Below are 72,089 nucleotides of genomic sequence, written 5' to 3' on the forward strand. Positions count from 1 at the left end.
ATGGTTTGACCCATAACTACCCATGTAGTTCATTCTTCCAAACTATGAAAAAATTTGCTATGCAATCTTAATAAAATTATAAAGTTGTCAATGAGCAACTTTTCGACAACTATTGCAATTTTGCAAATTGAGCCTTTAAACCTAACTAGATCTTTTTCAACCTTCCTAGAATGGACCTAAAAAACTTAAGGAAAAATTTTGAACACATTTTCCCCCTTTTTAGGCCTTTTTCAATATTTTCCCTCATTCAGCAAATTTTAAGAAACTTTTGCCTATCAGGGCCTAATTGAAAAAATTTGACTCATATTCCAAATCCTACCTATTCGAACCTCCTAAACTTACCTTGGGACTTTATTCCTAGTCCTTACTTCCTCAATGGTTTCTTAGACCATCTAAAAACCAAAAATGAGTTAGGGTTTCACCTTTACCCCTAGGTACTCCTGCACCATTCCCCCCCTAGATTTTCCTTATAAACCTTATTCCTTACACTCTTTTTCACCCTAGAATCCAATATCCTCTCCACCTATGGTTTATTCTTTTCAAGTACTTGTAGGTCTGAGATGTCCTTGCTTAGCTCCTCTTAATACTCTACTTCATCCACCCTAGGTCCCTTATATGGTATTAGGTCTTTGACATTAAAGATGGGAGAGATAGACATGTCCTTGGGTAAGTCTACTTTGTAGGCATTGGGTCCATACTTCTCAAGTACCTTGCATGGCACAATCCACTTCATCTACAACTTACTTGGGATGCGCTTTTGTAATCTGGCCTTGTTCAGATAAATGATCATGAAATCTCCCACTTGAAATTTTAACTCTCTTCTCCCCTCATCCTTCTTCTCTTTTATTTTTTTATTTTCCTCCACCAAGGTTTTCTTAACATGGTCATGCACTTCTTTCATGGAATTAATAAAGTCAACAACATGCGCACTAATGTTGGCATGGCCTGGTAAGTGTCTTAGCTCCATGATTCCCCTTGGATGAGTCCCATATACTATTCGAAAAGGGCTTAACCCTTTTGTTTTATTCTTACTATAAAATTGTAGGAAAATTTAGCTTAAGGGATGATTTTCTCCCAACTTTTTCCATACTCCTTGGTAAGACACCTTAAGAGGTTGCCTAGGACCCTATTAATGACCTTTGTCCGATCATTTGTTTGGGGATGGTAGGAAGAAATATGAGCTATATTTTTTCCAATCCTCTTCCATAGGGTCTTCCAAAAGTAGCCCATAAACTTGAAATATTTGTCAGAAACTATGCTCCTTGGTAAGCCATGTATCCTAACCACCTCCTTGAAGAATAGGTTGGCAATATTGCTTACATTATGTGTTTTCTTGCATGGAATGAAATGGCTCATCTTGATGAAAATATCCACCACCAAAAACACACTATCTAGCCTTATCCTAGTCCTTGGAAATCCCACTATGAAGTCCATGCTCATGCATTCCAAGGCCTATTATGAATGGGTAGAGGTTGGGAGAGTCCTGCATTAAAGGAAGTCCTCTTTTCCTTCTGACATATGATACACTTCTCAACATACCTCCTCACATCCCTTTGCATCTTGGGCCAATAATAGAAACTCTCCACAAGGTCTAAAGTTGCAAGTTAAGACCAAATTTTCCACTCATACTCTCATTAGGATTCTCTTGTATGATATTCTCTCTCATATATCCCTTTGGGATGCACGTCTATTGACGTTTGAACAATAACTCATTCTGCAAGGTATATTCAAAAAATCACTTTGGAAATAATTCTCAAATTTTGTACATACCTTATGCGCCTCTAGAAAATTAGTGTCTTCCTCATATAGGTCTTTGAATATGTCCAATTCTATGTTATGCAACTTGACCTCTTGTACTATTTGCAACCTCCTACTTACAACATTTCCCACCTTATTGTTTGTGACCTTTTTATATTTAATAGTGAAAGTGTAGGACTGCAAGAACTCAATCCATTTTATGTACCTCAAACTTAGCTTTTCTTGTGAGTTGATAAAGCTGAAGGCTTGGTTCTCTATGAAAACCAAAAAATCCTTAGGGAATAGGTAATGGCACTACTTCTATAGGGGTTAGAAAAGTGCATAAAGCTCCAAGTCATATGTTGAATACATTGTCTTAGCTTCATTAAGCCTCTCACCTAAGAATTCTATTGGTATGCCCTCTTGGCTCAAACCTTCCCTAACTTCTATGTTACTAGCATCACATTCTACCAAAAATGGTTTCTCAAAACTAGGGAAAACCAATATTGCTTGTGTTTCCACTTCTTTCTTCAACCTCTCAAAACTTGCATATGTAACCTTGGTCCATGTGAACTCAGGCTTCATGCCTCCTTTGATGGTGTCTTTAATTGGTGCACAAATTTCACTAAATCTCCTCACAAACTTCCTATAGAAATATTCTAGGCCATGAAAAATTTTGACCTCAGAAGCAAATCTAGGAGTAGGCCAACTCAAGATTGCCTCCACCTTGTCCTTTTCCATCTTTAGATTCCCATGGGATACTAAAAACCAAAAATACACTAGCTCCACCTTCATGAACTCACTCTTTTATAGGTTTACTGTTAACTTTTGCTCTTGGAGTTTACCTAACGCCATTTCTAGGTGTTTCATATGCTCCTCCTTTGTCTTTCTGAAGATGAGGATGTCATCTTAGTACACAACCAAAAATACTCCTATGTAGTCTTTCAAAACCTCATTCATGACTCTCATGAAGGTACTTGGTGCATTGGTAAAGCCAATTGGCATTACCAACCACTCATAGAGACCCTTGGTAGTCTTAAATGTAGACTTCCACTCATCACCCTCTTTCATCCTAATCTAATAATATCCACTTTTGAGATCAAATTTGGAAAAGTACCTAGCCCCACCTAGATAGTCCATTAGATTCTCTATCCTAGGAATAAGAAGTCTATACCTAATTTTGATTCTATTTATTTCCCTAGAATCAGTCCACATTTTGCACTTACCTCATTTTTAGGTGCTAGGACAACTAGTATGACACATGGACTAATTGTTAGAATTAATAATCTTTCCTTGGTTGTATTTATTCATTTATTGAGATAAACCAAGTTATCCCTTATGTATTATTTATTTGTCCTCTAGTCTACATGTAAAGGACATATCGTTCTTGTCTTATTGTCTACTTGTGAGGACAACTCATTTTTTGTAATTCCTTTAATAAGGAAAATAAATATTCCTCCTTAAGAGGATATTGACACTTTGCACACACTTATTATGAATGGTGGCATTCATAGAAATGGGAGTTACACATGCAAAGACATGCAACTCCTTTCTCATCTCTTTAAAAGAGATGCTTCTCTCTCTCATTTTCATCTAGTCTCCATTATTCACATCAAGTTTTTGATGCTATTGTAAATGAGCTATTTTGCTCCATTTCTTCCCTCTCTCACATTCTTAGGCTTTTGCCTCATTCATAATACTCACAAGGGGTTTTCTTTGCTTTCCCCTTATCAAATCCTTGTCTTTTGTGTTGCTTCCTCTTTGGTATTGCTCCATTGATCTTGTATCATTTGTATGGTAAAAATCTTCTTGCTCTCTTGGATTAAATCTATTATTTCATGCTATTTCATTTTATTATATTTTATCATTTCAATCACTTTTCTTACATGGTATCAGAGCTTTCTAATCCTTTTTTTGAGCTTTTGTGAAGGTTACCATATTGGAGAACTGTTGTCACTTAGGTTTGCACCCTTGTCCAAGGCCTATGCGCGAGGACAACCTAGTGAAACATGGAAACAACCTCCAAGCCGTGGGACTTGAACTACGAGGTTGAGTCTCCAGAGAAGGCCGACTTCCTCTTACTGTCAGGGTGCACCTATCTATTCTCATAAGGGAAAGGGAGAAAGAGAGCATCAAAGCAAATCTACCTAATCTAATCTAAGGCGGTGATGCACCAAAACAGAGTGTTCAGACTCATTCCTGCCCATATATATACTACAAAACTAGAATAACATACAGAAGTCATACACATCCAGACTTGTATCGATCAGTAATCACATACAAATCAGAAAAAACCAACCGAATGACACTAGGAAAAGGAGATTTCACTTATGTATTATCCGATAGGCCAAAGATAGATACAGTATGCAGATCGTTGATCTCAACAATACACCAATGGGAGGCAAAGCGATGCACATTCACACTGATGGCTGAAAGAGATGATATAGGCTATTACATGGCTCAAAGATAAAGGGATTTTACACTGCAAGTTTGCAAGCAGTAGCAGAGAAAATCAGGAAGAATCGACCTTTTGAACAGATCATGAAACTGCCTTTATAGATTAGGCACAACTGAAGATTTCCACGTTACATTCACTTCTTACCTACTGGCATTAACTTCCTGTCTTGAGAACCCAATCGGGGATCTGGATTGAAATCCTGGCCTGCATACCGAGAAATCTCATTTCTTCTGAGAAGAGCCTGCAGAAGATAGAAATGGCGCCACAACATTCCCTGACATGGTAGATGGATCGACTGGATGGGTGGAGTGTCCTTATGTCCTGCATTCATTCCTGGTAGGTCAAAAATGATTGCGAAGATCAGATCGCAAGATACGTCGATCGCCTCTGCATCTTGGTTCATGAATCAATCTGGCCTATTAGCTGACCTGATTTCTTATATGCCGACTAGGCCACGCAGGCCAATCGTAATCCTTTGTCTTACCACTTGGAGAGTCCTTCCACGGTTGACCGCCTTCATCGAACTAACCATGCCACCTTATCACCTAACCGCTGGCCGTCAGCTAATTGCCACATCAAAAATCGAAATGCGAGGACACGTGTCTTCTAAGCGCTAACTCGCTATTGTAAAATCTGCGCAGTTCCTCCATGGCAAGATAGCGCCAACCCTAGATTCCTGCAGATCTAATGGTGGAGAATCCACCCCTTAATGCGCTGATTGTATTAGGAAATTTGGCCCCTCAACATATCTGTGTTCTGACTCGGCACACATGGTTGTTTCTGATTCGCCGTGGACTCTCTTTCCTGTGACTGGGCCTCCATCCGAATCGGCGCCACCTCAATGATGCATCCGATGAGACCTGACCCCACCGACATGTGTTAGTCGGGCGCGATGTCACCATGGTAAAAATCTTGCAGCCTCGCTAAGGCGACATGGCACCTACCGTTGATCTCATTAAATCTGACGGTGGAGAACCTGACCTTCTGTAACCCTCTGTTCCTATTGATTCGCCAGGCCCGCCAACACGTGGCGTCCCCCTGTTGGTTCATCAGTCACCCCACCCTATCTGCTTCTGATGGCATGAAACGCAGCCCCGCCAGGACATGTGGCACACGGGTGCTATGTCGCTGATGCTAAAGTTCGGGCAGCTCCTGATGGCGAGATAGCGCCAGCCGTAGATCTTGCAGATCTGACAATCAGAGCGACCTCGTACTTCACTCGTCGTCCCTCCTGAAAACTACTGGGCCTGTGGTTGCCATGTCCTGACATATACGCATGGCATCATATGGTTGGTGAACCTGAGACTTGATCCGTAGAATGGCCACGCAGCGGATGGGCGCTATGTTGCCATGATAATATCTGTGCATCTCTGCCATAGCGAGATGGCGCCATCCATAGATCTAATCAAATCTGATGGTGGAGATCGCAAACCTTGACTGTGCCAACCGTACTGATAGAGACTCCAACCTGGTTACACGTGGCAGTTCCTCACTGGCCCATCGGAACACCACTGGGCAATCTTGCGACTTGGCCTCACAGGGTGACCACGTGTTGACCAGGTGCCATGTCGCTATGGGAAAATCGAGGTTAAATTTCCATAGTGCCATAGCACCCAACCGATGACATGTCCCTATCTATGCATGGTTCTTTTTGATTCGCTGTTGTGACACGGGCTTCGCCAACTGGGTAGATGAGGTACGCAATGGGGCCAAATATTTGTCTGAAGTTCTCGCTGTTTATTTTCTCCGGCCCGCCAAACTTTTACCCGATCGTTGCAACATTTTTTTTTTTTAACGTGATCCGCCCGCCGTCGTGAGCATCTCCGCCGGGTGCTATGTTGCCATGGAGATTTTCCAGTTGGCGTGCGATAGCGCCATAGCGCCTGCGGCGCTGGAAAAATTTTTGACCGCCCTTTGTTGTGACCCACCCATAGGGCCCACCAAACACGTGTCATTCGAGCGCGATGTTGCTAATACTATCTCCCGTGCGACTTTTGATGACAAGATCGCGCCGACCGTCGATCTATCTAAAATATGACGGTCACAGAACCTTGGCGAGTCAGGGCATTAAAATAACAATTTTTTGGCTAATCGTTGAACAGGTTGCGGATTTGAATTTAAATCTTTTGGCGGTAAAACCAGAGGTAACACTTCTGGTGACTCGCAGGGGGCATGAGCCTGCTCAATGCATGACCAGTGCCTAAGAATGATCCGTTGGGCTATGGAGTCAAAGGAGGACTAGGAGGCACAAGCTGAGAGCTGCAAGAGCCCTAACCCTTAAAGAGGAAATCAAAACATTAAAAACCCTTAAGGTTCTAACTCTGCTTCTATGATTGGAAAAAAAAAAAAAAAAATGGGACCTCCTCAGTAGCGTGAGATATGTCAAAGATGACTCATGAAGAGAGCCATGTGCTCATGCACTTATTGAAAAATAGAAACAAGCAGGAAGCAACTAGATTAACTATGTACATAGGTTCACAACCCTTCAGAAATAGGGCTTCAGATAGATCCCATTGACTGGAATGGGTAGAACTTCACCACTTGGCCTGCTTAGTTGGAATGCGTTGGCCTGTTTGCAACTAGAAATTAGATAAGGGCCACTCCATAATGGGTCAAATTTGGAGTGCCTTCCTGGTTTTGCTTTGTCTGAGTCCCACTTAAGAACTAAATCCCCCTCTCTGAAGATTTTGGCCCTTGCCTTCTTGTCAAAATTCCTCTTCATTTGTTTCTGGTGAATCTCTAGAGTTTTCATGGCTTTGTTTCTCTTTTCTTCCAACTCAATTAGTTCTGCCATTCTTATTGTCATGGCATCATCTTCAACTAGCTCCAGCTGATGAGCCAACTCCAAGGATGGGAACTCCAATGAGATTGGGAGTCTAGTTTCCCTACCATATACTAGCACAAAAGGTGAATTCCCAATAGATCTCTTGGGTGTTATCCTATCAGCCCACAGAGTAGTCCTTAATTTCTTGTGCCAGGTCCTCTGATTGTCTTCTATTGTCCTCTTCATAATTCTGATCAGATTCTTGTTGGAAGATTCAGCCAAACCATTACCTTGAGGATAGTAGCTCGATGATGTGCTCAGGTAGATATTGTGATTCATGGCCCATGCACAAATTTGGGTTCCAACAAAAGACTTGGCATTATCTAAGATGATAGTAGAAGGAGCACCAAATCTAGATACAATTCCATCAAGGAATTCAACAACTGATGGCTCTGTGGCATCCTTCAAGGCAACTGCCTCTGTCCACCTAGTGAAATAATCAGTAGCAACCAAGATCCATTTATGACCTGCACTAGATGGAGGATTAATGGGGCCTATAAAATCCAAACCCCACTGAGTGAAGGGCTGATCCACCTGAATAGGATGGAGAGGAAGAGCTGCAAGTCTCTGTTTGCCTGAGAAAAAAGCACATTTCTCACATTTCCTCACATACCCATAACAATCATGGAACAGAGATGGACAATAATATCCAGCCCTCATGATCTTCATAGTGGTTGTTCTTGCAAAGAAGTGGCCACCATCAGGGCCATCATGGAGTTCTCTAATCACCCTTTTAGCCTGATCCTCTTCAACACATCTCAACAGGGTCCCATTAAAATCCCTCCTGAATAAAATATCGTCAATCACAACATAGGTAATGGATTGTGGTCTATATTGTCTTTTTTTAGTTCTGTCCAATCCTTGAGGGTATCCATTCCCTAATAAGAAATTCTTCATGTCATTTATCTAGCTCCTTGAACCATCAGCATACCTTTCCTCCTGCTGCTCTACTATCACCATGGCAACTTCTTCATCTGAGTTCTGATCTGATAACATTTCTTTACATAATCCTCTTCCTCTTACCAATTTGGTAATCTAAATGTCAACATCATATTCCATTACCCTAGTGATCCATCTAGCTCTCTTCTCACTGACATCTTTGTTTAACAGGAAGTCTTTTACACTTGCATGGGGCACCAACAAATGGATCCTATTATGGGATAAGAGGTGTCTGAACTTCTTCAAGGCTCTAATGACTGTAAGGGCTTGCTTCTCAACAAAGCTATACTTATCTTCATATTCCTTAAGCCCTTCACTAAAGAAGGCTATGGGCTGCTCCTTATTCCTGTCATTTGTTTGGGTCAAGACAGCAGAGATACTTGACTTACCACCTAAAGTGTAGAGGATGAAATCTTTTTCAAATTTTGGGTTCATGAGGGTAGGGCTGATGCTATGGATGCCTTGATCTTTTCAAAACTCTCCTTCTCCTCCTTGGTCCATGAGAAGACCATATCTTTCTTGAGCATGGCTGTAAGGGGTTTCACCATGGTGGCAAGATTAGGAATAAACCTTCTTACAAAATTTATCCTACCAAAGAAATTTTGTAGCCCTTTCTTTTGTTTAGGGAGAGGAAGGGCAAGTATTGCTTTTGTCCTCTTTGGATCAATGGTCAATCCATCTTTAGATACAATGTGTCCCAATAGTTTTCCCTGGCTTGTAGCAAAGACACATTTGGCTGGGTTGAGAGATACCCCAAACTCTCTACATCTTAGAAATACCTGTCTCAAATGATCAAGATGATCTTCCACATTCTTGGAATACATAGTTATATCATCAAGGTATAACAAGACAAACTTGTCAATTAATCTTCTGAAAGCTACCTCCATTGCCTTTTGGAATGTGGCACCTGCATTTGTTAATCCAAATGGCATTTTGCAATAAGCATAGGTGCCCCATTTAGTAGTAAATGTCGTCTTGTGTCTATCAGACTCTTTAACCAGTAGTTGATTATAACCTGAAAACCCATCAAGAAAAGAGAATCTCCTTGAACCACTGACCTTGGATAGAATTTGCTCCATAGAAGGGAGAGGATGGTGATCTTTAAGGGAAGCCTGATTGAGATCCCTAAAGTCCACACACAATCTGATTTCTCCATTCTTCTTCCTCACAGGGACAAGGTTAGCTACCCATGATGAGTGTTTGATAGGAAAAATTATGTTAGCCTCAATCAGTTTGGATAGTTCTTTCCTCATTAAAGGTTCAATCTTGGGATTCACTGGCCTCTATTTTTGTCTTACTGGTTTGACCCTATCAACTAAATCTATGGTATGCTGAAAAAAACTAGGGTCAAACCCTTTTAAATCATCATATGTCCAAGCAAATACATCACTAAATTATTGACATAGATGAATGAAATCTTCTTGCTCAGCTTTAGAACATACCTTCCCCATGTTAAGAGATTTTCCATCAGCAATAGTAACTGGGGCATGGTCATCCTTTTCTGCAACTAGATTCATCCCTTTGCCTCTTGTTTGATCATCAAGATTAAAGATGCCCTCCAAGGTAATGAGACCCTTGGGTAGCTTGTTGGAACTGAGATGAATGATCTAATTACCATATTGATCTTGTAGTCTCAGCTGACTTCTCTCTAAAAATTCTGCTTCATTCTGCAATAAGCTCACAATTTTCTCATCAGACTCGAACACTTGCCAGTGAGTATTATTATCAGGAACAGCAGGCCTCACCACTACCCTTATTTGTTGTTTCTTTTCTTTCTCAAGATTCCTTGGCACATCATAAGATGCACCCACTGCTGCAAGTCTATCAACATGTTTATTTTCTTTCCTAGGAATGCTCTGAATGTTAAATGCATTGAAACCCTCGAGCAAATCCCAGACTCTATGTTTATAAGACTTGAGCAGGCCATTTTTGGTGATATTCTGATTTCTCACTTGGTTCACTACCAAATCACTATCTCCATATACTTTCAAGGCTCGAATTCCCCTCTTTTGGGCAAGTAGGAGACCTTGGATCAAGGATTCATACTCGGCCACATTATTAGTACAACTAAATTGGAACCTAAAGGAGAAGTAGTATCTTATTTGTGTAGGAGAGATCAACATAACACCAGCCCCTGATCCATTTCTATTCCTTGAGCCATCAAAGTACATACTCCATACTCCATTTATGTCGTCATTAGTCCTAACAAGGTCAGGAACTTCAACCTCCTTCTCTATTACGCAATATGTACCAAGGCCTATCTCAAGGGTTTCTGACATAGGTTCAAACTGACATGTATTTGCCCACTCATCCAAGAAGAAATCAGGAATCCCTGCTATGGAAGTGATAGGCTTGTTTACTACATTATTTTCGTTCACCTCTAGGATAGGGCAATTCATATTGATAAAGTTGGGAGTGTAGGGTTCAGTTTGGTGAAGGGCTTGAGGTTCTAGTCTTATTGAAGCATTGGCCCCATATCTGGTCTTAAATGACATGTAAGACCAATCAGCAGATATGAATCCACCAATTTGAGCAGTGAAGTCTCTCGAAAGACAGATAGCAAAATAGGGCTTAACCTCAGCCACAGCTATGTCTTGAATCACAGTACAACCAGGGCATGCATGTAGGGCCATTTCCACACTTCTAAGGATGCCTACGGTTTTGACAGTAATCCCATCTAGTTGTAACACATCCTTAACAATGGGCTCATATTTCATCCCTAAAGCATCCACAACACACCTAGGCATTACTAAGCTGCTAGCCCCTGAATCTATCATGCAATTATGGACTAATTTGCCCCCTATAATCAGAGAAACATAAAATGGAGGAGGTCTAACCTTTTTATTTGCCTCCACATTTCTTGCTGGTTGTACTAAACTAGTGGCACTCTCCATGGTAGATGACTAATCCTTGGGCTCAATCCTTTCCAACTCTTGCTGCAGCATCTTCCTCTGCATTAGTATGGTAGCAACAACATCCCACATGGAAATGTTTACATTGGTCTTCTTCATTTGCTCTACCACACTCAATGGTGCACTAGGAATTTTGGTAGAAACTTTGGGGGCTGCACTTATAAGAGGTTGAGATGGGGCAACAAAAGGATCACTTGCATCCTCATTTCTTGGACCTTGCTTTTGCTGTTGTGAAGTGTTCGTCTGCTCATTTGCTGTTTGTGTGTTAGGTATAACACTTGAAGTTGAGGCCTGATTAGGAGAAGGAGGAGCAACATGTTCCATAGCTCTCTTCTTGCTTCTTGTGTTATGAGCAACGGAGTCCTGGTTTACATTACAATGTTCCTCCATTTGGTGATTCATAAAAGAGCAACCACCCTGCCTCTAAACACATGGGGCCTCCTTGGGATGATCTTCTTTGTGTGATTGCTTTACTGTGGACTCCTGGACAGTTAGGGCCAAATAAGATTTTTCTTTCTAACACAAGCAGTAGGTATAAGAATAGTTACATGAGGGACAAAAATCTTGATCTTGTGCCAAGTTATTTTGAGGGACTATAGTTCTGTTCTAATTTGAGCTTGAAGTAGAAGCATGACTATTCTGCCTACTCTAATCAAAAGAGCTATTCCACTGATTAGGAGGCCTACCACCACTTGGAGCCTGATATTGCAATTGGGGAGGCTTGCCACCTTGGGCCTGCTGTCTTTCTAAGGCCACCACCTTGTTACTCATCTTTTGTATTAGAGAAAAACTATCCTCTAGTCTCTTCCCTTGGTCCTTCAACTCCCTCCCCTGCTCTTGTAATTTTTTATCCAAGGTCTTTTCTCTTTTATCTGCATTCAGTACTAGACCTTGGAGCATTTCCTTGAGTTCATCTATTCCGTTTGAGGATGTGGAAGCTTGGGGAATTGGGGTAAGGGCTTGCAATGTAGAAATTGTAGGGAGAGGGGCTACTACTGGTTGGTGGTTGGGAACATCAGGAAAGAAAGGCATAGGAGGCCTTGGGGCCAACTTTCCTCCTTGTATTAGAATGTTCTCAGCTTTTATGGCTGTCTCATAAGCATTAGGTAATATATCTCCTCCCATAGTTTGGATTGTAGTGGCAATATCACTATTAAAAGCTCTAAGGTAATGCAAGAAGGCATTACCAGGGGTAGGTTTCACTATAGTAGGTATTCTATCCCATGTCTTTTGGAATCTGTAATTAAAATCAGTCATACATTCATGGGGGGCTCTTTTTATTATAGTCAGCTACTCTAATAGTGACAAATGGTCACTCTTATCCTCAAAATGTTTGCATAATCTTGCTCCTAGTCCATCCCAATTAGTTATGGAACCATGAGCTAAGCCTCTATACCACTGTAATGCTTTTCCTTTTAAAGATGAGGCTAGAAGTCTGACAGCAACATCATCTTCCATAATACCATGAATATTGCAGACATTCGCTACCTGTTGGATATGCTCTAAGGGGGAAATAGAAGTTTCACCAGTACAATCAGGTATGCTTTTTAGTGCAGCTATTGGTATATCATGTCTTTGGGCTAACAACAGAGGACTTCCACCATTAAAGGTGGCAAAAGGATGAACTCTTGGTTGTGCCATATAAACAAGTGTTCTATTGATGAGTGCTGATGGCAATCTAGGCTGAGTTCGGACAGTAGGAGGAGTAGAGACAGATCTCTCAGGTATGTTGATTGTTACTCCACCTCTAACTGGTGATAATGAAACTCTAGCCCTCCTTCTTCTAGGACTTGAAAGTGAGAGTTCTTGATATTGAAAATTACCTCTAGAAGACGCCCTTGTTTCAGCTCTGGGCATGAATTTCTGCAACTTTGGCCTGAAACCAGATTTGTTGATGCTCAAAGTCGCCAAGTACTTGATGAATCAGCCTCCTAAAGGCTTGAATACTGAAGCCAGCACCACTTCTTCAGCATTAATCTCAGAAACTCTTTCTTCTTTTGATACTAGTAGACATGAAATCTTCTGATATAGGTCCCACCGGGCGTGCCAAAAACTGTTGTCACTTAGGTTTGCACCCTTGTCCAAGGCCTATGCATGAGGACAACCTAGTGAAACATGGAAACAACCTCCAAGCTGTGGGACTTGAACTACGAGGTTGAGTCTCTGGAGAAGGCCGGCTTCCTCTTACTGTCAGGGTGCACCTATCTATTCTCAGAAGGGAAAGGGAGAAAGAGAGTGTCAAAGCAAATCTACCTAATCTAATCTAAGGCGGTGATGCACCAAAACAGAGTGTTCAGACTCATTCCTGCCCATATATATACTACAAAACCAAAATAACATATAGAAGTAATACACATCCAGACTTGTATCGATCAGTAATCACATACAGATTAGAAAAAACCAACCGAATGACACTAGGAAAAGGAGATTTCACTTATGTATTATCCGATAGGCCAAAGATAGATACAGTATGCAGATCGTTGATCTCAACAATACACCAATGGGAGGCAAAGTGATGCACATTCACACTAATGGCTGAAAGAGATGATACAGGCTATTACATGGCTCAAAGATAAAGGGATTTTACACTGCAAGTCTGCAAGCAGTAGCAGAGAAAATCAGGAAGAATCAACCTTTTGAACAGATCACGAAACTGCCTTTATAGATCAGGCACAATTGAAGATTTCCGCGTTACATTCACTTCTTACCTACTGGCATTAACTTCCTGTCTTGAGAACCCAATCGGGGATCTGGATTGAAATCCTGGCCTGCATACCGAGAAATATCATTTCTTCTGAGAAGAGCCTGCAGAAGATAGAAACGATGCCACAACATTCCCTGACATGGTAGATGGATCGACCGGATGGGTGGAGTGTCCTTATGTCCTGCATTCATTCCTGGTAGGTCAGAAATGATCGCGAAGATCAGATCACAAGATACATCGATCGCCTCTGCATCTTGGTTCATGAATCAAATTGGCCTATTAGCCGACCTGATTTCTTATATGCCGACTAGGCCACGCGGGCCAATCATAATCCTTTGTCTTACCACTTGGAGAGTCCTTCCGCGGTTGACCGCCTTCATCAAACTAACCACACCACCTTATCACCTAACCGCTGGCCGTCAACTAATTGCCACGTCAAAAATTGAAACGCGAGGACACGTGTCTTTCGAGCGCTAACTCGCTATTGTAAAATCCACGCAGTTCCTCCATGGCGAGATAGCACCGACCCTAGATTCTTGTAGATCTGATGGTGGAGAATCCACCCCTTAATGCGCTGATTGTATCAAGAAATTTGGCCCCTCAACATATCTGTGTTATGACTCGGCACACATGGTTGTTTATGATTCGCCGTGGACTCTCTTTCCTGTGACTGGGCCTCCATCTGAATCGACGCCACCTCAATGATGCATCCGATGAGACCTGACCCACCGACACGTGTCAGTTGGGCGCGATGTCACCATGGTAAAAATCTTGTAGCCTCGCTAAGGTGACATGGCGCCTACCGTTGATCTCATTAAATCTGACGGTGGAGAACCTGACCTTCTATAACCCTCTGTTCCTATTGATTCGCCGGGCTCGCTAACACGTGGCATCCCCCTATTGGTTCGTCAGTCACCCCACCCTATCTGCTTCTGACGGCATGAAATGCAGCCTCGCCAGGACACGTGGCGCACGGGTGCTATGTCGCTGATGCTAAAGTCCAGGCAGCTCCTGATGGCGAGATAGCGCCAGCCGTAGATCTTGCAGATCTAACAATCAAAGCGACCTCATACTTCACTCACCGTCCCTCCTAAAAACTACTAGGCCCGTGGTTGCCGTGTCCTAACATATACGCATGGCATCATCCAGTTGGTGAACCCAAGACTTGATCCGTAGAATGGCCACACTGCGAATGGGCGCTATGTCGCCATGATAATATCTGCGCATCTCCGCCATAGCGAGATGGTGCCATCCGTAGATCTAATCAAATCTGACGGTGGAGATCGCAAACCTTGACTGTCCCAACCATACTGATAGAGACTCTAGCCTGGTTACACGCGGCGGTTCCTCATTGGCCCATCGGAACACCACTGGGCAATCTTGCGACTTGGCCTCACAGGGTGACCACGTGTCGACCAGGCGCCATGTCGCTATGGGAAAATTGAGGTTAAATTTCCATAGCGCCATAGCGCCCAACCGATGACATGTCCCTATCTGTGCATGGTTCTTTTTGATTCACTGCCATGACACGGGCTCCGCTAACTGGGCAGATGAGGTACGCAATGGGGCCCAATATTTGTTTGAAGTTCTCGCCGTTTATTTTCTCCGGCCCGCCAAACTTTTACCCGATCGTCACAACATTTTTTTTTTTAATGTGACCCGCTCACCGTCATGAGCATCTCCACCAGGCGGTATGTCGCCATGGAGATTTTCCAATTGGCGTGCGATAGCGCCATAGCGCCTGCGGCGCCGAAAAACTTTCCGACCGCCCTTCGTTGTGACCCACCCGTAGGGCCCACCAAACACGTGTCAGTCGGGCGTGATGTCACTAATACTATCTCCCGTGCAAATTTTGATGACGAGATCGCGACGACCGTCGATCTATCTAAAATCTGACGGTCACAGAACCTTGGCAAGTCGGGACATTAAAATAACAATTTTTTGGCTAATCGTTGAACAGGCCGCGGATTTGAATTTAAATCTTTTGGCGGTAAAACCAGAGGTAACAAGAACTTTGTTGAGAGGAGAAGTAAAGAAAAAAAAATTCATTCCTATTTTTTTTGCAGGTTTTTTATTCAATCTTCAAGTTTTTTTTCTAACCCTCTTTGGAAGGTTTACCGCCAAAGAGTTCTTCATTTATTTTTATTTTTATTTTTTCTAACCTCCTTTGGAAGGCTTGCCGTCAAAGGATTTTTTATTTTAAATTTTTTTTATTGTATCTAACCCTATTTCTGTTGCAGGTTTTTTAAGTTTTTTGAAATTCAAGTTGTTTTCTGTTTTTTGTTTTAGAAAGGAAAGTACAGCAGTTCGTATTTTTCTTATATCTCATAATCTATGATCTGGGTTTGGTTGAAATTTTAACAGCAATTAGAAGACATAAAAATGAAAAAGAATCCTTAAATTTCATTTGTATCAAAATAGTATTGCAAAATTTATTATACTGTATGTGCAGTATTATTTATTTTTCAAGTTTTAAGACAACAATTCGTATTTTTATGATATCTCTCAATCTGTGATTTGGGTTTGGCTGAAATTTGAATAGCATTTAGAAAACATAAAAATGAAAAAATCTTTAAATTTTATTAAAAATAGAGTTAAAGTAAAAAAGTTATCACTCTGTGTGTGTAACACATTTTTCCAATTTTTTAAATTTTTATTTTTCTTGTTTCTTCAATCTAACCAGTGGTTTTGCAGGGAACATTTTAGTTTTTAATTTTGATTCTCTAAATCTCTTAATAATTATTTAACATTCTCGTGGATAATAAGTCTCACTTTTTTATTTCAAATCTATTATTTAAATTTTAAACATAATTTTTAAATCATGTCGATTTTAATTCCAGAAATCAAGTTAAATAACTCAAACTATCATGCTTGGAAAACTCATCTTTCATTTATATTTCATTTTAAGCATATTTTAGATGTTGCTACTGACCCTTCTGTAGTTCGTGGTGCCTCAGCTACACAAGATGAACAAAATGCATGTAGTGTCTGCCCCTAGTTCACATTTTGTTATCATTGTTGAACTCTTTTAGGGCTAGTTTTATGTTGATGGTTAGCAGCATTGTTTTGAGATTATTAGATATTCTACTATGGATTCAGTTTATTATGTGATGAGATTACTTAGACTCTACATTTCATGTATATATGATGATTATTTTTAGTGTTCACAATTATTGATGATGATTATTACATTGCTTTTAGTTATTAATGATGATTAGTAAGATGATTTATTATCATATGTGTTTTATTATGGATACTTACCTCATACTTGCATGTGTATGGTGTGTGTATTTTCTTTGCATGTTTGCTTTTGTATGGCATGTCTGATGTGGTTAAGGAAGGGAGTCGTAGTCACCTGCTAATCGAGATCTACACGATGCACCACTTCTTGCCATTGCCTGTTTAGCTTAGTATATATTGTGCTTGTACATGCATGATTTTTATGCAGGTTGCAGGTACCGGTTATTGACTTCCCTGAATTGCCAGGATGAGCGTACCCTATCACATTATCTCAATGATAAGAGAGGAGAGATAAATTCTCAAGTCCAAATCCCAACCCTTTAAGCCATTTGTTCTAATTGGAAAATTAGGACAAGTATCCAAGTTGAGTACCCTCCGAATATGTTGGATGACATAATTCGTGATATAAACCCTTGGTTTGATTTTGTATGTATTTTGGCTATGATGAATTTTCATATTTTTACCTTGTGAGTCTTTGATGTATTTTCTATTAATTAAGCCTAATTAAAAGATTTAATTAATGGTTTAATTTAATGGAAAATTAATATGATATTTTAATATTTATTTTATTTAATTAATTGGGAAATTAATTAAATAAAATAATTAAATTTGAAGATAAAAGTTAAAAGTTTAAATTTGGAATTTGACAATATTTATTTTAATAATAATATATTTGGAGTTCATTTTTAAATAAATGACTAAATAATAATATTATTAAAGCTAATAAATATTTTAGCAATTAAGTTTTGGAAATAAAATTTAAAAGTGGAAAATATATTTTAAATTAATAAAAGATTCCAAATTTCATGTGACTAAAATATAAATATATTAAGATTGAAAAGTGGAATTATTAAAGTTAGTGCATGAGATTTAATAAATAAATAAATTAAATTGGAAAGAGTAAAAGTAAATATTAAATTAATGATTGTGCATTATTTTAAGATTTGCTCACATAGGAGTTGGCAAATTCTCAAGAGTTGTCATGTAGACAACACTGGAGTTTGCACTCTAAGAATGCACTAGTTGTCTACACTTAGAAGTTAGCATTTTATTTGAGCACATGGTGTCTACAACCTTAGGACTCATCTAGAAGGTTGGAGAAGACCCATGCTTGGTTGTCATGCTTATCTTCTAGTTGTTTCTAGAGACACTCTAGATGCATCTTAGAGGCCTTTAAATAGAGGCTCTTCTAGTGTGTTTGGACAAGCTTTAAGGAAAAGCTGAAGTAGAAGCTGACTGGAAGCTGCAAGTTACAAGCTCATATTCTTCTTCATATGCTCTTATATTTTCTACATGCTTCTATGCTCCTTCTAGCATTTTTAGTCACTTGGAGATTCTCGGTTGGCTTGGATCTTGGAAGGATTGCGAATGATGGAGAAGGGAAGGACTCTCTATGGACTTTTGAGGCATGAAAAAATTAGCATTAGTGTCCAGGTGCACTCATGAAAATCACATATTCTCTTTGCACTATTTCTCTTCCTGTCTTCATCATGTTTGTTATAAGTGTCTGATTATATTCCATAAATGAATTTGCAATATTAAATCAGAATCTAGATATGTAGAATACATTAGAAAACCCTAGATCCAATTAAAGAGACATTAGATCTAAACAAGTTTGGGTTCGAATTAGAATTAAATTGAGAAAGGTGATTTCAAATTTATAGTTAAACCCATTGAATGAGTTAATGGATATGTTTAGAAAACAATTATTTAAAGGAAAGAATTCTTGTATAAGTCTCTAAATTTGAGTATATAATTTCTTTTATAAATCTGCATATAAATAATTATATATATATTTTTTAAATGCAGTAATAATTGATAGCAAATTGTGTGTATATATATATATATACACATACATATATATATACATACATGTACGTATATACATATATATATACATATATACATATATGTATATATATTTGTGTAAAGGCGAAATGGAAAACTTTATTTAATAAATTCGAATTGCATGTCTTAGTGCAGAAAAGTAAACCTTACGACAAACGTTTTATAAAATAAAATTATATATATATATATGGGTGGGCGGGGTTTAAACCACCGCACACCCCCTGTACCCATTCCCTCAGTGGCAGAGTACTTGCGCAGGTCGCAGAGTACCTACGAGTACGTAGGGTACCTATGACCCGCGGGCCGCACGGCTCATATGGTTGATGTAGCGATTAAATCGCTTAGCCTCCCATGTGTATTCCTTTCCCCTTTTAATATGATTCATTTATGTGTTGAAAGATGGCATTGTTAAAGATTTTATACGTATGGGTTTATATAATGATTGGTTATAATGATATTTTGAATTTGAAATAATCGTTATATTGAAACATTTTTATATTGAAAGTTTATCAATATACATATATATATATATATATATATATATATATATTGAATATATGATTTAATTTTATATATATATATATATATATATATATATATATATATATATATATATATATATATATATATATATATATATTATTCTGTTGATATCTAATGTTATAGATATAATCTAATTGAACTTAGGGGGAATAATATTTGTTATTATTGAATTCACAATGAGTCTTTCTGAATCACAATAGGGATCTTTTCAAATATGGAATATACTTTTAGGAACATCTCAATATATTGATTTAATGGAGTCTAATGGTTGACTTTTAATGTTAATTTTATGTATATTAGATACTATTTAATATATATTAAATAATTATGAGATGGTAGTAGATAAAGATGTTTAATAGTGATTATTATGGTAATGTAAATTGAGAAATTTTAAATGATATTGGATTTAATTGACAAAGGTCAAAATCATTGTTATAATATTTAATAACCTAGTCATGATCTGAATTTGTTAATACGTTATACTTTAAAGGTTAGTTGAATATTAACTAATAAAGATTGTGGAAGGATCTCTAGAATGAGTAATAATAGTTTTGATGAGTTTATTATTGTTTGTTGGACTAACAAACTATTAATAAGTAATGATTTAAATAGTTATCAATAAATTCGATTAGATTTAATCTAGTGGAGATTATTTAATGATTTAAGTTTTGTAAAGATAATAGTTTTTGGATTTGAAGTATAATTGATTTGTAATCAATTGATATTCATTGAGTTGATATTATAACTATGATATTAACAATTAAAATTGTGTAATAGAGTTTTATTTGAAATGATTGATGATAATACGAATTAGTCAAGAGAATATTGGTATTCTTTGAAAGATGACGAATGCAGTCATACGGAATTATTATTAAGATTTTCAATATAGCTTGTTATTAAATATTAACAAGTCATTATTATTGAGTTAGTAATGTGATCATTTGATTGAATTATAGTTGACTTTTATCTTACAAAATTCTAGTTAGTTATTAGTCAACTCATATTAATTAGAACGTTGCCTTGGATATGTAATTATTAATTAAATTAATTAGAGTTAATTAGATTTAATTGATATAATTATGTTAATGAGATTGTAGATTATCTATATCGAGGTTGATAAGTCTTATGACTTGAAGTATGACTTTAGATATTATAAGGTTATCAATGATGATAACGATTAAATTAAAAGACTCAAACTTTAGTAATACTTAATTAAGTTTCTAATTGAGAACTATTAGAAGGTTAATAGGTCATGGATGGTGTACCTATGTTAATTGATTGATTTAATTGATTATTTTAATAAAGTTATAATCTTCTTATTCGAAGATTGATAATTGGTTCTTTTATAAATGAATAATGATCATTTGATTATCTTGAAAGTTGAAGTAACGATAAGAAGAGTTGATCAATTTGAATATGGATCTTAGTTAAATAAAGAGAAAAATTTAATTAAAGGTCAATGATGATCAATTTAATGAGTAAATATTTATCCTTAAGTTATTCTTAGAATTTAATGCTTAATAATGGAAGGATAATGCTATCGGGGAACAAATGGGTTGACTTGTAGGTCAAATGATGATAACTTTATACACTTGAAGTATACTTGAAAATGGAAACTGAAACCCCTACACTTGAATAATGGAAAATGAAACTCCACACATTATTCAACTATGAGAATTTTAGTAAACCAAAACATGTTTCTGCATCGTGTATTCTATATGCTTCTTGTTTTGGATTTTTGGGTTGACTAGTGTTGACCAGTCTTAAGTTGTTACCAGAGGCTCGGGGGTTATGAGATGTGTTGGCATGTTGATTTTATTTGGTCTTGATCTTTATAAGCCCAACCATGGTAATGTGATCGTATACTCTATGAAATATTTGTATTTGTTCATCAGTCTTCATGAGTGAAGCTAAGATGTATATGTATCTGAGACACTTGAGCTAATCATTTTTGAGTCATCGATCAGTTATCCTTGGATTATTTTCTAGTCGCCATGATGGGACTGAAATGTGGATTTATTTCTTGATGACATCATGTTGTGACATGTTTGACTCAACCATTTTGGAGTCTTCGATTAGTATGATTTTGAGATATTCTTGGTTGCTTGTTGAGAACCAATGGATGTGATGATATATTTTGGTTATTGAGAACCAATGGATACTTATGATTATCAGTGATGCCTTCAGTTGCCAATAGAGAACTGTTGTGGTCATGATTTTCTATGGATGTTTTCCAGATGCTCATGGAGATTTGATGATTCTTATCTTGGTGATTTGATGATTCTTATTATGGATATTTGATGCTTTTATCATGGATATTTGATGATTCTTTTTATGGATTATCTTTTGGATTTTCTTTACAGTCGCTTGTACAGGACTGTGGCGATTATGATTCCATGAGCATTAGGGTAGGTTATCTACTTGTAGTGTCGAGAAGTGGCTTGCAATGGGGGTCGGGGCTCTAAGTGGCTGCCAAGGTAACTCATTGTAAGTTTGGTTAATAAGTGATAACATTTACACACTAAATGGGGATTAAATGAACCTAAAAAGATAATTGTTTTGATGTTCTCGCCCATGCCTTGAGCACTTGTATAGGCTAGGATGGGAGTAGTGAGACGCATGGTTGCGACCTTACATTCCATAGTATGCCTCATCAGTATGAGAGGATACTAGTGGTCGCATGAGATCTGTATGGACCCGTGGAGTTTAGCTAACTACCATGGTAACTTGTATGAGATAAATGCGATGACACTTTCCCGCTTGCAGAGTAGGTTTCCTACATGTCATTGTGTGCCTCTGGGAAGTAGATGTTTGTTTTGTGATTGGAACCTTTGAGTTAGTATACTTTTAGGATTCCTGGACTCATAGAGATTTATGCTTTGTGATTTTGATAGCCTGTTTGGGACTTGAGATTATCTCCTCAGCACGGTGGGAGTGGACCACTTAGGTTCCACGCGGTCAGGTGGTAGTGTTTTATCACTCTTATCATTTGAGATCCGTCTAAGACACCGTGGCTGGAGTATTGTTGGTTGGTATTTATCTTCATTATGTTCTTGGATCATTATGATAGATGAGATACCTTATGATGGATGTATTTACTGGTATGTTTCCTATATTGATGATTTGCATATGTTAGATGATGGTATCCTATGCTTTACTTTTCATGTTAGTAGGATGTTTTAGGAGTGACATTCCTACTATGATAATACCAATGATCTCTTTGGTGCTTTGGAATGTTACGCATGGAGGGATGGCTAGGATCCATGATGGTCTAATGATGCTATTAACGGTTGGGAGGAACCGTGCACTTAGTTAGTTATGTTTGTGATATATGGTTATCTTTTATGATGGATGTTTATATCTTTATGATGATGATGTATCATGTATGATATGTGGTTTCATTAATGTTATTGCATCATGGATTAATATGGGATGATGATGTACTTTATTTACATGGATGTTTATTCTTTTAAGCCTTTGACATGTACAGTAGATGATTGAGCAATCTAAAATGTAGTTACTAAAAGGACACTTGTATATTGTTTAAGAACATTGGATGTATCATTGTTATTTCATAAGATGTGATGTTAGATGTTTAGATATGTTAGATGTGATACCACATTAAGGGATCTTTAAAGAATGTAACTTGTTATGTATGTTATGTTTACTTTCAGATGGATGTTACTATTGCTTCCGCTATCATGTTAATGTTATGAATGGTTTTACTTTCATGTTTAAAAATAAAAAAATAAAAAAATAGTTTGGCAAACTTAGTGTAATTCTTTGGATCCTTTGGCGGGGCATTACAATGCATGGAATACTAAAAATGAAGAAGCCCTTGGCCTCATTGGTATATCTCTTAACCCAGATTTATATGTTCTAATTTCTCATTGCACTAATGCCCATGAAGCTTGGAATATTTTAAAGCAAACGTATGATAGGCCATTTGAATCATGCAAGATTCAATTGCAAGACAATTTGGAAGACTTAAGGTATATTGATTTCAAATCCATGGATGAATTTTTACTTAAATTTGATTATATTAAAAGTCAACTAATTTGATTAGGCGTTACTCTCACTGATATTAGATTAATTACCATTATTTTAAAGAAATGTCTTCCTAGACAATTTCAACAATTTATTACTAATGTTCATTCTCAACTTGCTATTCCTACTTTGTCCACTCAATTAACTTATAGTATTTTTCAAAATTTGTTGCGTCAAGAGGAAGCTAAGTTATTACAATTTGGTACTCTTAGATCTAATGAACATGCATTTGTGTCTAAAAATCAAAATCAAAATCTTAGAGCATCTTATCATGCTCCAAATAATAATCAAAATCAAAATTTTTATACTCACAATTTCAATAATAATCATAACAATCATAACTTTAATAATCGTCACAATAATAACAACTTATTTAATTCTAGACCTTTTTTTAACAACAATTATAATCAAAATACAAATCGTAATAATAATCATCCTAATCAATATAATAGTCCTAATAAGAAACCTCATTGTACTTATTGTGGAAAAGATGGTCATTTGACTAATAATTGTTTAAAAAAATAAAAAGATAAGCAAACTATCAATAACAATAATCAAAACTCTCATCCATCTCGTCATGCTTTTACTGTTAGTTACAATGTTCCTAAAAATTTAGAATAGATTATTGATACTAGTGCGTCTCAACATGTTACTTTTCATAAAGAAGTGTTTGATTATTTAAAACCCGATCCTTCTAATATTCTAATTCAATTAGCTATTAATCATAGTTGCAAAGTTGAAGGATTTAGTAATGTCAGTATTTCAAATGGAAAATTACATGATGTCCTTTATGTTCCTGAGTTGAAATACAATTTTCTTTCTATTGTAAAATTATGTCAAAATTACAAAGTTGAGTTTCATAGGGACATGTGCTCTGTTATTGATCCTAACACTAATGAAGTTGTTGCTAATGCTAAGTTAGGCCATGATAACTTATTTAAATTTTTTGAGTTCACCTCTTCTAGACACTCTTTGCACAAAGATATTACTTTTAATATGGAGCATGAAAGGCTTGCTCATTTGAAAAATGAGCATATCTTATCTAATATAGTTGAAAATTTACCTCCTATTGCTTCATCTAAGATGGCATGTACAAAGTGCATGAGTGAAAACATGCAAAATACCAAAGGTTATCAAGCTTATAATCCTATTACTAACAAAGTGCACATAGCATGAAATGTTTGTCTTGCAGGAAATGGTGTGCATGATTCTTCTAATGCTCAAAATGAACAAGTTCATGGAAGAAAAATTGTGTTAGTGGAGGACCAACCTCCTTCTCTAAACCCTACTCCTCATATATTTGCCTTTATTCCTCCTATTCTTTCCTACAATGGTAATGGTAATGATGCATTTATAGATCATGGTAATAATACTAATATTGATAATGGTAATAATGCTAATGTTGAAACAAATGATGCATTCATACATCATGACTCTTCTTCTAGTGACAAATTTGTTAAGAGAAAAAATAAATGGTTTCAAAAAGTACTTAGTAAAAGAGATCAATTTTTAGAATGGGTGGACTTCAACCTAGGAGGATTAATTACTGCAAATATTGTTTGATGTTAATAATTCTCTTTCATCATCTTTGGCATTTCTCTTTAGTGTGTTGCCTAGAAATTATGTTCTATATATGATCTTAATTCTATTTGCATGATTTCATACCATGATAGTTTAGGTATATTTATTCATGTGTATATATGGGGGCCCACATATATATCCTGATAAATATACAAATTATTGTGTCTCTTGTGACTTATCAAATATGAGTGCATTCTTTATTTCACATAAGTAAATTTATTTTATTTATTTTTCTTATTCATTGGGATTATGAGTTATTATACACTATTTCCTTCAACATTTATTTGTTGGGTGATGCAACGCACTCCCCTGCGCACAGGTGGTTACTTATGTGGTGTTCCATGTTCACTAATAGTCATGACTTTTGGTGCAACGGCAAATGGGCCCGACAATTGGTATCAGAGCCTAGTTTTGGCTTGGTCATGGGTTCAAATCTCCCTAGTGCTTTCTTGACACACATAAGCACTTGATATGCGCATTGAGGGGGAGATTGTTGGGTGATGCGACGCACTCCCCTGCCCACAAGTGGTTAATTATGTGGTGTTCCATGTTCACTAACAGTCATGGCTTTTGGTGCAACGGCAAATGGGCCCCAAATTATTTTGTTCTACTTATTGGCACATAAGTGCAGTTTATGCTTTTTTAGCATCATTCTATTGCCATATTGGCACTTTATGGTTAATACCATTTATTATTGGAGTTTCTCTCTAATTTTAGTTAATTTGACCCATCTTGAAGGCATTTCACTCTTATTTAAAGGCAGTCAATTGTTAATACTCATACTTCTTGCCTTTGACATCTTTGAAAATATGTCATATAATGTTATGTATACTTCTTTGCTTAAATCATGAGTCATGCAGGTTATGGATTGATCACCCATTAACTTGCAGTAAAATGACTTATTAGTGGACTATCTATATCCACGTGATTGAAGCATTATTGATATTGGATTCATTAGCTAACCTTTTCTATGGTCCTTTCTTGAAAGTTTTGATAACATATTTGTTCTTTGCAAGATATGATTTATCTTGATTTCTTTGCGGTACCAAGTTACACTTATATTTACTCTATGAGAATTTACTTATACATAAAAAGTTTCTAACTTGAATATAAGATGAAATTATTCTTGTGGATAGTTACTTTTGTTTCTATGTTTCAGGTAATCCATCAAGGCACATACAAGATATTATTATTTTTTGTACAAATCATATGCCACATGAATCCACTTGAAGATGTAACACACTTGAAGAATTATCCACTTCTCTTGGCTCTCCAATGATGTACCCATGATGATAAGAGACCTCTTGCATAGTGAAGATATTTCAAAAAATCAAGTTGTAATATTGTAAATTGGTTTTGACAACATCTCCCCAAGTAAAGATTAAAGGGGGGTGTTAGAATTAATAATCTTTCCTTGGTTGTATTTAATTATTTATTGGGATAAACCAAGGTATCCCTTATATATTATTTATTTGTCCTCTAGTCCACATTTTTTTTGTATTTTCTTTAATAAGAAAAATAAATATTCCTCCTTAAGAGGATATTGACACTTTTCACACACTTATTATGAATGGCGGCATTCATAGAAATGGGAGTTACACATGCAAAGACATGCAACTCCTTTCTCATCTCTTTAAAAGAGATGCTTCTCTGTCTCATTTTCATCTAGTCTCCATTATTCACATCAAGTTTTTGATGCTATTGTAAATGAGCTATTTTGCTCCATTTCTTCCCTCTCTCTCATTCTTAGGCTTTTTCCTCATTCATAATACTCACAAGGGTTTTTCTTTGCTTTCCCCTTATCAAATCTTTATCTTTTGTGTTGCTTCCTCTTTGGTATTGCTCCATTGATCTTGTATCATTTGTATGGTAAAACTCTTCTTGCTCTCTTGGATTAAATCTATTATTTCATGCTATTTAATTTTATTATATTTTATCATTTCAATCACTTTTTCTTACACTAATGCTCTTTTGAATCAACCCTTGATCTTTGTATGGCAATGATGCTCTTGGTATGAAGTCAGTCTAATGACTTATGGCTCTCTTAGGAGGTATTTTTGGTGGTGCTCCATTAGAAATTATATCCTTGAGCTGATCCAATAAGTTGTGTACCTTTGTAGGTATAGGTGTCTGTGAAGATAAATTCTCCTCCTTGGGCTTCACCATGATGGCATACACTAATCCTTCACCTTCCTTCAAGTTCTTGAGGAACTCTTTCCCACTCATCAACAATATTTTCCTAGTACCATTCTCTACCTTTTCTTCCTCCACTATGGACTATATCCTATAGGTGACCCCATCCTTCTTGAAAGAATACTTATTTTCCTTCCCATGATGTACTATCTCCTTGTCAAACTACCAAGGCCTTCTTAACAATAGGTGGTAAGCATCCATGGGAAGCACATCACATAGCATCTTGTCTTGATACTTACCAATGGTGATGTCTGCCCATAAATGTTAATTCACTAGGATGTTCTTCCCTTTGTTCAACCAAGTCACTCTATAAGGACACACATGGGTATCTTTTTTAATCCAAGTTTGTGTATGGCTTCCTCTAACATTACATTGTCAGTAGACCCTAAGTCTATGATTACTTTGCATACCTTACCTAGTATTTTTCAAGTAGTTCTAAATAGTGCTCTTCTCTACTTGGGTTCCTCCTTTATAGGTTCCTTAACCAAGACTCTCCTTAACATGAGATTTTCACCTTTCTCTATGTCAAGGTTCACTTCACCTACATTCTGATTATCTTCCTCTTGGATGTATGTTATTTTATTCTCTCCATAGGATGATGATATCTTCTCTAGACATCTATAGGAAAGATGCCCCAACTTGCCACAATTATAGCACTTCATATTGTTGAAGTGTGAGCCTCTGTTGTTGTCCCCATATCTACCTCTACCTCCATTTTCGGATTGTCTTGCCCTACTAGAGCCTCCCCTTTGACTGGTCTCACTAGCCTACTCATTCCATTTGGAATCCCCATAGCCTCTCTGCTCATTATTCCTTCCACTAGAGCCTCCTCTTGAGCCACCTCTAAAGTCTTTACCTTTGCCTCAGGTTTTGGAATTTGAGTCCCATTTCTTCCTTCATTTATCTTCCACTTTCCTATCCATCTAAAAATTATCTCTACACTATAAAAACTCATCTCTTCTTGAATAGACCACTTAAGGCCATTTAGATACCTTACCACCTTGATGCTCTCTACTTAATATACCCTTGACCTTAGAGCCAACTTCTAAAACTCCTATGTATAGGTAGCCATATCAAGATCTCCCTATTTTAAATTTCACCTCTTTTTATGAATCTCACTCTCATAATCTTCCAGAAAATAGTTTTATTTCATCTTTTCCACCATAGCCTTCTAATTAGCTATAGGTTTCTTCCCTTCACTCTCTCTTTCCTCTTGCACAAACTTCCACCATGTCAAGGCTTGACCTTTCAATCTAGATTTTGTAAACCTCAATTTTTGAACCTTTTTTGTCCCCTCACACTAAAATTAATTTTCAATACTCTCAATCCATTCTAGGACCACCTCTAAATTCATCTTGCCATGTAATATGTTAGGATAGACCATGGACAGAAATAAAAACTACATTCAAATATAACCAATAATAGAAAATAATAGAACACACAAAAAATGAACACAAGGCACCAAGATTTAACATGGTTCACCCAATCCCTGGGCTACGTCCACCAAACAAAAAGTCTGATCTTATTACAATCCAGTGATTACAACCTGATTACAATCTATAATCCCTTACAGCTCAATACCGCCGCAAGAACCAATTTCGCATCACAACATTATGAAAAATACCCAACCCTAAGCCCTTTTATACAAGTATTAAACCGCTTTAGGGTTATAACATGTCGACCATATGTCGGCCATAATATGTTGGCTACCATGTCAGCTACTGCCCAAAATTTTTTACAGTATGTACAAATTTCCTACTATTTATGAAGTATGTACAGTACTTTCCTGATCAGTCACCACAATCTAACAGAATAGTGAGTCATTTTCTAGGGTCTTTCCTCCAAATTCCTTTAGGTATTTTAGGAATGGTTCTTGTTCACCAAGTGGAGGATCCAGTTGAGATATTTCATCCTCCAAACTCACCTTCTCTTTACCCTTGCTGAAGTCTTTATCTTCCTTAGCTTGCTCTATATCTTCCATCTCCTTTAGTTTATCTTTCATCTCCTTAATGGCCTCATCAAGAAGCCTAGTCTTCTCTTCTATGAGATTCTTTTTCTCATCTACCACCTTTGCTAACTCCGCATTGGTAACCATCCTTGAAGATCCACTTGACTCAATGGAATACAACACAACACAACAAGCCACAATATTATGTCTCTGATACCACTTTGATGGGGAGCTTCTTCACTTTAGAGATTTATTTCTCTTCCAAGGCTACTCCTGGCCTACTTAGGGTTACTATCCTAAACCCCAACCTATAGGACTCCTTCCCAATCCCTTTTCACCAATAAACTCACCTATTAATTGAAGTTTCTATCCTCTAGCTTCAGTTCACCAACTATGCACCATTTGACCTAGAGTGCCAAAACTTCACCAAGTGCACCTAGAAGGCCAAAATAAATTTTGAACCACTCTTATGAGGTTCTTGACACATTTATTACCCTTCTACATCATTCTTTTGAGTTTCACACACCCACAACTCCAAATTGCCTTGTTTTCCCTTGTAGGCCTAAGAGCCCCTATTAGTCCTCCTAAAAAAAAGAAACAAACTATAACTCCAAAAAGATCTCAAAAAGGCCACTTGGTTTCTTTAGGACTTTTATTCCTAGTGTCCTAAACTTGAATAATTTTTAGGTCTTAGGCTCCTATGATAATCGTACAGTACGACTAGAAAAAACCCTTATTTCAAGGGTTTCAAAGGAAATGACAATGATTCTTTCACTAGTAATTTCATACTCTAGTTCTAACCTCCTCCTCTGAGTTATGAACCATTAAAATCCTACTCTCTCATTTCCCAAGCAAGATTGGCATGTGCCAATCGACTAGTCACACCAAATTTCAATTCAAGCTTTTATTGTAACTTTCCAAGTTCTTGCCTAGAACTCACTTGAAAAATTAACTTATTGACTTGCATAGACCCAAAAACCACTATTTACATAGTATATAGGGACTATTTCTTGATTTCCAAGAGCCATGGTGTTTTGACCAAGGAATTTCAAGCCATAGCCATTTTAATGCTGGTAACTCAAAACTGGACAGTAGGAACACAATTTTTAACTAATTTTATTAAGCCTAACAAATGAGTACTCAAAACCAAATAAAGTATGCATATAATAAATACATTGTCCTATGACACTATTCCATCTAAAAGAGTAAGTTATTCAATCCAACTTCTTGATTCAATCTTTCAAACCATGTTTTTTGTCACACAGTACTCTCCTTCAGAATGTGTTGTCTGTACAATCAAGTGTCCAACCCTTGGCAACAAGTTGGAAGGTCTTCTTATAGACTTTTCTAACCATCTTACCCTATGGTTTGAACCATAACTACCCATGTAGTTCATTCTTCCAAACTATGCGAAAATTTGCTATGTAATCTTGCAAAAATTGCAAAGTTGTCAACAAGCAATTTTTTGACAAGTTTTTCCAATTTTGCAAGTTGAGCCTTCAAAATTGACCAATTTTTTTTCTACCTCCTAGAATGGACCTAAAACACCTAAGTACCACTTTTTAAAACATTTTTCTCCTTTTTAGGCTTTTGAACACATTTTTTCTCATTGAGAAATTTCTAAGCAACTTTTTCTTATCAGGACCTAATTGAAAAAATTTGACTCACATTCCAAATCCTACCTATTGAAACCACATAAACTAACCTTGGGACTTTATTCCTAGTCCTTGTTTCCTCATGTTTGGTTAGACCATCTACAAACCAAAAATGAGTTAAGGTTTCACCTTTACCCCTAGGTGCTCCTGCACCACCACCGCCACTGCCACCACCACCACCACCACCATCATCATCATCATAATCATCATCATCATGATCAGTAGAAGCATCATCATCGTGATTAGTAGAAACATCATTTGCATCAAGAGAATCATTGACTAACTCTCAATTGTGATCCACTTCTTCCTTTTCCTTGGTATCTTCTAATTCCATCACATTATACTTTATCAACCTTCCTCTTAGATCATTTCTAACAAAAAATGACCAATAATTTTTATGTGGAACCTCTGAGTGAAATATCTACTCACATTGGCTTGGAACAACATAGGGTTCATCCCTGACTGTCTCAAATAGCCTTGTTATAATAACTAGAAATCCATTCTCATGCTCAATAATAGTTCTATTAACATCATTTTTATTGAGTCATAGTCTATACCATTTGATGACGAAGAGAACTAATTTGGAAGAATTAAAGTCACAGTCAAGTATATCAACCAAAATTCCTTAGTATCAATTTTGAGATTCATGAGGATGTATGTCATTGCTAGATGAAATATTGGTCACCTAGAAGACTACACTTATCCCAAAATCAAAAGTTTTCTTTGTGTCATCAAAATATTTGACACAAAATTTATTACAATTTTATAACATAGCCTTGTAGTATTTCACCTTCGATAATGTCAAACATGTATAAATTACTGCATCATGAGTTCAAAAATATACAATTGATTAACAAACTTATAAGTACCTGGAGATCTCATAAACTATATGCTAAATCTATTTCCTTTTGTGTAACATTGGGATCTCTATTTTAATGAGCTTTTTTAACCAATGAAGACACATATTCCCATTTTAATATATGACAAGAATGTTGACATCATTCAATCCATACCATCATCCAATATTTTATTGTTTGTGATAAGTAAATGTATTACATCCCACTCTTTAGGAGATGTACAAAAGTAAATAGATGACTTACAAAAGATTTATTTTGAAGATTAATAATTAATTAACTACAATAAAATCTCACAATTTATTATCTTTCACTTTCCTAAATCTTCCATTCCCCACAAAGTACTCCCCTTCAAAATTTTAATGGAGTTGAGATCCCAAATGCAATCTATATTGGTATTTGCTGCAAGATTAGGAAGATATTGAGTAATGTACACCATCATTTGGTATACCATATATACCTCAATCATATAATCCTTGTGACATACTCTTTTTCGAACCAAACCCTCCAAAAATTTCAAGTGTCTCTCAACCATCCACATTGACCTAGGTTGTACAGGTCCACACAATTCAATCTCCTCAACTTGTTGTATGAGGTAGTGTTCTTGTGCATTGAAATAAGTTGAAGCTAAACATTTTTTCATTTCACACACTAGTAGAAAAATTCTTTCCTTTGAATCTTTAATATCTTCTTTATGGATTTTTGTAGATCAAAACGACCTACAAAGGATTCAAGACCAAGAAACATATAAATACAAGACTTTATGATATATTACTTGTTTTATATATTCAACAAATATCACTTCTTACCTCATATATTTTCCAAGATCATATATCACTAGTTTGATACTATTATTGAAGTTGTTTGGGATCGATATGGGTAGCACATACTGCAACAATTGGCAACTGATCATTTCATTCTTTTCTAACGTAATACAATGAAAATTGAATGTAGGGTAAAAGCACAAACCTGTGTTAGCTTTTATAAAGAAATGTGATATCAAAATGTGAGTTCAACATTAATGACAAAAAAAATGGTATTTGTGTTTAAAATATGAAGATGATCTAAACTGATGAAAAGTGTAGAATTGTATGAATTTCATGCCTATAATTTTTATAATTTTTTTGACTAAGAATTTATTCATGTTATTTTATTTTGAAGTTCCTTTTTTAACTATAAAAAATATATGATGTAGTTCCCATCAAACAAGTACGTGCAAATCATCTTTTTTTGTTCTGATTTGAAAATATTTTATAGATGACATGTATAGACAGTGAACAAAAAAAGAAATAATTATTTTTGATGTATATTTTCTTTGTTATAAGTACTCAAGTTCAACCTTGTCGGAATCCAACAATTTTTTCCTCCCGTTAAAACTTCCCTATCAAATCTATACCTTCTTGAGAAAAAATTACATATTCGTGAAGAGGATTCTCTCCACTAGTGATAAATTTTATTTTTTATTTTTTTGATATGATTTACTATTTTTTTCCATTTTTTGAGAGAGCATCTTTTGAAATGTTAAAATATTGACTTATAATATTTTGAGATTATAACATATTATAACTAATCAAAACACTCAAAAATTTATATAATGATGATATTGAATCTGAGATCTATAAAAGGGTATTTTTAGTTTTTGAAAAAAATTGAGTTTTGATAGAGAAATGAGATTTGACCAAAATAGGTTTATGTATCACAAATGGTGACATAGATCTGTGCTTTTACCCTGTAGTTTCCCAAATATATTGTAAATTAAAAAGACCATGACTTACCGTGATGAAGGTATGCCAATCATGTATTTTCATCCCTGGCCAAAATTCACTTTTATTTGATATGGATTTCTTATATTTGTAGCAAATCCTATAGGAAATCATTTTTTTGTATGACTTCTTTAAAGGTAATGCTTTGATGATCTATTAATAAATAATGAAGGGCACTTGCATTAATTTAGTCTCTATTTCTATTTGATTTAATGATTTTTTCATTGCATGATTGGAATCATGAATGTGTTGCTACATTTTCAGTCCTCCATTCTTGAACTTCTAGGTCAAGTGTTAAGTCAGTCTTTCATGTCATGTCTTGGTATAGGTTGTCATTAGGGTTTCCTCTCTCATATTTCCCTCCGCGTTGCCTAGCTAGGAATACAGGAGAAATGAAAATGTTTTCAATTGTGTTAGGTGATTAGGATGGGAAGGGTAAGTTAATGCATTCCCTGGATGAGAGGGAGAGAGAGAGAGAGATTGAGAGAGAGAGAGAGAGAGAGAGAGAGAGAGAGAGAGAGAGAGAGAGAGAGAGAGAGAAATAGTTCTATTCATAAGAAATCCTAACTCTATAATCAAGTGTTCCATTTATGATATGATACGAGTAGAATGAAGAGATTATGAGCATATCCAAAAAAATAGAAGTGAAGAACACAAAGGTCGAGGTTAAAGTACATGGTGCAAAATGTGAGAACAAGCTCGAAGAAAGATCAGTAGATTTCGATGCAAAGTGAGCACTGAAATATGTAGAAATGACGAAGAACATGGTCAAAGGTAGTGAAGTCCAAAATTAATCTCAGATCAATGATGTAAATCACATCTGAATGTCCATGTCCAAAATTTGAAAAGATTGCATGATAAAAACTAAAGTTAAGGTTTTGAAGGAGAGAATATTCATTGTCATGGCTATTGGTGTTTCAAAACTACCTAGCAACAAAATAATTGATACCAGAGTTCTAAAAATTAACTTGGTCTAAGTGTTAGCAACCTCCTATAATCAATTAAGGATACTTCAGATCTAGATCCAAATTCTATAGAATCAGAGGGATTCTCTACTCTTTAGGTTCTACAAAACCAAGGTGAGTGGACTTGAGGGATAGATAGATATATAACTAGTTTATGGTTCTTGATTTCAACATATGTTTATTAACATCATCTTTCTTCTTCATTTATATCCTTTAAATAATCCTTCACATCGACAACTAACAATGGCGTACAAGAGATTATTGCAAACAAGTGTTGAAAAACAATTTAACTCTTCATACAATAAAATAGAGATTAATTTGATTTATATTTGTGCTCTATGCAATCCCATGAGCTCAACAGTTTTCATTCTAAGCAGTGATCAGTACCTTATACATTGGTACACAAAAATTCACACCAGTAAAACTTGATCTATTCAATTGCCTTAGAATTGAAACTCTCAACAATTAACTCTAAATTCTCTTCTTATGAAAATCCTCCCACACACCTAGAAAACCTATCAATTCAATGAAATCATTTATTTAATTCTTTGAATTAAGAGAAATCAATGAATAGACATACAACCCAGCCAAGCTACATTAAAATGAAAGAACATTATTCATTCATTCTCAAAACTTTAGATATATGAAAAGGAGACAAAATTCAGAGACATATATTTGGAGGACCTTCCTTTTGTATTTATGTTCCTTGAAAATAATATATTACTAGCATCAAGTTCAAAATGACTCAAGATTAAACACCTAATCCTTCCATGTTCTAATTACTCTTAGATATGCAAAGATGAATACATCAAAAAAATCACACAGAGACTACTGGACCAACTAACAAAATATCCTAACAGTCAAATTATACATAATTCAAACCCTTTCTCTAGCCTTGGAATCTCAATTATATAGCATGATATGCAACAAGCTTCAGGCTTAGAGAAGAAAGATAGTTGTCCTTAAGACAAAAGAAAGTCAAACAAAAAGTTGTTGTCATAATAAGAAAAAATTTTGTGTTTGCTTTCTTTATTGCAATAGAACATTTCTATCATGAATCTTCTAATTGTGCAGTCATTTATGTTGTAGCTTCATGTTACTGAGGGGCTTTGTTTGATGATTGGTCTGGATGTAATTTTTTTCCCTCTAAATATGGGACCATTTGATTTGCGTATGGTAAGTCATGTTCGAATATTTGAAATCCAATTGTAACTTGTGGCTCTCCCTCTAGATCATTAGATTGAATTGCCAAATCAATAGTTATAGTTGGTTGCTCTCTTGTTGAATCACTAGTTTGAACCTCTACCTCTATTGCTTCAATTAATTATTCCTTTTTCTTCTGTTATATTTTATTAGGTACATCAATTATCTATAATTCATCTAGATTTGCACCATCTTCATTTGTTTCTTTAGAAATCAACTGATTTTATTGAGAAAGATCTGTCATCCACTTGTTGAAAAGTGAATCATTGGGCTAGTTGAAGTTCAAAATATCTTGTTGTTTCTTTAGGATATTGATGCAAGAGCATCCTAGGTTGGCTTGCAATCCTATATTTTTGGAGGGATTTTGGCTTAAAGTTATGGATTTTGGCAGATACTAGTTCTTGACATGGTTTGGGAGCTTAGCATGGTCTGAGAACTTGGCATGGTCTGAGAACTCAGCTTGGTCTTGGTTCTGTTGGTCCTGAGTTGTCTATGAGCCAACTTTTTTCATTTAATTTATATATGGATATTTAATTTGTGTTGAGGTGAACTTGTGGCTCAAGATATATTTAATGTAAGGGATTTAATTTAGTTCATAATGAATTGGGCTGAATAGTGGCTTAATTGGGTATAAGTAAGGGGTTTTGTGGAGTCTTTAGAGAGATCAATTTTTTATTCCAGCTTGGAGAAAGGGATGAAGTGTAGATGTGAATTTTGAAGAGCTAGGGTTGCGGCTTGAGAACCAAAGAATTGCTTGGTTGACATGAAGGTACAAATGTGGATTTTTTTTTTTATGTTCTTATTCAATTGAGTATCTGGACTAGCTAGGATTGGGTTTGTAAGTGGATCTTGTTGGATCTTATAGAACTAATTTTGTAATTTCTGTTTGTATTTGGCCCTAACCTAGAAGGCTTTACAACCAAGCATATTACATGTAATTAGTTATATCTATGAATAAAGAGTTTTGATTTGGTATCAGATCTTGCATTATTGTTTCTTTTTTGTTGTATTTCCATTGTGTGGTTGTTTGCTAGGGGTTTGGACATCTCCTTTGGGGATTCTCCTACCTTGCACTGCATCAGATGGTATCAGAGCAAAGGTTTTTCTTAAGTGTGTTGGAAAATCACTGAAGCTGAGGAAGTTTACAATAGGATTTATAGAGAAGGTTGATCTTATGGCTGATTGATCTTCTAGATTGGTGGATCTATTGCTAAGGGTTTGCAAAATTTTGGAAGATGCCTCTGAGAAGGTTGGACCCTAGGGTGATTGATGATCTTAGTGATGTTGTGGAAGAAAGGATCCCAGCGAAGGTTATAGAAGGTTTTAGATATGAGATGGAGGAGGTTAGAGAAGAGTTCAAATCTTAGATAGCATTGATGAAGAGTGACATAATTATTGAAATTGTGAGTGCTTTAGGTGGTGTACCTAGGCATGTAGGTACTAAAGGTAGTTACAAGGAAGTTGATGAAGACTTTGAAGTTTTTGGATCTAGTGGTGAGGAAAAATTTAATCATGTGGAGAGAACTACTAGAACTAGGGTTGGTTAGTTTGCTAGACTTGGATCTTAGTTGAAGCTAAAGCACAAGATGGAGGTTTCTAATTTCTTAGGTACATTGACTCCTAAAGACTTGATTAATTGGATTGGTGAATTGGAAGACTACTTTGAGCTTGAGGATATTGAGGATCCACTCAGAGTGAGGTTGGGATAAATCATGTTGAAGGGACATGCTACTCTTTGGTGGAAATAATTGCAAAGAGATAGAGATGAAGAAGGTGAAATGACAATCTCTAGATGGAGATTAATAGTGACTAAGTTGAAGGTTAAGTTCACTCCTACTGATTATGAACTTGAGTTGTTTAAAAGGTTACAAAATCTAAAACAAAAAGATATGTCTATGAAGGATTATTTCGAGAAACTCTAGAAGTTGACTATTTGGTTTGGTCATAGAAAATTGTCAAAGGAAAAGGTAACTTAGTACATTAATGGTTTGAGATTCAATATTCAGGATGAGGTTGGTATGTTGAATATTTCTTCAGTTGAGGATGCTTATCAGTATGCCCTGAAGGTAGAGGATATTTTGAAGATGAAATTTCAAGGTAATACTAGAGGGAAGGAGAAGTACGATAGCTCGACAAGCTAAACCAAGTGTAGAAGGTGAACCAAAACCTGTTGGATAGAAAAGAAGGATAGGTAGAGGTGAGTTTAGAGGTAATTATTTTAGATGTAGGAAAGAAGGGCATAGATCTTTTGAATTTATAGTTGGTAGGACAACTACTATTGTGAATAAGGTTGTAGTTGAAGATAGTCATTGAGGGGGACTACGGGAAGAGGTTATCTGATGAAGCCAAAGCACAGATCATGGCTCTTAGAGCCTACTTTATCTAGTTCATGACATTCATGTATCTTTGAGTGGGTGGTGCATCTATCAATCCCAAGAAGCTTTTGAGATACCCAAGTGACAAGTTGGTACTATTGGAGATCTCTAGACAAATTGAGTCAGCCTATGAGAAGATAAAGAGGAAATGAAGACCTTGTCGAGAATGGCCATTAATCATTGGACCATATCAAGTGAAGCAGAAATAGGATATTCCTACCTTTGAGTTGGAATGGGAGGACTATCCCCTTGAAGAATACAACTCTCCTTGGTCATATTTTGACAATGTTGGAAAAGTGGAGAGTTTGTTAGGAAGAGACTTCCATCACAAGGATGCGATTGAAGATCACTATATGAATTCCACAAATGACTATGATATCTGCATCAAGGACTATTGTAGGATGACTTTGTATCTAGTAGAAAAGGCTCTCCAATTGAATATCCTAGAGGAGATAAAGCAATAGGATTCAAAGGAGTTACTGGATCCCCTGTTCAATGCAGATAAAATTGGTGAAAGACCTATTATGAATGAAGAAGTTGATAGGGAACAAGGAGATTATATTAATAATCAAGCAAGGCATGTCATTAGAATGACAAAGGATTGGGTCAAGAAGCCTTTTCCACTTGATCCAATTCTTGACACAATGATCTTCCATGCACATGCTTGCCCAGAAAGAGTTAGAGGGAAGAAAGTAACAATTCCTACCTTCATAGCTTAGTCTCCTATCAGGCCAAAAGTAGTGTACCAACTTGATTCCCCAGTTGGATATTATCACCCTCTAAAAAGGAAGGGAAAGAACAAAAGGAAGATGACCTCCCCTTAGAGGATTCAAGAAAAACAAGCTGCAGAATAGGTGCTTCACCAGTAATAGGAATAGATTTGACAAGGGTTTCAAGATACTAGAGCTACCCAAGTCCAGGATGAACTGCAGTTGCCTCCCATGTTGTCTAGCCAACCAGAAGAGGGAGAGATTCCACAAGCTTCCATTCCTCCTATTCAAGATGAGCTAGCTCCTCCTTCTACAACCAAGACATAGAAGAAAAGCACTAAGATTCAGATGAAGAAAAAGTAAAGGATTAGTAGAAGATTAGTGCCTAATCCATCTATTCCCAAAAGTATTTTGGTGGGAGACAAAGAGGAATAAAAATAAGAATCAGAAGAGGAAGAGGAACAAATGCCCCTATAGGGAAGAACTCAGTTAGCTAGAGCCACAGAGTTGCAAAGGAGAAAGAGTGCCACGGGTACCCTGCCATCCCTTCAAATAGAACCATTAGATTTTTCTTCTTTGGAAGATGAAGTACAACAGTGGACGGATGAGAAAAGTGAAGAGGGTGGTGATGTTTTCACAATTTCATATTTTGACTTCATGTCTATGGGAATGATGTTGACTGGAGATAAGATAGTGGATACCCCTATAGGTGAACCTCAACAAGAAGACTAGACATAGATGCCACAAGATACATAGGGTCCTAATCTTACTCCTCCATCTCCACCATGAGTTACAGTGGTAGAACAGGGCTCAGTGACCACTCCACCTCAGATTTCAGAAGAAGAGAAAGTTTAGAAGGAACCATCGAAAGAAAAGAGGCTGGAACAAATGGCGATTGGTGAAGTGTTAGAAGGACAAATGGTAGAATATTCTCAATCACTTTCCCAAGACACTAAGGTTCAAGTTATAGGGTCTACTAAGATTGAGGTTACAGAAGGGAAACCCTTACAAAATGATACAACTCCCAACAAGAGTGAACAAGTGAAGGAAGTTGCAGAACATAACCCTTCATCATCAAGAGTCAGGTCCTTAGTAGGACGCATCCCTAGATGAATCTGAAAGGAGATAATGAGGAGCACTAAGCCTCAATTTCATGCTTCAAAGGAAGACATTTGTGACATTGTAGAGTGTTGGTAAATAGATTTTTCTTTTAGATTATTACTCTTTATTGCCCAATTAAGAACAATATCTGATCACAAACAATTGGAAAGCTCTTTGTGGATAATTTAGCTTTCCTCTAAATTAGTAGGTACAACTCCCTAAAATAAATTTGCAATGAATGTTTTTTTCTTCCTAAATTACTTTGGGGTATGTTCTTAACCTAAGAACAATAGAGGAATAACCAAGTTATACCTAAATAAAATCCAACTCAGGTAGACAAAAACCTCTCAATGCTGAAACAAATTCATGTACCCACACATCTTATGAATCCATAAATCCATTCGCATAATCAACTGATGTTAAACTAAGCCAAATTCAAATCTAAATTATAACTGATAAACTAGGAATACTAATAGAATCTTTTCATCAAATAAATTGTAACAATACTTATCACATTCATTCGTGATCTTGAAAAAAGGGGAAGTGAAGCTCAATTCTTCCTTAGTTCTCTGTAAAATGAAAAAGAAACAAAAACTAAACACAATATATACTGGAATAGAAAATGATTGACATAAAATACCATTTAATTATCTTTGCAACAAAAAGTACATCACACCAAAAAATTTCTAACCTTCTATTCATCATTCAACTTCATACATATAGGGTTTAAGAGATGACAGTTACAATAGAAACTAAATTGGTTCATATTCTGAGAAGGAAAAATGGCAAGATGCCAGTTTGTCACATTAAAAAATTTACAAAATTGGTAGAAATTGCAAAAGAAAGTGAAAAGGAGACATCATTTGAATTTCTTGGACTTCTTCCCCTTTTCAGCTTTTTCCCTATATGCCTTGGCAGCAACTATAACTAGAACTAGTTCCTCATGACTAGGCATGTGTACATTAGTGAATCTCAAAAGCTACTTTGAATGCTCTCGAGCCAGTTCCTTCACAAAATTTAACTTATTTGGCAATTCTTCCATAGCCATGTGTACACATCCACCAAGTGTTTGTAACTCTACCACTCTATTTTGACTGCTTGAAGTCATTTCAGACAGATTACTCAAGTATGTGGAGAAGTTGTTCTTTATTACTTCTACTTGAATAAGATCTTTCCCTTTCCCACTGGTTTGTGAATCAATGTGTAATCCTTGCATGAGTTTGAATGCCCTATCTTGAGTCTTCTTCACTTTTTCCTCTATTTCTTTGAGTCCTTCTTTAGCTTCTTGAATTATCTCTAGCTTAAATTGCATACTTTGAAGCCATTCAAACAGAGGCTCAATCCCTTTCTTCAAAATCTTTGCTTCAACCACCTCTTTTTCCTTCATTTGGATGATCATTTTTAGGAGGGAAATGCATTGATCACATCTTGCCTTCTCTACAGCCAAAGTGTTGCAATTAGATATGATATTATCTTTCTCAGTTTCCAATCGAAGGTTGACATTTCCAATTTGATCAACCAAAGAAATTCCATATGAATTGAGTTTCTCAATCAATTTCTTTCAAATTTGGCCAAAGTGCCTCTATTTTTGGAGTTGCAAGATAAAATCTTATACTTTTGCTGTGGTAGGATTCTGAATAGCAGGTACACCAATGATGGTTGCTAATGAAACAACTAGTTGCCTAATAAACCTATTCAATTCTTCTATCTCAGCCTTCATCTTAATTTTTGAAAATTTTAGGCTTTCCAATTGTTCTTCTATCACCTCATTACTTGATCTCCAAGTTGTATTGATTGATACATTCAACGATTAGCTCTAGGGGTTGTACTGCTACTGGAAATCCTGCTACTTCTACCAGTCCACTTCCTCAGAGTTTCTCCATTATGGGATGGAATGGTTTTATCCTTAGCTTTCTTCAGAAATCTTGCATATCAAAGAAATGGAGTGAAGTGTCTATGATATTATGCCATGTAGACTTAATTCCACCCAGTCCATCAAAATTGGTGAATCTTGTTACCATTTTGTCTAATATAGAGGTAAACTAAAATTCAACAATTGCAAATAGTGCAAGGAGTAAACCTTGTAACTTTGAGAGTTTTTGAAAACACTATTCAATATAATAGCATAACAGTTCAAAAGAGAAAGCATTAATTTGAAAATCCATTATGTTCATCTTTATATAAGAACCCTTAATCTATCCATTGATTTTCAAGATCTGCGCCACAGGAACAAATTTAAGGATAAATCTGTTGAATTAGTAAATGTGAGAGTTCTAATAGATTTTCCCTTATCCTTTCACTATTTCTGTTGGCCCAATAGTAATTTTCTTTTATCACAGACTTACTTTCCCATTTTTACCTAGTTTTGGAGAAATAGAATCAGAGTACTCCTTGGAAGAAAACCTGCCTAGCTAAATTCTATTTAAAATGCTTTTACATATGTAACAAATTTTATTCCATTATTTTTCCAAAACTTGTAAGAGTGATTTTCCATTAAATGTGGAAAATTTCTTTCAAGGGTAGAAACCCTGCAGAGGAGAAGGCAATCTCTGCTTTTCTGCCTTTGTCTTTGTTTTGTCTCCTATGCCCAAATCACTTGACTTCAAGCATTTGGAAAATATGAAAGAGACTTTGGAAGTGAAAAATGGGACCCACTAACTTACTTTACCTTTCCACAAATGCCTTTTTCAAAAACTAACTTCTTGGTTGGAAGTCTGCTGAGGAGAAACTGTTTTAGAGTTTTCTGCCAAATCTTATTCTAGTCATCTTAGTGAATTTTGAATGATTCCTATGGTAAAAATATGGCAATACTTGAATGATCAATCCATAATATAATCCTACTCTCCTTCTTCAAGCTCACAAACTATACTCATAAATCTCCACAAAGTTTCACCTTTAGGGTGCGAAAACTTGCCAAGGAGAAGACAAAAATAGATTTTTTGCAAGTTTAATTTTCTTTATGCCCAGATCAAAATGAGCTACAAGAAATTTCATTTGAGATAACATAATCAAAGAATATCCATCAAGTAAGGTTATAAGCTACCCACAAGACTCATGATGATAAGGAAAACCACCCAGTTATGTAATGCGGGAGAAGGGAGAAGATGGAAACCTAATGGAGATACTTATCACTTAAGGAGGAAAGGACCAACTGACTCGACTAGACTAGACATGATACAAGTTAAATTTCCACTTTTGCAAGATAGGTACAGGATGAAAAGTGGGGTAAGATAGAGATCTTGAATAAATTTGAGTCTCCATCACATGAGGCAGCACCATTGGCATTTGTCACCACCCTAAAAAACCAAGATTTCTTTGCACAAGTGGTTCTCCCTCCTGAAGGCATAGATGTGGAAGGCCTTAGCCTTGAAGATTATGAATTAAAGGATGTTATTTTAGGAAGACCTACATGGGATTCAACTCGACAAATGATGACTATGGGAGTCAAAGAGCTTCTTAAATACATGGAACAAGAGGAGATTGAACTCTAAGAACTTCAAAGGAAAGTTGAGATCTTAAAGGGATATCTAGTCAAATTTGTTGGTCCTCTTGATCCTGAACACCCAGAGCATACTTTGAACACTATACTTAGGGAAGGGGGAGGTGTGCAACTTGACCCATTTTTGACAGCTTGTCAAGAGTGGTGAGAAATGTTTTTAGGAGAAAGGTGTCTAGATCATCACAAGGAATCTAAAGTTACTACATGCTATGCAGTAGAACGTGAATAAGATGGTAGCAATTTTGAAGAAGGACTTCAGTAACATGGATGAAGTATCGGCCTGGAGAAAGGATTTACAAACTCTACAAGCCGTAAAGGGGCAAAGGTACCAGATTTTAATTGATGTATATATAGGGGATGAGTTAGATATGATTGATGATTGGATAGAGAAAATAGAAAATAGTAATAAAGTAATGAAAACATTACATGAGGAAATTCATCAGCTCAAAGATAAAGCTAGAGAGAAAATTTTGGAAGCGAAAAAACATTATAGTGATACGTGCTTGGATATTTTTGAAGATAATGAGAGAGAAAATTTGTTACCTATAGAGATAGTAGTAGATAATTTCAAGAAGATTTTTTTGGAAGTTGTTGACGATAGGGACATCTGATAGGCCTTTAAAATTGAAGAAGCATTGTTAGAATTAGATACCAAACTCGAGGATTTTGCAAATACCTGAATTGAGGTGAACAACTATAGATAGAAGGTCAAGGATAAATATGAGGCTTTAGATCTTCTTGATGGGGCTAAAATTACTGAGATAATAGAAAAGTTCAAGGGAAAACATCCAAACATAGCTTTGGGATGAACAAGAACAAAACCCAGATGCCAGAATTTCAATTTTGACACTTGGTAAAATTTTGAGATTTTTGACCCTGTCAATGTCTATAGCTCCGTAGATGCATCAATCTGTAGCTCCAAAATTTAGAGGTGCACCAATAGTTAACTACCAGTTGCAAAAATAGTGCTTTCCATGCATCAAGAATGCACTCTAATGATAGTTTAATTCTGACAAACACCTAGTAAAGAGGGAGCTTCTATTTTTGGCACTTCTAGATACTTCCACTTCGACTGAAGGCTTCCTCCTAGTTTCTCTCTCATATTTTCTTTTTTTTTGGCATTTTAAGGGCTCATGCATCCAATTAATGAATATAAAATGGATGGAATCCCTCTTAGCACCAATTTCATAGTTAGTTTGTATATAATTAGTTTGTTTTATTAGTTTAAAAGCATATTATTGCATGAAGATATCTCTCACTCTCAACACAAATTGAGGAGATGGTTTCCTTTAAATACCCCATTACAATATGTAATTAGGGCCACCATTATTATGCAATAAAATTATGCTTTTGGTGCTCACATTTGGAGTGTAGTGATTCTTGCCTAAATGTGTCATTGTTTTGTGGATTTTATTCATGAGATTGTGATTGAGCCAAAGGTTTATTATGTTGTTTCTAGTTGTGCAATATTTTAGTTCTAGTTTTTTCTATAGATTTATGAATTCTCCTGATGTAACAAGCTTGAGAAGAGATCATCAAATTGTGTCTACATAGCCTTTTTTCTCACATGAGCACACTTTATGCAGCCTTGAGATTTGATGAAAGGTGAAATATCATGCGATTATTAAAGTTTCTCATCAATGATTGCATCAATGGATTCTAGGAAGCACTGCTCCTATTTTCATTGGTTTCTTACCAATTTATTCAAAAGATTAACTCATAGTGTGTTGTTTTCTATAGATTATGTCTATTTAGGATTTCAATTTCATGTTGTTTGCTTTTAGTTTCATTATTTACTTTGCTAACCCCTTGTTAGAATAGGAACTCATTTTAGTTACACTATTAGAATTGCATTCACTAAAAAAATTAGAAAATACAATTTTTCTTTTCTTTTGTGTCTTATTTTGAGAAAGAAAATAGATTTACTTCATTCTGAGATCATAATTAGAACCAGCAAAGGCCTCCTCATGAACAATCACATTTATCTTCAACTGAGTGGATTTTGGTATGTTGTAAGACAAATATTGAACCTTGGAGTTGATCCCAAAAGATTAACTTTTCAAGAGAGGAATAATGCAAAGGATTCCTATCATTGACCTCATGCAAAATGACCACCTAACAGAACTAGCGCTAGAAGGAGGGCCCCTTTTGACTCCCAGAATAAAAAGAAAATTTGTTAAAGTTTTAGAATTTTGCACTTCTACAATAATCTGCGCTTCACAAAAGTTTAGAAACAGTTTCTTGAGTTTTTGATAAATTTAGGTTTGTAGCTCCATAGGTAGATAGATCCATAGGTCCATAGCTACATAGGTCCACAGCTTCATAGGTGCACAGTTGTGTAAAACTCTATGGTGCACAAAATTCACAGAGGTGAGAAAGTGTACTTCTGCAGAGGTGCATTTTTTTTTCCAAAAAATTGATGCAAGCTGAAGGATATTGATCCAAAATTGCCATTTTAGTGAGCATTAAGGTCTACGCCGAGTTCACACGAGTTTCTCGAGCTTACCCACTTTTGTAAACCACATAGTGACAAGGGAACATCTTGAGTTCAACCACTTCCATTTGAACTTTCATCATCTTCCACTCCACCTCCACTCCAACCCCCTAGTGGACCACCACATACTCCAATAGCTACTCCTCAACAACCACCATTAGGTCTGCCAAACCCTCCAATGGCCTTTTTGACAAATGTCATGGACTCACCAATAAACTTGAGAGGTGCACTCCATGACCTCCCTAAGAACCTAGAGAAGTTTTTCCCTAGATTCATTTATCGTGAAACACGAAATACTAAAGATCATGTCAAGGTATTCAAGTAAATTTGCAACCACAAGAAAGTTGCTAATGAGGACATGGTTCTTCATTTATTCCCCTTCTCTTTGGGGGAAATCACCTTCAATTGGTACATCAATTTGCCACCAGGATGTATTAGAGAATGGGACACATTCAAAAAATTGTTCTTGGAACAATTCAAAACATTCATCAAACCACCTATGATACATCAATAATTTATATCAATAAAAAGGGATCCAATTGAGATGGTTTCTTGCTTCAATCACCACTTTCATATGGCATATCGCAAGCTGGAGACACCATACACCATACTAATTGAAGCTACTATTTAGATTTATCTGAATGCCATGGACCATCTCACCACCATTTTTATAAGAAGACTTCCTGTAGCAAATATTTACACATTGGACAAAGTCTTCATAGGAGCAATCACCTTCATTAAGCAAGCTAATCCTAACAAAGTAGGATTAATGCTTCTAGCTCTCACTATCACAATGATGCCAGCATACCCTGTCAGAGTATCCACAGTGCCTAGTTAATTTATACCCATGAATCTAGTTCCATTACAACACCCCCCTACTCCTCAAAATCCTACTCTAACATATGCAGGCTATGAACCTCCAAAAGTTGCCTTCTTTGAGCAAAAGGAAATAGCACTCGTTGAAGCAGACAATAATCTTATTTCAGAAGTTGGTCAAATGAAAAAGACTATGTCCCAAATGAACAATGAACTAACTCATCGTAGGTTGTCTCAAGGAAAAAACAACAACTTCCAAAGAAACAATGTTGGTCCTCACAACAACAATTATGGTCAAAATTATAATAGGAACTTCAATGAGAACAATAACAACAACAATATAGGAAATAATGGTAGAGGAAAAAAATTCAATCCTCTTGATCACAAAAATGGCTTCCAAAGATAGAACCAATAGTGGAACACTCGACTGAATAATGGAAGCATTCCTGCTAATAACAACAACAACAACGTTCAATATGCTGATATCAATTAGTGTGATGATGGCCAAAAGATGCTTAACAATGATGGTTCTTACTATAATTGTAATTAGGAGATGAATCAAAATTCACAGGTAAATAAAAATCCTCCTCCTATACAATTCAATGTTATGCTATTGGAATCCTACGATTCCACATAGAATACACAAATGGAACAACTAGCAACCGAGGAATTCCCATTCCCAATTAGTCAGGAGCTTGATATTTAGCATGATGAGATGTTCGCCTTTCACAATGACAATCAAAATACGTATAATCTAAGAAATAGAAAGGAACCTTTGATGGATGGGATTCCTCTAGGTTTGCAACCAACTCCACCCAATCCAAGAGTGAGTAACAATCTACCACTGGTAAGACTAGTGCAGGGAGGACAATAGAATCAAAATCAAGTGAATGTACCAACCATACTAAAGAATCCCACTTGGTTCATTGAAAAGTACAATGTGTTAGAGGATTTGAAAATGACTAAGGCCAATATGTCCATGTTTGACATATTACAGAATTGTCCACAAAAACAAGAATATCTTATGAAGACATTGGATCATACAAAGGTTTCCCACAATACAAATGTTGTTCCTCAAAAGATAGTATCTCAACAAGTGAATGTTGTAGAAATGATGCCCACTATGTTCAAAGACAAAATTGAGGTACCCCCACTTTTTCTCAGCATCAAGATATATGGGACAAATCTTCACAATTGCCTCATTGATTTAGGAGCTTCATGTAACATAATGCCCTTATCAATAGCTCAAAGTCTAGGAGTTAGTCCCCAACCCTCTAATCAAGTAGTGATACAGTTGGATAAAATGAAGGTAAAAGTCATCGGTGTATTGAAAGATGTGCAGATATAGTTAACAATCAACCCTTAGATCTAGGATTTTATTGACATATGTGTGGTTGACATTCTAGAGACATATGGGTTGCTTCTAAGCAGGGAGTGGACAAAATGCCTAAGAAGATGGTTTTCTACAATTTTCACTCAGTTGTGGTTACCATGGAAAGGATTGAATAATCAAATCAAGATAGATGTCGAACCCTAGTTGAAAACCATGATCATAGATTACAATGCCCCAAATGAGATAGCATTCTTACAATCAGACCTAGGTTCATACAAAGTGATGGTGTTGGATGTGGTTCGAAAGAATACACTTCAAGATTAGAACAAAGAACCTAAGGTGCTAGTACCCAAAAGCAAAACCATGACATAGTTCATAGACAATATGGTGACTAATTTACAATGTTTAGGAGAGGAAGCCGATCCTAGCATCCTCCTCCTTTTAGGATTTTGTCGGTTACACAAAGTTAGTTACTTTGAGTTTGAATGCTTGTCTTGCCAAGAAGCAGTTACAAAGGTACTGAAACACATAATAGAAAACAAGGACAAAAGGATCTCAATAGTTGAACTCACAGAAAGTCAAGATCTAGTGAACTCATCTGACCTTGTTGAAAATATCAAAGAGGAAAGTGAAGATCTGAACATGTCATACAATGATACCTTGTTAGATGGTGGAGGCTTGTCTTCTCCTCCTCCTGGTATGATCAAAGTCCAAAGAAGAAGGTGATATATGAAAGGTAAAGGATGGACTTTAGTAGTCATTCATCCCAAACCTAAAGTTGAGGAAATCAAAGAGTTGATAGGGGAGATTCAAGAAAAACAAGAAAAACACACATTTCCTCTATCTATACATTATGAAAGGACCTCATCAAGTCTTACACAAGGAAATTTACAATGGGTTCCTTGAAAACAATTATTCAAGGCCAAAGTGAAAGATAAACTAAGCATGAATAAGCATAAAGTTAGAAAACCTAAGGAAAATGCAATTTGGACACTCCACTTTGATGGTTCTATGTGTAAGATGGGAGCCAGTGTAGGTATCGAATTGGTCAAGCCAAAAGGTAGGTTTTCTATGTTGCATATTGATTGCAATTTAGATGCACTAACAATGCTATAGAATATGAGGCATTAATTTGAGGACTCCTCTTTGCACTGGAGAAAGGAGTCATAGCTCTTAAAATTGAAGGGGATTCTTAATTGGTCATACAGCAAGTAAAATCATTATACTCCTACAATGATAAGAGGTTTCTTGCTTATAGAAAAAGGGTATGGGATATATTGGATGACTTTGAAGCTTTAAACATCAAATCCATCCCAAGAAGAAAGAATATGGTAGCAGATGCTCTTGCCATCTCAACAAGTCCCTTGCAACTAGTTGAAAAGATTGTCAATAGAATTGGTTGCAGTTCCATCTATTCTTGATAATATCACAAAATTTCAAGTCTTTCAAGATGATCAACATATACTTGAGTTTATCATGTGTAGTTTCCATTTTGAAGGACAAGAGATTGATGACACACCAGATGACAGACTTGAATATGATGGGCTTGAAGATGAAGATGGGATTCTTAATCTGAAAACCAACACTATTCCAAAAGGAATGGTTAAACTTGAATGCATCTTTGATTGTAATGAATCAACGCTCAATAGAAGGGTAATCCAAGAAAAGGGAATCGAAGAATGTGACTCATATAATTTGGGTACTGATGAAGAACCAAGGATGGTAAGGATAGGAAAAGCATGCAACTCACGGGAAAGGGAAGATATGCTCAAATTACTCACTGAGTATAAGGATGTCATTGCTTGGAGCTATGAAGAGTTGAATACTTATGACCCTAAGATTATCATGCATGATATCCCACTTAAGCCCGATGCCAAACCATTCTGACAGAGACAAGGACCAATAAATCCTTTCATTGAACCAATGATCATGAAAGAAGTAAAGAAGTTACTAGATGCTAAGATCATATTTCCTATCCACCATTCCACATGGGTAGAAAATTTGGTTCCCATGCAAAAGAAGACAAGAGAGATTCACCTTTGTGTTGACTTTTGTAACTTGAAATCCAGCATCTCAGAAGGATAACTACCCTCTACCCTCAGTGGATGAGGTATTGTAAATTGTTAATGGTTCAAAAATGATGTCATTCTTAGATGGATATTTGGGATATAACTAGGTGATGGTTGATGAAGAAGATCATTTGAAGATAGCTTTCATGACTAAGTGGGGAACTTTTTCCTACAGAAGGATGCCCTTTGGATTGATTAATGCAACAACTACATTTCAATGAGCGATGTATGAAGCTTTCAAAGGATTGATTAATAGATGTATTGTCATCTACATGGATGACTTGACTATCTTTTCAAAAGATCAAAGTACCCACATTACTAATCTAAAGTAGGTATTCAATAGGTGTCATAAATATGGCACATCTCTCAATCCCAAGAAATTTTCATTTGGCATTACTAAAGGAAAGCTCCTCAGACATGTTATTTTTGAAGCCAAAATCTCCATTGATCTAGAAAGAGTTGAATCCATTCTGAAGTTAGCACCTCCACACAGTTGAAAGGAATTGAAGTCTTTCTTTGGGAAGATAAATTTTGTACAAAAATTCATAAGTGGATTTATAGAGATAGTTCATCCCCTTAATGATTTACTCAAAAAGGGGGCTAAGACAGAATGGGTACTTGAGATAAAGAAGTCATTTTAAGATATCAAGGTGGCCATTTCTATGGCCCCAGTCCTAGTGAGTCCTAATTATGAGTTACCTTTTAAGATATATTCCTTTGCTTCCAAACATTCTTGTGCAGGGATCCTGACTCAAAAAAGACAAACGAAAGATGAGAGACCAATCACTTTTATAAGTTTTCCTTTGAAGAATGTAGAGTTGAATTATTCAAACCTTGATAAACAATATTTTATGTTGATCAAGGAAGTAAAGATGTTCCATCACTACATACTGAGAAGTAAGGTGTATGCAATTGTACCTGATCTAGCAATAAAGATACTTTTGATGCAAAATGAACTTGGTGAAAAGAGAGGAAAGTGGATGGCCATACTTCAAGAATTTGACCTCAAAATTCAATCTATGAGGTTAGTCAGAGGTCAAGGGTTGTAAAAAATGATAGCTGATAACCAGGATGGGAATGAAAGGGAATTCAAGTTTGATGACAAGATAGATAAGGATGATCAAAAGAAGATGGTTGTATCACAATTTGATGTTAATCAAGGAGTGGTGATAGATATATAGTACCAAGACATTATTTATTATCTTCTACAGGACCAATGCCCGAAGTGGATGAATAGTTCACAACATAGGGGACTTAAAATGAAGTGTAAATCTTATATGCTACATGACAACAAGTTGTACAAGAGAAACTATGAAAGGATTTATCTGAAGTGTTTAGGTATGAAGAAGCAAAAGAAGTCTTGGAACACTTTCATGATAAGTATGGTATAGGACATCCTTCGACAGAAGCAAAAACTCACATGATTCTAAGATTGGGTTATTTTTGACCCTTGATATTCAAAGACACTTTTGAGCATGTATGCTCCTGTCATATCTATCAAACTAGTGCCAATAGAGAAAGGAATCTGGTAATGCCCTTACAACCTTTGTATGAGATTTGCCACTTTGCAAAGTGGGGGCTAGATTTTATTGGTATAGTAAATCCACCATCGTCAACTGGACATACTTTTATTCTTACAACTACAGATTACTACACACAATAAACGGAAGTAGAGATATTTAGAAATTGCACGACTAAAGTGGTAATGGGTTTTCTGGAAGAACACATTGTTACCAGGTTCAAAATGCCATTCGCCCTTGTGTGTGATGGGTCTTCTTTCACATCTGCATTCTTGACCCAATGGGCATTTGTAAAAAAAGTCATTATCAAGTTCTCTTTGAATTACTACCCGCAAGGAAATGGGGTAGTAGAATCTACAAACAATAACTTGATCATAGTGATAAGATGATTGTTGGAGGAGAATCCTAGGGATTGGCATACACAACTCAAATATTCCTTATGGATAGATCAAGTGAGAGTCAAAAACACTTTGGGTACTTCTCCATATTTGCGTGTTTACAGACAAGAACCAGTGTTCCCACTTAATTAATCTTAGAATTTTGGTTTTGAAATTCATGAGTGGGCATGCTGAAGATGCTGACAAAGTACAAATCAGATTGATGAATCTCTTAGAGATGGATGAAAAATGAATAGTTTCATTGGAGCACATGGCTAAACATCAGGTTGTTGTGAAAAGATGGTTTGGCAAGAGAGCCATGATCAAATCGGTCAGGATTTTTGACCTTTTTCTACTTTGGGATAAGGCGAAAGAAAAGTCAGGTAGTCATACAAAGTTTTAATGCTTGTGGATAGACCCTTATCAAATTTTTAAAATTGTGGGAGAAAACACTTTTAGTCTCAGTTCCTTACAGGGGGAATTTCTTCCCTTGCCCATAAATGGGTAGTTTCTGAAGCATTATTTCAAAGCCTAAAAGAGAAAAAAAAAAAGTTAGATTTTATTTATGCATTTAGCTTAGATTTTCATTTTGGCAAGTGTGTTTATTTCTGCAAGTGTGTTTTCTTTCATGTTGTGTGTTTTCTTTCAAAGTTGTGTTAGTCCTAGGGGGTATGGTGTACTTGAGATTTTCTCAAAGATTTCACTAACCACTCTTTGGTTCCGATTTCAGGAAGAGGTATTTCTTTGTCAAAAAATTTTGATGATTGTGTGTCTTATACCAACCAAGCAAAGGGTATTTCTTGTGGAAATAGGAGATTTTAAATTTGGAAATTAGAGGACTAGACCAACAAGTTCTCAACACTTTGCAAATCTTAAAAATTTGATTGTTTTAGGTGTTGTCAATTTGAAGTCAAAGATGGTGAGAGATGATCCAAACTTCAAATAGTTCAAATAGGAGGGGTCTCCTCAAAATGTCGCTAAGATCATTGTTTGGCATGAGAGTTTCCAAAAAAATTTAAAATAGGAATGCAAGGGATGTTCACAAGAGATCGAATCCAAGAAATGATGCTGATGTCTTGACTACATAGTCTAAGAGTAGTCGAGATACAAAAAAAAATCAAAAGAGAAGAAAATGCAGTGTTAAGTCTAAAGGATTCTAAAGATCTAAAATGACATTAGATACGTTCTCAAAACAAAGTATCTTGTATTCAAATCATTGTTCATCAAAAGTAACATTTTGAACAACATGGAGAAATTATTCAAATAGCCAAAAATTTAAAAGGACGTGGCATCCCGTTAAGAGCCCTCAAACTGATTCTCTCATCTGGTCAAGCAATTGACTGATAAAAGCCTTTTTGGAGATTTCAAATGGATGAGTTGGGAGGAGTGGAAGATTGTTTTGAGTTGTCAGAAAACTTTGATTGGTAGCATTATAACACATCAAAGGAAATGAATACATAATGCACACACTGAGCTCTAAGGTTTCAAGTTCTAATATTTTGATTGAAGAGTCATCTGAAAGATGCTCAAGATGTTCAAAGTCTAGTTGGTGTTCGACACACGTTGGAGGAATGTTTGCTGATGAAGAAATTCCTTGGTCATTTCTTCCTTTTTTGGGGGCTATTTTTTGTAGTGTTCACAACACATGCCCCATTCCTTACTAGGAATGGGGACCCTATACCTTTTTCTGACTCCTAGACTCATAGTTTGAGAGTCGAAAGAAGAAAATTTGTGTAAAAGTTAGAATTATATATATATAGCTTCATGTGCATGTGCGGGCGAAGTGCGCGCCATGCATTGGCATGTACACTAAGGCGTGCCGCGCACCCCTGCCTAGTGCGAAGTTATAAAACCCCATTGTTAGGGTATGACTACCCCCCCCCCCCCCCCCCACGCTAGTAATGCCATGCTCATGCAATATCTCTTTTGGGGGGGCATGCTCACTCGCTGACACCCATGCGATTCCCTCCTAGGCGCACTCGTACACGGCAATGCCCATGTAGCATTGCCTTTCATCACACTTGTGCGCAGCAGCCCTCGCACAGTGCTATATTTTGGAGTGCTCTTGTGCGGCGACACCCATGTGGTGTTGCCCAAGCAACATCACTATAAGTGCGCCCTATTTTTTTTTTTTTTTTAAATGTTTTATATATATATATAATGTTTTTAAAAAAATTTAAAATTGTTTAAAAAATAATAATAATAAATAAATAATAAAAATAATAATAATAAAAGGGAAAAAATCAAAAAGAAAATTAAATACATGTCCAAAGGGGGACGATTTTTTTAAATGTTTATTTGTTTTTTCTTTATGTTATTTATGACTGATAAACACTTTTATCACAATGTGTAGGTAACGTAACCAAATGGCATCCACATCTGGAGCAGCACCCAAGCCGGTCATATTCAAGTTCCAAGGCATGCCTTCAAAATCAAGATTCCACAACGACCATGTTGAGATTAGAGATGTCTGGTCAATATAACACCTTTTTAGTTACAAATTGGACATCCCTTACTACCAAAGTACTATGCCGATCTTCATTAAATGTCAATTCGGGAACATGAACTTGAGATGATGTCTACAAAGTATATGCTCTAATTTTCACTAAAAGTCATTATCTTTTTGAATGCAATAACCATTCAAGAACTCTAGTTTATCCAAAGGAAAGACAACTATCAAATACTTGGAAGGGAATTCTAACTATTTAACCATACATCTATGCACCTACTGCTACAGGAACAACAATTCTAATCTTAACTTAGGAAACTGAGTTTAACTCCTACTTACTAAAGTAAACTCCACCTTTCACGTGGGCCCCCATGGAAGAATGAAGGAAAGATCAACTCAGACGAAAGTAGAGGAACTTAGCAAAGTCATTTATTCATTCAAATATGCAAAATTACAAAATCTTGGGAAACAACAAAATATCTATCAACACTATCTATCGGCTTACTACCTAACCTCATAGATACAATCGAGGTCTTATTTAAAAGGAAGGAAAACAAAAAACTCCTATAATTACAACTTCCTCATGAAGGAAAGTCAATTACAATTTAAGACTACAAGCATGCAATCGTAAAGACATCAGTTATCTTCCTTAAATTCCTCGCAAATATAGATCATTGCAAATGCTAGATTTGCTCTATTATCTGGCTTTAAATAACTTTCAAGAATCTAGGTATCATGCTTTGCATGTTTAATAGATTTCCTTGATGCTTGCTTCCTTACTCAGCCACTTTATTAGGACCCTTATGTTATTCATTAAAATAGGTCCCTTCTGACTTTGCCACCAAGTTTCTAGCTGCAATGGTGTCATAATGTTTCTTATTAATACCATCAATGCCTTAGTGTTATTCCTTCGTAGTTTGTTTTGATTAACTCTAGTGCCATCTCATATTCTTGCGATCAACATTTAATGCACACAAAACTTCCCACAAACATTTATTTTACATTTATTAGTTTATAAAGAAAAGACATTAATTATTCAACTAACGGTTTTAGCAACCTCTTTGGCTACAGGAAGATCTACCCATGTCAAACATTCATGAAGAAAGATTTCTACCATAGAATGAACCCCTTTTTAGATATAATTTCGATTATCATTTTTATGCCATATGTCCATACTTTATACATCAAAAGCTTAAAACATTTATACAAAAAGCTAATAAAGCTCAGTATGTTATAGACAAATGTTTCATACAAAGGGTCAAAAAGGCTTCTATTTCTTCATGACATCATTTTTCCCCCCAACCATCCTGAGGCTGGCCCCTTCAACATCTATAGGTTTCTGATTCTTATCCACAGCCTGAGATCATTGGCAATTTTCTCCCCTGATTCATGAGCTTTATAATTAAAGTATCCATGATTTTGTTTCAACCTTTCCCATTTCTGTTCTTTAGCAATCATGTTATATTCAGCAAATGAATCATACTTCTCAAGCATAGGATCCAAGAGTATTGGTGGTTGGGAACGAAGAGGCACCCAATAATTTTTTTGGTTTCTGCCTAGCATCATATACCTAGGCATCCTTCTAATGGTCAACTCTAAATTTTGAGGTGAGTGCAACTCCCTTGTTCTCAAATCTTCTGGTAATCAGATCCATCTTTGAAGGAAGGCTTTGATAGCATCAGGGGCATTTGTAGAACAATACTACTCCCAATCCAGAAATGCTTGTTCACGGATAGGGTGAATTTTGGTAGCAACACTTTGATTATTATTAATAGAAAGCCAATCAAAAAATACTCTATGAGTATGTTGCACCTCTGGCCGAATGTACAATGGCTCAAACATTTCTTTTTCCCTATAGGGAGCAACCTAGTTCTCTTGGCTAATCTCATTCTGCATCCATGACATGACTACCCTAAACTGTACATCTCCCACATATAACAATGAATTCTAATCTTTATCATCTGGGAGAACAACATTATGAACATATAACTCACAGAGGAGATTTTGTAGAGTCATTAGAACTACTTTGAATGCTGCATAAAATTATTGAGGAGTGTGCAAAGAAGGGTTCAACCCCTGAGTAATTCGAGACAATTGAAAATTAATCATTTGCTCTTTTAGGAATAGTGTGTAAACTAGAGATGGTGACCTACAATTCAAAAGCTCTAGAATGAGCTCTATAATCTTTGTGACACGTTGCTACAGGATTGTAATTTCTCCATCCTTTTCTTCAATTTGTTGTGCTTGTTCCTTGATAGTTCTAAGCAATTTCTTCCTCTCTAAATCCCAGTTTTCTTTTTCCCACTGAAACTGTTGGTATAAATTAAGGCTAGTAGTCAATGGAGTAGAAATGTTTGGTGGTGTATGATGATAGACAACAAGTCTATAATCTTCAAAGTGGGACTCAAGATGATGGTGGTCAGAGGGGTTGACACTTGGTCCAGTAGCAGTATTGTCATCCTAAGGATGTTGACATTCAACAAAGTTTTTACTTTGACAGTCAATAGTGTTAACAACTTTTTCTAAAGGTTCAATGGCTACAAGATGGGGTGCAATAGTTGTTTTAACTCGAAATGTTTCAACAATTTCTTGAACTATTTCCTGTGCAACAAAGGGGTATTCCTTTGGTGGTAGATTATTAGATTCCTCCACTAGCTGTTCAAACCTGGACACTATTTTCTCTGAGGACTCCATGTCACTATCAATAATAATAGGGTTGTTTGGTTTTGTGGGAATTTCCTCAAGATCACTTTCATGTTTAGGATTATGGATTGCAATTTTTGAGGAATGCATAGGTGGAGCTTCTGAATCAACAGATTGAATGGAAGGTTCTATTTTCAAGTCTACCCCAGACAATCTAGTTACTCATCATGGGGTAAAGACTGGCTACTTACTCTTATCAATAGATTTCCCTTTATTAGGGTTAGGTGCAGGTTCTTGTGATACTGGGGATACTTCTTCAAAAATTTCCTTAGTAATAGCTATGTGTGATCTTTTTTTTCTAGGAGTTGAGGCTTCTGTGGGCAAAATTTTCCTTTTTGCAGTTTTGGGTACAGGCTCAGAAGCTAAAGCTTCTTGAGCTATTTTATATACTACTTTCCTAACTCCTATGGTAGTTTTCTCTCTTTTCCCCATTCCTTGCCCTTTAGGTCCACCCCTTTTAGGTCCTTCTATCTTGATTTTTACAAAATCCTCCCATGTTCCCAAGTGCCACCTAGTTAATTCCCTTTCAATTATAGCCCTAATGAAGCAATGGTGGGATACCGACTAGGTTTTACCTTGTTGTACATAGGTAGCTTGTCTTTTGATAATATTAAAAAGGAAACTTGGAAGATTTATAGGACAATCACCATGCCACAAACCACTCAAAATTTTGAAATGAACAGCATGCAAATAGGAATACCTTCCCTCATAGGTAAAATACCTTATTATAAATTTAACGGGTTGGATAAATTGCAAAGGGAGAGATAACTATAATGTACCTTGGTTTTTATTTTCCTCCAATCGAGGATCTCCAGGTACTAAGAATTGCTCTTTTTCTTGTCATGCATCCATGTCCTCTGTCCATCGTTCTCCATTGTGGGCAAACCAGAAACTTCTGCCACCACCTCCTCTATAAAATCTATTCGAACACCCTTAAAAGTTGCATATCCATCCCTCAATGTATTATGAAATTGGAGCGCAATTTCCTGATCAAACTACTTCAAACTGAGATAGTAAGCCAACCAACCTTGTTGTTGAAACAAACTACATGTTGCTAGGTCTTCCAATAAAACTTTGTGGTCTACTAGTTCATGCTGCTAAAGTTCTCCACCCATATTTTTTGAGAACAAAATGCTATTACTGGCAAATTTACTGTAATTGATTTGAGAGTGTGGACGATGATGGCTTAGGGTTTTCAACAAATGGCTTTTGGAAAGGGAAAATTTTAAAAATAAATGCTTCAACACTTTTCGAACATCACATCGTTCAGTACTTTATGATAAAATTTTAATTACCAAACCATAATGAGGATAAAAATTGAGCTCAAAACATGCGCCATATTAATGAGGGGTTATGTGCTTATGAAATCATGATTTAATGGTTGGCCTTTTTTTATATTATTTCACACATTTTGGAAGTACAAAGGAGTGCCAACTCATTACTGAGATGACCCTTCCCTGTAAATCCTACCAACTTAAGATTTTTCTTGATTTGCATTCATGATTTCAAATTTCCCTCCCCCCAACCTAGCAAAGACTAGGTCACACCAGAGCATAAAGATTGAAAATTCCAAAAATTAAAAAAGCATGCTTTCCTAAATAAATAATAAATTAAATAAATGCAAAGGGGTCAATTTTGATTGACCTAAGGTGCGATAGGAAGGATGATCCAAGTAGTACCGTACAAGCGAAAGAAGGTGAGATGGTATGATGATAGAAAGACAAGAAGGTGGGATGGAATGAGGTGGAAAAGAAATGAATTCTGCATGGATGTGAAATTTTAATTATGAAGGCCTTGAAATAAATTCAAGGGGCTACATGTGTCTGAGTGGAATACTTAGATGTAGTTGCTGCAAGAAGAGATGTTTCGGTTGTATTGAACTATTGAAGAAATTCCTCTCGGGTTGGTGGTTATGATATAACTTCAGGTGATGCCCATTAACTGGGAGTTTGAATTTGACTGGATCAATTTTTGATAGTTGAATTGCTCCATTGTTAAAAATTGTGATGATTTCGTAGGGACCAAGCCATCAAGTTTGAAATTTGCCTTGGTGATGCTGATATCATGAATCATATAGGAGCGCCCAATCACCAATAGAGAATTCTCTGTCTTTAATGAATTTGTCATGCCATTGTTTCCTTTGATTTTGAATTAATTCTGTGTTATGAAGAGATGACTTGCGCAATTCATCCAACTCATTGAGATGCAAAATGCGATCCTATTGTGCTACAAGAAGGGTAATATCAAGTTCCAAGGCTGTTCGCAGAGTCTTATGTTCAAATTCAATGGGCATAATAGTTGTCTTCCCATATAGGAGCTAAAAAGGTGTAAATCTAGTAGTGGATTTCCATGCTATTCTATATGCCCATAAGGCTTCAGGAAGTCTGGCTACCCAATCTTTTTGATGTAAAGACACTATTTTAGTGAGTATATGTTCCAGTTCTCAATTTGTCACTTTTACTTGTCCATTGGCCTGTAGATGATACAAAGAAGATTTGATATGCCAAATTTTGTACTCCTCCATGAGTGTAGCTATTAGATTAGATGTCAACTAAGGCCCTTGATATGATTGTAATTTCCTTGGAACACCAAATTTAGTAAAGATACATTCGTACATAAAATTTACAACATTGTTGTCACGAGGATGCTTCATGGGTTTTGCTTCTGCCCACTTAGTAACATAATTAGTGCAAACCAATATGTAACTTTTTCCTTCAAATGGTGGTTCAATAGGGCCAACAAAATCAATTCTCCATTTATCAAATGGTTCTACTACTATCCATGGTTGCATGGGTATTTCATCTATTTTTGTTGGTCGACCCATTCTTTGACATTTATCACATTTTTTTGTATATTTGGCTGCATCCTTGTGAAGTGTGGGCCAATAATAACCTGTATTTAAAATTTTTAATGCCATCCTTTTGCTAGAAAAATGTCCACCATAGGGTTCATCATGAAAGACATGAAGAATGTCATAAGTTTCATCCTCTATGAGACATCTTCATGTTACTTGATCTGGTCCAGTATAGAACATGAACCCAAAGATCCATGAAAAGTTAAAACTCTTTTCTGCCAGCAACCGTTTTTCTTTTGCAGAGAAATGTGGGGGAGTTTTTCTAGTAGTTAGATAGTTGGCAATGTCAGCATACCAAGGGTTTTTTGTTGTCAACAAAAAGAGATGTTCATCAGGAAAGCTATCTTCTATGGCTATAGGATCATCAAGTGTTTGAAGATGAGACAAGAAATGAGCTACAATATTTGCTTTACCTAGCTTGTCAATAATGGTGATTTCAACTTCTTGCATGAGTAACAACCATCGAGCCAATCATCCAGAGATCACTAGTTTGTTCATCAGATATTTGATAGCAGAGTGATTTGTATGTACAAATATTTATAGTCTTTGCATCTTTGTAAAACCTTGTCCAAGTCCTCCTTGGCTTCCTCAAATGTTTGTCCATAAGTGGTGAAGTCATCCATATACACCTCCAAACAATCTACAGATATATTAGAAAAAATGCTAATAATAGCTCTTCGAAAAGTTGTAGGTGCATTGCACAAACCAAATGGTAGGACAACATAAGAAAATGTTCCCCATGGACATGTGAATGTGGTATTTTCTTGATCCTTTGGTGCTATCTAGATTTGATTGTAACCACTGAACCCATCCAAAAATGGAAAATATTTTTTTCTTGCAAGATTGTCAAGAACTTGATTGAAAAAAGGTAATGGGAAATGATCCTTCTTGGTAGCTGAGTTAAGTTCTTTATAATCTGTGTAGACTCACCATTTTCCTGCTTTCTTGGAAACAATAACCAATGGTGACACCGATTAGCTATCTGAAATAGGATATATGAAACTAGCATTGAGTAAATTTTGCAATTCATTTTTGACAATATCCCTTAATGCTGGGTTTATCCTACGCTAAGGTTGTCTCATCAGTTTGCAATCAAGACTGATATAAATCCTATGAGTACAATGTGTAGGGTCCAAACCTTTCATATTTGTGTATTCCCAAGAAAAAGCATCCTGGTTCTTTTGTAATAGCTGCAGGGTACTATGATGTTGTGCCTGAGATAAGGACTTGCTTATATTCAATTCTCTCCCTAGAACAATTGTTGTTTTGATTACTTTTTCAGACATTGAAATTTGCACAATTGGTTGTGAATCTATCTGATGTGGCAAGAGTGAATGCATAAGCTGTGCAAACTAAGAATAATGAAGTTCAGAGGGTAAAGGCAGAATGCTTTCTAAGATACACTCTTGTTGTGTTCCATACTCATTCTATATGATAGAAGAAATGACATCATCTTCTTCTTTAATGTTTACAAATGAGTCTCATGAGATCATCATCAATTGTTGAATAGAATCTATATCCATATCAAAGTCACCCATATTTGGCCAGAAAACTTGATCATCCTACAACAAAGGCTGAGCAGGAGAATACAGGGTTAAATTTTTAGTGTTCATCCCATCTAAAATAGTCATTTTTCCTAATCGACATGCAATATAAGCATCTATTGTTGCTAACCATGGTCATCCTAGAATGATAGGATAACCCCTAGTACTTTTTTTTGGAGAGAGCACTACAAAATCAATTGGATAATCCCATGAATTTAATGTGACAGTCACATCTTCTAACATATCATCAGGAATGATGGTAGAACTATCTGCTAGCTACAAGATTGTTGGTGTTTCTCTGAGACCAATGATGCTTAATTTGGACACTACCTCCTTGGTCATTACATTAATGGATGCTCCTAGGTCTATTAAGACATTTTTCACTTGCACTCCTTGAATGGTAAGGGTTACTACTAGGCTTCCAGGGTTTGCATACTTAGGCATCTTGCAATTATCAAGAATAACATCAGAAAGCTACCCAAGGACATGGATAGTCTTTGGGTCTTTCTTTTTCCTTCCTAGATTTTTAGCATAGGCTTCCTTGATAGCTTTTGAATATATAGGTACTTCTTTTATTACATCGAGCAAGGGAATTTTTACTATAATTTTCTTGAGTTGCTCAAGGAAATCTAGTGTAGCTTGGTTTTCATTTGGCTAAACTTGCACTATCAATCGACTAGGAAATGGTGGTTTCTTGGCTGTAGGAGAGATAGTGGTAGTAGGTTCTTGAATTGACTTAGTATTTGTATCATCTATTTCTATTATAATGGCTTGTTGAGGTGAGACAAGAATTGTTATAGATCTTAGATGAATATCATTCAGGGTGATGGAATAACTTTGTTGTTGGGCTGAAGGTTTTGCACTATTAGGATTAGGTGTTGGTTGTGCAGGTAACTGTGGCTATTTTGGAGGGGCTGTATTGGCTGTAGGAGGCATTAAGGCTTTCTATTGAGGTTGGTTCAAGGTTGGTTGATGCTGATGCTACTACCAATTTTGATTTTTCTACCAACCCTGTTGAGGTTGCTGCCAACCCTGTTGAGGTTGCTGCCAACCTTGGTTGGGTTGCTGCCAACCTTGGTTAGGCTACTGCCAATTATTATAATTACCATGCTATTGTTGCCATTGGCTATTACCACCATAATTATGGAGCCGATCTTGAGGCATACCTGATCTTAGAGCCCATGGCCTTCATTGAGAAACATAGAGGATTTCCCCATCTCCATCAATTGCCTTGAACTCAGTAGGCACATTCTGTGATTCCAAGGTAGTGATAGGCTTGCATCGACAATTGTGCTTTCTTTCTCTACAATGGGGGAAATATTATGCCAACATGTTATCAGAATCCTCCTTCTTCCCTCATGCTTGCATGGTGTCCAACTATGTAGCAACATCATTAATGATGTCTTGCTTGAAATCTGACAAGAGGTTTCATAGTTCTGTCTTAGATACTCCTACCCCAGGAGTTTTTTGGAGTAAGTCCCTCAAACCTCATCCTTTTTTTATTGTTTCTTTGGAATAGTTCAAACAAATATTCTAGATTTCAGCCCACATCTTCTATGTAATATCACCTCCAGCCATCAGGTCTAAAGCTTCCATACCCCTGTCATGCACTCCTTTCAGAAAGAGATGCTTTTGGGACTCCTCATTTAGCTGATGTTATGTGTTGCACTGTAAGTTAAACATGAACTAGGAAACATAGTCCTCCAAAGTCTCATCCTCCTTTTGTGACATTTTAAAAATGTCATCTCCTTTCAAATCATGGCCTTTGCAATATTCCTTATATTTATTAAGAAATTGGTTACTCATAGTTGGCCAATCTGCTACAACATTAGCACCTAGACTCATGAACCATCTTAAGGCGGCTTCCTTGAGAGTTGATGGGAAAAATTTCAGCTAATGGGTATCAGTTGTGTAATCATAACTTCGACAAAGGATGTCAAACTCAAAGAGAAAAGTTTCAGGATCTTCAATGATAAGGCCATAGAATTTAGGCAGGGCAACTAAGGGTATATTTTTCAGATTTTGATTATCCTACTGAGAAGGTATTGGAAAGGGAAAGAGAGGATAAGTTGTTTCCATTTGTGGATGCCCTAGTGGTGGCTGATAAATGACTAGAGCTAATGGATTATCTTGATATTTTGGCTCAGAAAAAAGATTATTCAAATGGAAGGATTCTTTAGATGTGGTTGGTGATTGTATTTGTTTTGGTACTTCTACAAATACATTCTCAAACAGTTCTTCTTCTTCTTCTCTCTCTTCTCTTTCTTTAGGGTCAGGATGAAAAGGATCTTCCTGATTGAAGTTGAGAAGAAATCTTCCAAGGTGGTCTCTTCTCCTATGCATGCAAAAATGCTAAAAATGAAACTAAGTGACTCAATAGTGAATATTAGATTAACACCATCCCCGAAAATGGCACCAAAAATGTCTGGTCAATATAACACCTTTTTAGATATAGGATTGGACATCCCTTACTACCAAAGTACTATGCTGATCTTCATTAAATGTCAATCCGAGAACATGAACTTGAGATGATGTCTACAAAGTATATGCTCTAATTTTCAGTAAAAGTCATTATCCTTTTGAATGCAATAACCATTAAAGAAATATAGTTTATCCAAAGGAGAGACAACTATCAAATACTTGGAAGGGAATTCTAACTATTTAACCATACATCTATCCACCTACTGCTACAGGAACAGTGACTAGTTCTATTTCCAATGGCTGCAAGAACAACAATTCTAATCTTAACTTAGAAAACTGAGTTTAACTCCTATTGACTAAAGTAAAATCCACCTTCCGCATGGGCCCCCATGGAAGAATGAAGGAAAGAGCAACTTAGACAAAAGTAGAGGAACTCAAAAAAGTCATGTATTCATTTAAATATGTAGAATTACAAAATCTTGGGAAACAACAAAATATCTATCAACTCTATCTGTCTGCTTACTACCTAACCTCGTAGATACAATTGAGGTCTTATTTAAAAGGAAGGAAAACAAAAAACTCCCATAATTATGACTTCCTCATGAAGAAAATTTAGAGAAAATTTAAAACTACAAGCATGCAATCATAAAGACATCAGTTATCTTCCTTAAATTCCCCGCAAATATAGATCATCAAAAATGCTAGATCTGCTCTAAAATTTGGCTTTAAATAACTTCCAGGAATCTAGGTATCATGCTTTTCATGTTTAACTGATCACCTTGATGCTTGCTTCCTTACTCAGCTACTTTATCAAGACCCTTCTGACTTTGCCGCCAAGTTTCCAGCTACAACGGTGTCATAACATTTCTTATTAATACCATCAATTCCTTAGCATTATTCTTTCACAGTTTGTTTTGATTAACTCCAATGCCATCTCATATTCATGTGATCAACATTTAATGCACAAAAAACTTCCCACAAAAATTTATTTTACATTTATTAGTTTATAAAGAAAAGACATTAATTATTCAACTAATGGTTTTTGCAATCTCATTGGCTACAAGAAGATCTACCCATGTCAAACATTCATGAAGAAAGATTTCTACCATAGAATGAAACCCTCTTTAGATATAATTCCGATTATCATTTTTATTGCATATGTCCATACCTTATACATCAAAAGCTTAAAACATTTATTCAAAAAGATAATAAAGTTCAATATGTTATAGACAAATGTTTCATAAAAAGGGTCAAAAAGGCTTCTATTTCTTCATGTCATCAAGAGATATCAACCTCAGACACATGGATCTAGGAGATTACCTAAGAATTTGCAATAAGCCAATGGAGAGGTCAGTGTTGGTATCTGCATTGATCCATTCTAGATTAGTGAGTGCAGTGTCACATCCCATGTTAGTACATTTAGCTAAATTAATCATGGCCCTATGAAAACATTTTGTTCCTGATGAGAGGGTTGTCAAGAGGGTCATAGGGGAAGTGGTATTGAATTTTTGACCTAACAACATTGAGAGTGTCATGCCCAAAACTTGAAGGCAAAAACACACACACAATTTTATTTATTTTTTATTAATAATTAAACATGCCCTAGGTTTGAAATGATTGATAATAGTTTCATAATGAGTTTGCTAAAACCTTAAATGTTTAAAAAAATTTATACTAAATATATTAAAATAGATAACCTAAAACCAACTCACAATTAAACAACATAGTTATCAACTAACTTAATAATTAAGAGATTTTAAATTAATTTCAATGTAATACTAACTTAAAACTTTATTAAATTAAACTAAGTACACTTTAACAAATTAGAATATCATTATAAAACTAACAATTTAAAATTATTAATAAATAACAATATATAAAAAGAAACTAACTAAACTAACATGCTAAAATAAAATAACTTAAAAATTTAAACTAATTAACTAATTACATTCTGAAAATTATCAACAAAAAAAAAACAATTTTAAAAGACTTAAATTACTATAAAATCTAATTAACATTTATTAAATAACTAAAATTAACTAAATACTAAACTAGCTAATCTAATACCTACTAACTAAAACAAACTTATAAATTAATACCATTTACAAAACAAAACAACCTAACTACACCTACACTAACTCTACTTCCCCCTAAGCCCTATTACTAACATCCTATGCTAACCTAAGCTAGCCTAAGCTAGCTCCTACTCCCCTAACTCCCCACTAACCTAGCCCCCCCCACAGACCCCCATGCATCCTCCACACCGCCCAAGGCAGTTCGCGGGGAACGAGGGCCTGCGAATTCACAGCCCTAGGATGACTTGGCCCAAGTACGTGGGTCAGCAGGCCAACCAATAGAGACCTCCCCTCCATTGTGATTGGAGAAAAAGACATGAGGGAGGCAACAACCAAATTTATAAATTGAGGCAAGGTTAAATGCTGCCATCCCATCCCACTTGGGACGTACGCACCCATGCAGAAGGAAAAGGTGGTGGGTGACGTCACCCCACAACAATTCATTGACCCATCGATTTTTTTTTTGTTTTTTTTTTAAAATAAAACCCATCAAGTCCCTGCCTTGAAGTCTGACGCCCAACAAGAGGAGGATGATAAGGCATTAATGGGATAAAGTTTTATGGGTGAAATAAAAGATATTAGGTTATATTTAAGAACCATAATAAGTTAATTTAGTTAGTCCTAATTTCTTTATTGATTATTCATTAAATTAGAATGAGAGAATCAGGATGGTATATTCTCTGTTTAACAAGAGAATAAGGTATTCCTCCATACATTTTCCAGCATCCTGTAGGTGGATGTTTTGAAATTTTTATTTTTATTTTTATCTCTTTTAAGGATGGTGTGAGAAGTAGATTTAATCTCTTTTTTTTTTATCAGAATTTGAAAGGTTAACATATTGCTAATGCTATCCCAAGTATTAATTCTTAACGTTTCTTATGGCTTGCAAAATTAATAGTGCTTCTTTAAATCTATTCGATGATTAAGATAGGATTCAATGCAATTTCTATCACTTCTAAAATGGATTGATTCAAGGGTTAAATACATTATTAATTTCCTTTATAGACAAATCTATAATGACTTGGTACATCCAGAATCTATCAAGAGTTGAATTATTCGTTCCATTCAATAATGCAATGCTTTATCATGAGGATCTAACAATCATAAAAGAAAAATGAAACTGCATGCATGATCATAGTCTTCGTTCCATCATATATGGAAGCTTGGAAAATTTGCCAAATTTAACATCATTGGTTTCTTCCTATTTGGTTGCCTACTCCAGTAGTCTAAGTTCCTCATGATAAGATATTACAATTGATAATGTGAGTTATTCATTGGACTAAGTTAAGTTTAGGGTGATAATTCATATAACAATCAACATAAAACTTAATGCAACCGAAAACAATCCATAGCAAGGTTAGAGAGAACTAACAGATTTATGCTTTAACATTTAAGGAGATACATAATCTCTTAGTCCAATTGATTCGTTCAAAAGGAAATTTAACAAGGAAGAGATAATTTGAATTCTCCATGTAGGAATCCTGATACATCTAATACTTATACATCAACTTGGAATCCATTCAATCAAATTGTTCTTCTATAACAATTTAAAAACTTGAAATATCATAATTCATAACATTATCCGTTGTTCTTAATTATTTATTTTAAACGTGCAACCATATTAAATTTAATACACAATTTAAATCACATGATAACCAAATATGCTCAACACCAATTTTATTGGTAAACCTGATTCAAAGGCTCAACCAGGAAAGAATCAGGAAGAAAACCCATCTTCGTTGCCATTTACAATAAGATTTTAAAATACAATTTTCAATAGGATCTATATCCCAATTACAACAATTTTATCCAATTTTCTTCATGATCATAAACAAGAATTTTGTAATGTTTTCTGAACCTCATTTCAAGAGCCATGGAGGAAACCAATAACTGATCGGGTGACAACCAAGCAGAACCAAAGGAACATCAAGCATGCATAATCATACATGGTTTACACAATAGGATTCACAATGAATCAAGACTAGGGAGAGGTGGATTCTTCCAACTAGAGAAGTCAAGCACAACATCAAATTCAGATGCCCAATCGGGGCCAATAACCAAGAACTTCCATTCTTCCATTGAACTTGCCATACTCATACCAGGTTTTTGCTAACAGGTAGGGGCCCATAACACCCTACCCTTTATCCCTCTTCTCATCTTGAGAAGAAACTCTACATAGGTTGGAGTCCAACTAAACAGACCTCTCCCAAAATTGGTCACTTCTGCCCTCTCCTAGGGTGACTAATACCAAAACACCCATGCAAGGAAAACTCAAAATTTCAAACATAACAAGAAAGGGAAAAAACCAAAATAACATGGTTTACAAATATTCCCAACATACCCACAACCATAAAACAGTGAAACAACAACAAAGTAACAAGGACATGAAACAAAACATAAAAACTGAATAAGGGAGATGGGAGTTTCCTACCTTCACAAAGAGGTAATGGCAATGAACTAGTTTGAGTAGAGTATCCCTCCTTCCTTCAAGCTTCAAAAAATCTTCTCTAATTGTAGAGATTGGGAAACCCCCCAACTAGTCCAAGGAAGGCCTCTAAATAAGCCTCCAACTCAACCACCCAAAAGGAGCAATAACTATTTTCACCCACTAGCCACCCTAGAGCTCCCAACTCAACCTACACTATGGTTAAACCCTAAAAGGAGGTGGGGTAAGACAACTCATGACAACTACTTGCAATTTTCGCACAAAGGCAAAAAGGGACTTTTTGAGTGCCCTCAAAAGTCAAAGCTAGGGGCTTAGGGGTTGGAAAAGACCCCTAACCCATACCCATACCCTTTGGTTAGAATAAAAACATGTTAAAAGCCTTAGGAAAGAGGTTTAGAGACAAAATAAAATCTAGGAATAAAATAGGTCCATCTAACAACTCTAACTAGCAAATTAAGCACATAAACATTTTACGAGTGTCAAGCGACACTGAAAGAACATAATTACGAACAATAGGGTTTCCAAATTTTAGCACATGGAGATCAGTTTTGTTCCTTCGTAGGGTTTCTTAGCTAAATATCTTCACACTCATTGCACCCATCAGTAGTCCCGTAAAATCACATGTATATAAACGTATATGTATCATAAATTTTCATAATTTAAAACATACATCAATAAAGTTTCTTCTCCCTTCATAATTCTTAACCATTGGAAATATCTTAAATCAAATCTCAATCCTACATCTACTGATTTCATCAACATACATATACATGATCATTAAATGACAATCATCAAATATATCTGGAAATAACATCAACAACATGTAATAATAAAATATGTTCTAAGCATCAGATAATGTCTCGACATCTCGAGTCACAGATAACAAAAATAAGATTAATGTATCACTATGCTACGATGGGTCGGGGCGAGGCCTCATAGAGAGGTTTTTCCACCTACCAAGAGTAGACCAGTTCATCTGACTTTCCTATGAAATGGTTGAGAGATGGTACAAGGAGCATCAACAAGAGGCTATTGACATGATAGAATCCTCGTACCTCATTGAGAAGCCTCCTCGGGGAAGGATAACTAGTAAGGTGGACATGAATCGAGGATACATGAAGGATGACATTAGATACTCTATCATTCTCTTAAGAAAAGTCAAAGGCTTACCTGCAGTGGGTCATCTCACTACATTCATGGTCAACATCATTGAGACCATTAGACATGCAAGGATACCATTAGATTTTTCCACCACACTAAGTAAAAACTTGTGCGAGCAACTTAGGATGGTGAAAGACAAGAAGAATTTTTATATGACTTCTTATATGGTGTACCTACTTGTAGTGAAGGCAATGAACTATCTTGGTTTATACAAGAAAGGTAGTATCCAGGACCCCAATACCTAGCCATACATAGTCTGCCCTCAGTTGGTGAAGAAGAAGCTCTCAGCGCAAAGGAAGGAGTAAAGAATAATGAATGATTCATTTATCTTTGCAATCATTCAATTCATTTAGGGGGACTATGGGAACAAGGTATCTAATAAATCCAAAGCACATATTACAGCTCTCAGAGCCTACTTCATCCAGTGCAAGATATTCACGTATCTTCGGGTGGGTGGTGCATTATTAATCCTAAGAAGCTTTCGAGATACCCAAGTGACAAGTTGGTACTATTGGAGATCTCTAGGAGGTTTGATTTGGCCTATGAGAAGATAAAGAGGCAATGCAGACCTTGCTGGGAATGGCCATTAATCATTGGACCATATTAGGTGAAGCAAAAATAGGATATTCCTACCTTTGAGTGGGAATGGGATGACTATCACCTTGAAGAATAAAACTCTCCTTGGTCATATTTTGACAATGTTGGAAAAGTGGAGAGTCTGGCAGGAAGAGACTTCCATCACAAGGATGTGGTTGAAGATCACTAGATGAATGCCACAAATGACTATGATGTTCACATCAAGGACTACTATAGGATGAATTTGTATCTAGCAAAAAAGGATCTCTAGTTTAATATCTTGGAGGAGATAAAGCAACAAGATTCGAAAGAGTTATTGGATCCCCTATTCAATGCGGATAAAATTTGTGAAAGACCTATTCTCAATGTAGAAGTTGATAGGGAAGAAGGAGATGATATTAATCATCGAGCGAGGCATGTCATTAAAATGACAAAGGATTGGGTCAAGAAACCTTTTCCGCTTGATCCAATTCCTGACATAGTGATCTTGCATGCACATGCTCACCCAAAAAGAGGTAGAGGGAAGAAAGCAACAATTCCTACCTTCACAGCTCAGTCTCCTATTAGGCCAAAAATAGTGTACTAGCTTGATCACCCGGTTGGCTATTACCAGCCTCCTAAAAGAAATGGAAAGAACAAAAGGAAGAGGACCTCCCCTCAAAAGATTCAGGCAGAATAAGCTGTAGAATAGGCACTTCCCTAGTAGTAGGAATAGAGTCCACAATGGTCTCAAGATACTGGAGCTACCCAAGCCCAGGATGAACTACAATTGCCTCCCATTATGTCTAGCCAACCAGAAGAGGGAGAAATTCCACAAGCTTCCATTCCTCCTATTCAAGTTGAGCCAACTCCTCCTTCTACCTCTAAGAAATAGAAGAAAAGGATTAAGATTTAGATGAAGAAAAAGGAAAGGATCAGTAGAAGATTAGTGCCTTATCCATCTATTCTCAAAAGTATTCTAGAGGGAGATGAAGAGGAAGACAAAGAAGAATCAAAAGAGGAAGAGGAACAAATGCCCCTACAGGGAAGAACTCAGTTAGCTAGAGCCATAGAGTTGCAAAGGAGAAAGAGTGCCATGCGTATGCCACCATCCCCTTAAACAAAACCTTTAGAGCTTTCTTCTTTGAAAGATGAAGTACAATAGTGGATGGATGAGAAAAGTGAAGAGGGTGGTGATGTTTTCACAATGCCAAATTTTGACTACATACCTATGGGAATGACATTGAGTAGAGATAAGATTATGGACACCCCTACAGGTGAACCTCAATAAGAAGACTGGATGTAGATGCCACCAAATACACAGGGTCTTGATCTTACTCCTCCATCTCTACCACAAGTTATAGTGGTAGAACAGGGCTCAGTGACCCCTTCACCTCAAAGTTTAGAGGAAGAGCAAGTTCAAAAGGAACCATTGCAAGAAAAGAGGATGAAACAAATGGTGACTAGTGAAGTGTCATAAGGATAAATGGTAGAATATTCTCAACCACTTTCCCAAGACACTGAGGTTCAAGCTTAAGGGTCTACTAAGATTTAGGCTACAGAAGGTAAACCCTCACAATAGGATACAACTCCTAGTAGGAGCAACAAAGGGAAGGAAGTTACAGAACATACCCCTTCATCATCGAGAGTCAGGTCCTCAATAGGACGCATCCCTTGATGGATCCAGAAGGAGATAATGAGGAGCAATAAGCCTCAATTATGTGCTTGAGAGGAAGAAATTTGTGACATTGTAGAGATCTTGAATAAACTTGAGTCTCCATCACATGAGGTAGCACCATTGGCATTTGTCACCACCATATGGAACCAAGATTTGTTTGCAGAAGTGGCTCTTCCTCCTGAAGGCACAAATGTAGAAGGCCTTAGCCTCAAAGATTATGAATTGAAGGATGTTATGTTGGGAAGACCTACACAGGATTCAGCTCAACAAATGATGACTATGGGAGTCAAAGAGGTTCTTAAGTACATGGACCAAGATGAGATTGAACTCCAAGCACTTCAAAGGTGAGTTGAGATCCTAAAGGGATATCTAGCCAAAGTCATTGGTCCTCTTGATCCTGAACACCCAGAGCATACTTTGAACACTATACTTAGGGAAGTGGGAGGTGTGCAATATGGCTTATTTTTGAGAGCTTGTCAGGAGTGGCTAGAAATT

Source organism: Cupressus sempervirens, chromosome 6 (assembly GCF_028749045.1).
Source record: "Cupressus sempervirens isolate cs-2001-9-10 chromosome 6, ASM2874904v1, whole genome shotgun sequence".
Classification (NCBI taxonomy): domain Eukaryota; kingdom Viridiplantae; phylum Streptophyta; class Pinopsida; order Cupressales; family Cupressaceae; genus Cupressus; species Cupressus sempervirens.